At 46.5% G+C, this 71,405-nt stretch overlaps 2 protein-coding genes and 1 long non-coding RNA gene across 4 annotated transcripts in view; 1 reads left to right on the top strand and 2 right to left on the bottom strand.

Moving 5' to 3' along the window:
* LOC144132985 (uncharacterized) overlaps nucleotides 1-1,553 on the top strand; it is a 2,848-nt gene extending 1,295 nt beyond the window's left edge. Inside the window, exon 3 of the long non-coding RNA XR_013314954.1 lies at nucleotides 1,326-1,553. This is a non-coding gene — a long non-coding RNA (uncharacterized LOC144132985). The remainder of the gene's footprint in view (nucleotides 1-1,325) is intronic.
* Nucleotides 1,554-9,763: 8,210 nt separating this feature from the next.
* LOC144132986 (mitochondrial import inner membrane translocase subunit TIM50-like) lies at nucleotides 9,764-16,792 on the bottom strand. The gene is made up of 9 exons (XM_077665757.1): nucleotides 16,408-16,792; nucleotides 16,298-16,329; nucleotides 15,904-15,925; nucleotides 15,783-15,841; nucleotides 14,904-15,131; nucleotides 14,075-14,173; nucleotides 12,757-12,913; nucleotides 10,971-11,074; nucleotides 9,764-10,784 (listed from the first exon to the last, which is right to left on the bottom strand). Exons 1-9 carry the CDS (start codon nucleotides 16,772-16,774, stop codon nucleotides 10,707-10,709), a joined length of 1,146 nt encoding a protein of 381 aa, XP_077521883.1. The 5' UTR covers nucleotides 16,775-16,792; the 3' UTR covers nucleotides 9,764-10,706.
* Nucleotides 16,793-21,114: 4,322 nt separating this feature from the next.
* On the bottom strand, nucleotides 21,115-56,406 carry LOC144135237 (uncharacterized). Of its 2 annotated transcripts, XR_013315412.1 has the most exons (5): nucleotides 56,226-56,406; nucleotides 40,769-41,300; nucleotides 26,142-26,401; nucleotides 21,837-25,602; nucleotides 21,115-21,631 (listed from the first exon to the last, which is right to left on the bottom strand). XR_013315412.1 is itself a non-coding variant. In XM_077667971.1 (4 exons), exons 2-4 carry the CDS (start codon nucleotides 40,974-40,976, stop codon nucleotides 25,258-25,260), a joined length of 813 nt encoding a protein of 270 aa, XP_077524097.1. In that variant the 5' UTR covers nucleotides 40,977-41,300; nucleotides 56,226-56,406; the 3' UTR covers nucleotides 21,116-25,257. The 2 variants fall into 2 exon arrangements, 1 of the variants encoding a protein (XP_077524097.1); XM_077667971.1 differs by having other exon boundaries at nucleotides 21,116-25,602.
* Between the last annotated feature and the right edge of the window lie 14,999 nt (nucleotides 56,407-71,405).

The raw sequence follows: 71,405 nt of genomic DNA on the forward strand, positions 1-71,405 counted from the left end.
GTTTAAATAGATTCTGGCTCTCTCGCAATGTTGATGTTTGTCCGGCAGGAAAAGACATTTATTGCTGAGAAAAGGTTTCAAAATTTTCCTGCTGTCCAATTCAAGCTCGTGATGTGAAGACTGAAAAGGCCTTGATCGCAGTTTGGTAGTTAATGTTAGTGTAGTCTAGTGTCACGGGCCCACGCACAAGAAACTGTTGTGATGTCACTGCAGTCAGCTTGCAAAAACAGCTGGTTATGGCGATACTTGTATTTAATTTCGTGGTTATTTCTATCTTATAAAAGCCTTACTTAGTAGTACCTTTCTCATTGCAATTGTTATCTGTCGATGCAGGCCAGCTTCTGTTTTTCTTCAGTGTCCCTTTAACACATTCACTGCAGCTGCAATTTTTCTAGATGTAATCCCTGTGCATCGTGCGTCACAGGTGGGCCACTCTGAAATTTGCTTGAATGCAGCACAACCCACTAGTGAGCCACTGGCGATGCCAGCTTCTTAGAGCTGCTGTCACATGGCAGTAGCAACCTTGCATGTGTGCTTTTCGCTGGGTCTGTTACGCTTACCGAGTTATGTTATCACACGACTTCATCAAGAGTAGGAAACTTCCATATACACCACTGTCCAGCCAGTGCAAACTTGAGCACCAATTCTGCCCATAGCGGCAGCTGACTGGAGCGTCATCTTGTCCTCATGACAAGGGTATCCAGCAGAAAAAAAAAAACTGTCCCCAAGTGGGGGTTCAAGCCACCACCAGCGAAAATAGAGCAGCTTCATATCTGGCAGCTCAGACAATTCAACCACCACCGCTGTGCAACACGCTTGCACAGGAATCATTCGACTTTAAGCATCAGTTCTCTTCCACTCACCAGGTGTGCTGAAGTAGTTGAAACCGAAACTTGCCGCCGCGGTGACTCGGTGGTTATGGCGCTTGGCTGCTGACCTAGCCGTGGCGGTCGAATTTCGATGGAGGCGAAGTTCTAGAGGCCTGTGTACTGTGCGTTGTCAGTGCATCCCAGGTGGCTGAAATGTTCGGAGCCCTTCACTATGGCATTCCTCATAGCCTGAGTTGTTTGGGACGTTAAACCCCCATAAACTAAACCAAAACTAACCGGAGTTTCCTACCCCTGGCTTCATTGTTTGTCTCGCTATTCGTGGCTGCACATTTTGCATATGCAATGTCTGGCAACCCACAACACAGTGAGCGTGTGTTTAAGTCACAGTTGTTAAAAGTCTCCATAGATGTTGATGCAAATAAGGTCAGAGAAAGACAGGCTGCGATTAAACAGGTGTGCATGAATTGCTTACAGCAGTTGACCTTTTCTTTGCAGCATGGATGCGGCGACACTGTGGCGCAGGTTGAAGTTCTTCAAGGGTATCCCACTTCTGGCTCTTTGTTGGGCCTTTGCAGAGTACGTTGAGCATCGGTCAGACCTTAGCCTGACTAGGTATCGAGGCAAGAGCAAGCTCTATGGACGGGAGTATGGGCCAGATGAGAAGCCACCGTGGCCATGAACACAAGTTTACTTGAATAAACCTGGGATCCTGTAGTGAAAGTACATTTGCTTAGTGTGCTGTTTTTATATTTGAATGTGCACAGGTGAAACAATGAAAGTGGTGGCAAGTTTCTCTCAAGCAATTCATTATCATCTTCAGCCCAACTAAGTCTAAAAGCCTCTCAGATATCCCTCTATTCAAGCCTTTCCTACGCAATATTGCAGCCTCTTTATCTCCACAAATTTCTCAAATCATCTCCCCACCGAATTTTCTTCAAACACGTATTCTTTTAGAGTCGATTCCGTTTCCGTAAGGGATCATTGGTCGCCTGTTTTCCACATTGCATATCCGTGCCCATATCGTATTCTTAATTTCACTTTACATCATCGGTGGAAACTAATTAAAGCCTGCCTGCATGCTGTCATTGGCTCATTGCATAAGCTAGTGAGTCAAGGTAAAACCAGAGTTGTTTGCTTTGAATTGTGAGTGCTATCACAGTCTCACAGGCTGTGCATAGCAGCACACTGTACTAATGATGAAACCAACGCCAGCAGGTATTAATTGGATTGATGCAGAAGAAATGTGAGAGCACTTTCTTCTCCACCTTCCCTTCCTTTGTCCTGTTGTTTTGCAGCTTGGAGCATAAACTATACCACTACCGCCACTTGTAATTTTGCTAAACCACTGTCTCTAGAACCCAATCATTATCACCATTCACAAGAGTACTTACCAGTTGCTGTCACCGGTGTGTCATTGGAGGTGGTGTTTCATTAAAGCCGCTGGTGTACCTTGTGGAGAGTGCGAACTCCCTTTATACGCCACCTGCCATAATTCACAGGTGGAGACCTCACACGCACCTGACGTCGGACAACTTTTGCCGTCATGGCCCTCCTAATGCTCTCGCATTAAAAAGCCTAGACATGCTCTTGCCAACCTCTTCTAGGCTTCTGTCAATATCTTGCTCTATTTCACAACTTCTGTTTTGTCAGTATCGCTTTTGCTGCATCAGTGATGTTGAAAAACCACCGCTGTCTGGTTTCCTAGTGAAAAAAGCACGTTCATGGGCACAGTTGCACAGAGTGGTTAAGAGACATGGCGGAATATGAACTGCCAAACATTGTGACATCACTCGTGCCATACCAAGTAGGCTAGCTGGTAAAAGTGGTCGGAGATTCATGCTTGTAATAATAATCATGCTAATTACACCCACTGCAGGACAAGGCTTCACTCAATAACCTCCTGCTAACCCTGTCCTGTGCCAGCTGCAGCTACTCGGTGGTTATGGCGCTCGGCTGCTGACCCCAAAGACGCGAGTTCGATCCCGGCTGCGACGGTCGAACTTCGATGGAGGCAAAATGCTAGAGGCCCATGCACTGTGCGATGTCGGCACACGTTAAAGAACCCCAGGTGGTCGAAATTTCTGGAGCCCTTCACTATGGCGTCCCTCATAGCCTGAGTAGCTTTAGGACATTAAACGCCCATGAATCATACATTATTCCTGCTAACTTCCTAATCTCGCTTACCCGCTGGACTCTGCCAGCTCCTGCTACGCTTGCTTTCTCGAGATTGGAATCCACTCCATTATTCAGCTGTTACTTTCCCTTTGCACTGCACACCCATTTCTTCTGACAACACTAAACAATCCTAAAGACGTAGTCTCACTTTATTTTTTCATATTGTGAGCAGACACTACACAGTGCGAGTGGACATGGGCCTCCAACACATGCTTATGTCAAGGTTGAGCCTACGTGACATGTTACTGTAGAGTATCGCCTTAGTTTTTGCAACAGAGTTTATTCTTTCATAGCACATGATTGTTTGTTGTGGCCACCACAGTTTGTCATGGCACATGTTTTTTTTCCTGTTAAAGGAGGATGCAGCAAACAAAATGTCCAATTTGGTCAAAACTTTCAATTTCTCAATCCATTTCTTTCGTAACCTTTGGGTCTTGTTTGTCTCATGACAAAATGAAGCAAAATGTGCCAGTACACATTTAGAAAATGACATTTTTTTTTATGGTTGTGAAAAATTGTCAGCAAATCGTGCTTGTGATGGTCCCGGCACATCGCGAATTCCACAGGTTTCCGATGACTGAGCACCACCATATTAGCATCAACATGAAGAGGTGATATCAAAAGATCAGAACTTACGTTGGTTGCAATGCCACATTCTTCTGACCACAAGCATATGATGCAATTAATGAGGCAAACCAGGCAATGAATGTTAAGGTTGATTTTCCTGGCTTTCACTTTTTCCACAATTGCTGTCAGTCATCCCTTTGGCATTTTGTAATGAATGACAGTAGAATGATTGTTTTTTTGTGCATGAATGCCAAGACATTGAGGAGTGCAACAAAACTATTTTTTTATGTACACTAGCAATAGTTTTTGAAAGTTATTTTTGTAAGATATGTTTTCATGCAAGTACGCATGCTGGAGTTCAACTTCATTTCCATGAGTACTAGGCATCTGAAAAAGGAACTAATAGCTTTATTGTACAAAACAGGTTTTTGTGAATATGCTGACATCAAAAACTTGAGCATCAAACAGTTTTCTTAATTATGTAACACCCTGGGAATGACTCCATGAGGTTAATTGTAACTACTCTGCAACTGTACTGGTTAGATTAAGATAAAATGCATTTCTGAAATTTGACTTAAGAAGTTGTTGCACTTGTGTGCTGAATTTGGATACATTTTATGCATAAATTTGTTTCTGTGGAGTTTGCTTCTCTGCTCTTAATGTTTAATTGGTGTTGTGTGTGAATATGTCCGGTGAAACGAAGTCTAGGCAGACATGCCGTGTTTTTGGCTGTGCTAACAGCTACACAAACTCGTCGGATGCTTCTAAGCCAATTCATTTCCACCGGTTTCCATCACAGCGGTTTCCGCACCAGCATGAATGGTGGGCGACCTGGATACAGTTGGTTTGAAAACAGAGGTACAAATGCACGGGTTTGACTATTGTGTGGTCGTAGAGACTTTGTGGCAGTTCTAAAAATTTTGCTGTAACCGGAAGCTTTGTGTCTTCTGTTCTCCAGGAGTGATGGCATGGGAGCCGAAGCCGCACTCCCGCATCTGTAGTTGTCATTTTATCGGCAGTCGAAAGAATCCAACAGCTCACGTTACAACCCGCGCATTTTCCCGCCTGTGTACAACAAAATACCGGCACATACAGATTGCCAAGGGTTGATCGACGTCAACCTATATTTTTTTACGTCTAGCGCTTCTCTTGAACATACAGTACAACTCGTGAAAGCGGTTTCACTGCAGCGAAAGCGACGAAGCTCCCGTTTATTCAAGCGTAGGTGGTAGAAACTTGTGGAAGTTCAAGAGAGGCGTGCATTCTAAGTAACCACATTAGTTAACTGCAGACAGAGTATCAAAGCTGGTAGTTTTCTGTTTAAGAAAGTATGAAAGTCAGCTGGAGGAAAATTCCATGGTTTAATAACATGTACTAATAATACCGTAGGCTTATGCCTTAGGAGCGAAGGAACGAGCAGCTGACTCGGATATAGGCAAGAATAGCACAGCCAGCCATGGCTTCACGTGCCATAGCCCCGTGCCTTCTGTATTGTCTTTCTTGCGCGGGTACGCTTTGGCCGTGCTCTAGGCGCAGCCAAAGGAGGACGCTACAATACCAGTCATAGTTTTTACCAACAGGCTTGATTACGCGGGATTTCTGTGCTCTTAAAAAGACATTTGCAACCTTAAGCTGAAAAAAAGTTTGAAAACGCGATTTTCAACCGTACAAACGTCGGGTGCTACGTTTCCTTGGTGTAGTATTATCTTAGTTCACAATGATTGCTTTTGAAAGATATGTGTAAATTTATGGTAAAAAAGGAAGTGTGATATTCCACTGGAGGAATTACTCATGTTTGGTTTATTGTTAATAATACCACAACCAGAAAACCGGTACTAACAAGCTTGCTTTAGCGTAATTTGCATGCTCTTGAAATTTGTAGCTTTAAAGGACCCCGTGACAGTCAGATGCAGAAATCTTTCCCAATTTGTTTTCACTTGGTAATAACAGAGAAATCAAAATCTGTAACAACAAGCCTGCATACAGGGCATCTCCAGGTGACCTGCAAAGGAATTTGTTGCCTTAAAGTTAAACCAAAGTATGAGTCAGCTAGGCTAATCATTCTTGTTTTGTTTATTCCTTGTACCAAGGACATAGGAATCACAATATCTGAAAAATAAAAAGCACGAGTTCAGTCATCCAGCCATATCTGCTGTAGTTGCTTTGTTCTCTTGTACAAATGTTATATCAGTCGCAATGACTCTACTAAATTCTTTGTGCATGTGGGACTTCCAGACTGAGCAAACTGCAAACCAGGAAGCTTCATTCAACAATTCAATGGTTACCCGAAGGAATGAAGTCGCACTTACTTCGAGGTCCACATCGTAGCTTGGCGCATTCAGCTTTGTATGTGGTACGCGCTTACTGAATGTGTGCGTACCACTTCTTGACACTCGTGCATGTCGTACGCGTGGCCTGCCTCGCAAAGGCTTTTCCCTTTTTCAAGATTGCCTGATCGAAAATACTCTGAGCAATTACTTAAGCTTTGAAAGCTGCACCACAGAACGACGGGCAGAGCCATGCTTGAGTATGTCTCGCCAAATGCAACCGGCTACGCCACTCCGCTACTTCGGCATTCCGCTGACGAATGTTTTGCCACGGGTGGCGCTGCTCCACTGAGGCGACGGTGGTGCCATACAACGGGCGCTCGGCCCCTATGACAGCACCCAGAGCGCTGTACGACAAGCAGTTGCGTCACAATTTTGTATGGCCGCCGCGGTGGCTCAGTGGTTGTGGCGCCCGGCAGCTGACCAGAAAGACGCGGTTTAGATCCCTGCCGCGGCGGTCGAGTTTCGGTGGAGGTGAAATTCTAGAGGCCCATGTACTGTACGATGTCAGTGCACGTTAAAGAACCCTAGATGGTCGAAATTTCCAGAGCCCTTCACTGCGGCGTCCCTCATAGCCTGAGTTACTTTGGGAAGTTGAGCCCCCATAAACCAATCCGAACAATTTCGGCACGAATGTTGTCTGTAAAACTGACGCCACATTGAGGTCAGACAGTAGGGAATATATACAAATGAACAACATTTATAGGATTGTCTGAAGTGGCAGTGCTTGGCTTGCCTGTGTGTAATGCACCACTTAATCATGTCACCCTGGGATTTTACCATCTGAGAGTACTCACTCGCAGGCACGCACTCACCACCGGCTTTTCTCGTAATGGAACTAGTAACGCTTTTGCATTAAAATTCATTAGTCAGTGAAAGGCGCCCACACTGTTGTGACACCTAACAAATCATAAAGTCTTAAACTCTTTGAACAAAAGGGGCCAGCAGTTGAAACAGCTACTGGAGTTTTTCAATTTTTTATCTTTCAGTATTGTATTTTGCACACTTTTGTTTGATGCCTTTTCCAAAATGTTTAGCCATAATTGTCTTTTCGGCTTATTTGAAGAGTATGGCAGTAGGCAACGTGCCAATCATGCATTTCTTTTTCTTGCGGAACATGCAAAAATGCACTCTAAAAACATAAAGCTTGTTTTAAAAAATTGGTGGTTCTATTGAAAAAGCTAGCATGTTGTACTGCTTAAGTAATAACTTTTCAGTTCTCTATGATGGGCTTAGCACTGCAACCTCTTTGTATGTAAAGTTCTGCCATTGGGCAGTTGGAAGGACAGAGGCTTGCTGGATAGATGGATGATAATGGCCTTACTCTTTGTATCGGCGACAGCTTGTGCCGGATAGCCTAAGATTTGCACCTTGTTAAATATTTTTTTCCTCTGTATTTCGCTAATTGATGCTGATGCCATTAGCAGTAGTTCATTTCATCTGTGTATGAAACTCTGGAAGGAGGGAAGGGGATGTGTTTTAGCACCAGTAAACTAAAAGCTCTAAAGGTCCAGGTACCATATTTACTCGCATAATGGAAGCACTTTTTTACCAAAAATTATTAAAATTTTAGGGGCTGCGTTGATTGTGCTCAGTGACACAGGAAAAAAAATTTGAAGCAATAGAAATGGTACAAAACTAGGTTGGTGAAGTAAATAACCCACCCGGTTTGACTCGCCTTATAAAAAAACAAAAAGAAAACCTTCTTCAGTGAGGTTTTTGTGCTCGAGAGCGTAGCTGCCAACTTCTATCTTCAACACACGTGTAACTTCTGTAGTGGCCCATAATTCTCCACAAAGGAAGCACAACCAGAATTTTCTCGAGCAAAATTCGCAGCATTCATTGAAGCCAAGCGCAACAAGACGCAACAATCCCTAACATGGCAAATTGAATGGAGAAAATTGTTGAAACAGAGCACAGTTTACTGCTTCTCGGATTCCTCACAGGACCTTCCAATGTTCGTCTCCTAGCATGAGGTATAATAGTTTTGACATTCGACAGATGGCAGTTTACAGCACTACATAGTTGTTTCAATGTTCAGAAAAGAGCGCTTGTTAGCATTCATTATCATCAGCAGCAGACTGTGCACCAAAAGAAAGAGTGCATTTATTATGTGAAGGAAAAAATTGGGGGGTGGGAACTTTAGCTCCGCCTTAAGGGTATGATGCAATAGCCTAACGGGTCAAGTCCCATATATGCAGAAGGTCATTCTCTTACATTTATAGACCCCTGGGAGATCTCATACCCCTCCTGGCGCAGCGGTGCAGCGGATAAGTGATGCGCCACTGCCGTGCAATAGTAGGTGCTCCCAGCAGTGGGCTTTGTGCAGCCCGCTCTTTCCAAGCAACCAATCATTAGTATAACTGCCACCTACCATGGTGGGCAAGTTGTGATGATGGTGCAAGGTCACATGACCTAGGTGGCCCACCTGTCTCCTAGGTTGCTTGCTGGGGACCACCTGCCAGAGCCACGCCCGTGATTGTTAGCTCACAATGCCGACATCTAATTTTCTGGTGAATGGGGCCTTTAATGCTATCGCGTAAAAATTGCACTTTTTTACAGCCAATGTAGAGGGGTGCATTCGTTATGCGAGTAAATACAGTAATACCCTCACCCGACGGTGTTAATTCAGCACATGCACACTCGGACATTTAACAGCAGGCAGCTTTTGTGCATTCTTCCTTAATCAAAATGCATCCATGACAGCCAGGATTCGATCCCACATTTTCATGCTCAAGGTTGGGTCAAAGACCCATTTCCCAAGCATTTCACCCTAGATAAGCCGAGCACCAGACCAGGGGAAAGCTTGTACCCATTGTATCACCGGTGGGTACCTGGCGGCACTGGTGATCGAACCCCGCCTTAGCCAGCCACAGAATACAGTTGAACCCCGCTATAGTAAACCCAAATATAGTGAAGTGAAACTGCACTCCCCTTTTGCCTCTCATATTTTTTTTTTCATTTATAGTAGACTTCTCTTACAAAAAAAAATCGGCTATAATAATGAGCATCTTGCCGTGGCGACGAACTTGCAGCGAAATGATAAGATCACGGCACGCGTGAAGTTTAGGATCATGAGACCAATATTTGAAGGCAAATCTGCAAATGGATACCGAAGATGATAAGCGACGCTTTTTGAGATAACTTCGCCACCAAGCTCAAGAGCGCGAGGAGAAGCCAACTTTTTGAAGGTCCCGAGAGCAGTCAGGCAAAGCGCGGCGCGCACGGAAAAAAAAAAAAAAGTAAAGCTGGCTATGAGCAAGAAGGCGGCGCAGTTTGCTGAAAAAGGTAAGCTGGTCAAGGTGCAGTGAAGAGTAGAGAAGGGAAGAAACGAGGTGAACGTTCGCAGCACGGTAGCAGAGGCAGTTTTGCAGAGCTTGACTTAACCACCCGCGTTTCGTGATCATTGCCTTTTAAACGACGTTTGGTCTGCAGAAAACGACGCCGTGTTCACGCAGTTTTGATTTTTGCATGGAATTAAAGAGGCGTTATATTCGTTGACATGCTGCACTTGTGCAAACGTGGTACTTCCACAAGATATAAACAAAACAGAGCTTGAGAACCTAAAATATGACAATTGAAAATAAATAATTATCACATACAGGGTCAATATGAGCACGATGGAAGGTATTCCTCAGTGTTTCTTTTACAAACCAAGACTGTGTTTAGTAGGTAGCAAGAGAGCATCATCAGAGCTCTGCCACGATCAACAACTGATGCAAAAACCCTGACATAGTATAGATTTTGGCTGGTTCGAGTTACTGTGCCTTGGACGGGTTTTACTGTGCCAGGATGGTGGGTAAGGGCTGATGGATCCCATATCCAAAACTGGTCTTGCCTTGGTGAGCCACTAGTAGCACTGTCTGATGTATAACATGCACTTTATTTACATTTACGTACAAAGAAAGTTACCAATTCGTAAAGCTACTAGATTTATGCATTCATGCAAGTCGTAGCTTGTGAACAGCTTGGCCGTAAGAAATGCCTTGGAAATGTTTGTGGAAGCATGAAAACACATTACACAACACATCCCATCAAACTGCTGAATGTGTGGTGCTGACAGCTCTCACAACAATTTCATGGAAAACTTAAGACTACAGAACATCCAGTATCGCAATGTTAGCCCTTGGCATTAATGATGTAATAAGTGGCTGTAAAAGCTGATTTAAATGTACAGTGTGGTCAGACATTGTATGATAAGGAGTCTACAAACAATGGCATATTATATACGGCTCGTAGAACAGATCAAGAAATAACGGTCAGCACTCGCATAAGGAGGCCTGAATACTGGTTCTACTCCAGAGTGCATAGTTTTGATTCTGAGGCTGGAAATCTGAAACTCGTTTAATACTAAATTAACTTAAAAAGGAGCAGGCATAGACAGACACCCACAAAACTATTCAATGATTCAGTAACACAAGGGTGGCCTTTGGAGGTAGGGATCATTCTCCTAACAGATGAACGGTTTAATCTTCCGCAAGCATGAAAGAAAAAAAAGAGAATCGCACAATATTTTCTCCAGTGCCCACGGAACCCCTTCTTCATTCACGGTTAGCCCACAGGAGAAAACAATGCACAGTCTTCTTTCCCTGTCACAGAACACGCTTGAAATCCCTAGAATCTATGGTTATCAAAATCTACTTTCTTTGCAAGATGGCAGCCACACTGCTCCCAAAGTCCATTCGATGCAATATTTGGCGACAGCTGGCACCGTCATTGTCCACAGTCATCTGCAAATCGTCCACACAGTAGCAAGTGTTCGGTCTAAGGCCCAACTCTCTTTGTGACACAGTCTCTCGTCACTTGGTCAATGCCGCTTCCAAAGCCCCATGGCCCAGGAACGTTGGCTGGGGCCCGAATCCAAGGGCGGCTGTTGTTTCTCCTCCTGAAAGGTGCGAATTGGGACATTGCTACCACAGCTGCACCAAAATGCACAAAGGAGCTAGCAAAATCAAGAGGCAAATAATATCCACAGCAGCGAAACGTGTTCTCAGACTTGCTAAAAGTACAACACTTACTCCATGTTTCCAGCACTTATTCCTAGTTGCACATCCGACTGAGGAAGGCCTACCTGTAGTTTTCTTTGGTTCTCCTTAAAGGCCTCTAAGGGGTTGTCAAACTGGCTGTAGTATTCCAGAACTGTCCGCACGTCCTCCACCTCACTTGTAGCGATGGCTGGGCAAAACAAGAAAAGAAAGATGGAACAACAAAGCGACACATGAGCCTAAAAGTATAAAGCCAATCTGCATGTCTATTTTACAGCCTGATGAGAGACAGGCACACAGGCAGAGTGATCTCAACAACAAGAGCTGAGTTTTGAAATTACTACTACGGTCTTTCCCAGATATATCAAACCCACACATTGAATTATTGTTTATATCGAACAGTCAGAACATCCTCTTGAAAATCCTAAGCAAAAAATTTAGCAATGATTGCGGTATTTCCTAATGTGAAATTTTAGCATAGCTTGATTCTGCAATACATTGCAATACACAAGGCCTCTGAACTATCGCACTGAATGAACACTCCTCAGTGGTGCAGAGCAGTGCAGTGCAACCCTTGCCCAGTTGTGGCGTCCTCTACCGTGTTTGCTGCTCCCTGTGAGAATGCGTTGCAATGTGCTAGTCCCATTGCTCCAGGGAGGAATGCTGAAACCACAAAGGTGTGTCTTCGTTTGGAGCGGGCCACGAGGTACACGGCCCTCATATTCAGAGTAGCACGTGCCCGTCCTCCAGGTAAACAGCGTAGACTCCACAAACAGCACCCGCATGTGCTGGCTGACGATTCGACTGCGGATTCGCGGCTGATTCAGGCTGCGACTAGCAGTTCTATGGTAGATCTAGTGCTGACTGGAACATAATCAACAATGCAGCTGTGTGACATTTAAGGGGCCCGCAATCTTTGCGCAAGGAATCGCCTCATATTGGCAAGGCAGTGCGTCGTTTTTCACCAAGCCTCGAAAGTGTGCAACCTGAAACAGAGGGGTTGAGAAAGTATCTACTTACTACCGCAACACCGCAGCTGCCTATGTGCACGTGGTTAAGGTGCATATTCTAAGCATGTCGGCTACCTGTAAATGTGTTTAGGAAGTCATTACCCAACAATCCGAGCAAACTGAGCGGGATCCCTCTTGCCTGCCTGATCCCTCTTGCCTGCCTCCGCTGTACCCTCCTCTTCCCATTTCAAGCTAGAAAATTGAAAATTGGTTTTTGGGGAAAGGAAATGGCGCAGTATCTGTCTCACATGGCCCACACATGAACCCGGCTTTAAGGGAAGGGATAAAGGAGGGAGTGAAAGAAGAAAGGAAGAAAGAGGAGCCGTAGTGGAGGGCTCCAGAATAATTTCGACCACCTGGGGATCTTTAACACCTAGCAAGCAGTGTGCTGCCAATACGCCAGCGGGCGGCACTTTGTTGCAACGTGTTTGCACTGCACTCTTGCTTTTAGGTTTCAGATAAGTTATCTACTGCTATGTTTTGTACATTGAATTATCAATATTTGGGATCCCCTTCAAGTTAGATATATCCAGAATCTGCTGTAGTTTCTTCGCCTTGGTCAGTGCAGCTGATGTTTTGCTACAATTATCAAAACTGTGACATGTTGTTCACTCAAAGAATCAGCAGAAATCACTTTTCAGCAACCAGAGCGGCAACTTTAAACTACAGTAAAACCTAATCAATTTTCAATGTGCCCAGTCGACACACCACCAAGCATCATCAATTGGCCACATCCATGCATGGCTTGCATCGGCAAAGAAAAATGTGCATGCATAACAGAAGTCCACACTCTACAAAAGGCCTAATATATTGTGGCAATGATGAAGGTACAAGACGGTAAGGAAATGTGTCAAGCACTCACTGCGCAGGAATTGAGCCAAGTCGATGAGCGTGCGATCGTCGTCGCTGCCGTCCCATTTTGGAAGCCGCAAGGCATTGCGTGGCTGGAGGGAACTAGCCTCGGCGCTCCAATCCACCAAGATCACACGCGAGAGGTCTCGGTTAAGGCAAGAGAGGTCCTGCAGGACACAGGTCGCATTCTTATCAGTAACCCTGCCCACTTAACTTATGCAGCGAGCCAGGAGGCCCTGCTCAGTCAGTCAGTTGCAAAGAAACCACTCAGGTGGCCATGCTAATAGCCAGTGCTTTCGTACAGTTGCAAGCAGCCATTTGCCCGGCGAAATGAACACGAAGTATAAAAAAATGCAATGCGCCTCAAATGAGTCAGCTTACATGTTTATGACAGGTGGTAATGCAAACAACCGAGTCTTATCCCACTCTGTTGTCCCTTGTACAAATATCTAAGTCTAAATTTGGCAAATTTCGGTTTATCAGTTTATAACCTAACGCTTGCTCCATGAATCCTCCCATCCTTCTAGTAGCTGAATATTGTACCTATAAGTACACCACTGTAACATGCTTCATTTCAACTAATTACATCGCCTCTAATCTTCGAGGAAGAGTAGTAAGCAAGACAGAATTTGAGTTTTCTGCAGTTTTTAAGATACGGCCCTTCATGTTCAGGTTTCTCTACTCTCTTTTTCAACTCATGGGGGGTTGGGGGGGGAGGTAGAAATCGGGGACTGCTTCCCGAGTTCAAATTCAAGCGATAAAAGAGGCTTAAATATCCTCAGCTACCTGAAAACATTGCTCTAAAGACACTACAAGACAACTAGTATTCATGCAATGCCTTCAGCTTTGTACACTGACAAACTACACTTCAAAAGAAGCCTTTTCGGTCAGAAATTGGGTTTAATGCAGTTTTAACACCTTCGCTCACGGCGCAATTGGATGACATCAAAATGAAATGAACTTGTGAATTGCGGGGGTTAGCACCCTAAAGCAACACGTGCTATGAGGGAAGCCGTAGCGCAGGACTCCAGATTATTTTAAACCACGTGGGGTTCTTTAATGCATGTTCACATTGCATAGCACTCATGTGCTGATTTGAACCAAAATCGAAGGCCCCTACCTCAAGAGAGTTTCACAGCAGTTTCACAATCTGCACACAAGTACCCAGTAGGAAACTTGAGCAGATTGTTGGTGATTCAAGGAAGAAGGCCATGACAAGTATTGGAAAAGAAAACATGTTGACATTGCTACTGGTGCTCAGCTGGAGGAGAGCACTGGAAAAGCCGAACAGCCCTATTTCAAAACATGAATGTTTGTGCAGGACTTGCCTTGACATGATGTCCACCTGTATATCGGGTGGCGTCGCGGAAGAGCCGGTACATGATGTAGCCCTGAGGGTCCAGGGTGTCCAGTATTGGGTATGCAGTCTGCATGCAAGATGCCAAATGATGTGGCAAAGGCAGCGAGGCATGTAGCTACACTCACATCTTTTCTCTGGCTAAAGGCAAGAGGCAGAATGTCATGCTGAATTTATCCCAAGCGACAAAACTACCTGTTGTCAAAGAGTAACTATCAAACTGCAAAACTCGAAATCATTGTTCCATCTCTCTCATTCAAGACTGCTTTTGAAAAAATGGTCCAGACTGACTATCAAGTGACAAAAAGCTACATGCAGAAACTAGCCCTTCATGTAAAAAAAAAACCAAAACACTTATGCTAAGAAGGCTGTCAAAGTATTAATAATAAAGAAGACAATTCACACCACCTATTTGTCTTAGGAAATGCAAGAATGTCAGCACACAGCTGTAATCAAAGAATGTGCCGTAATCAAAGAACGTCACAGCCTAGGCAGGTCTCAAAACTATCTTCCTCATTCAGGTTGAATGCTGCACTAACCATACTTTACTAAACCAACTCACAGGCCGTTTGCTCTCCCCTCTTCCTTGTTTCCACCACACGGCAGTGTCTGCTCTAAATCCCAGCTCGATTACATGAAAAACAAAGGTCACTCATGTGAGCGCCCACTCCCTATAGAATACATGTACGACATTCTCAGTCGTATAGGTGAACGTGACTGTTCCTGATTACAATAACTGAGCCACCGCTGTGGCAGCCGGCAAAGCAATGCACGGAGCACGGTGGCCATTGCATACTCACAAATCCCTGCTCCGAGGTGTAGACGACCACCTCAAAGAGTGGTGGTCCGACCTGTTGCAAGAAAAGGTTCACCCCGGGCCGCTTCTTGAAACGCCAGCCAGTCTGGTACGTCCAGTCCGGGTGCACGAGCACCCCAGTCATTTCCAGCACTAGTGTATATGGTGGCTGGTAGTACGGCTCCGTCAGGGGGTCTGGAAGGAGCTTCTCACGGGACGGGTCCTTGATCATCTGCGCACGGGAGATCACTGTCACCATTGGCCGAGTTGCATTCACTGCACAATGAAAGGGCCTCTCCCGATGACACCTCATCGTCTCAACAACAGGCCAAGGGGTCTTTTACTTTTGTTGACCGCCACTGTGAATGGTTTAAACAGCACTTTATTAGTTAATTACCACATCACAAACACAAGTACACAGACAGCCTAACAGTACTGGCAAACACTGCTTACAAACACGTCTCACAGCGCTGCAGCAGCTAACCAATTGGCCTGCTCTGTGCTAAGTAGTCCAGTAGACACACATGTGCTTACGCCAGTTAGAGAACTGAACCTAAATCAACAATTATGTTTAATGACACGAATATGTAAAGACCAATTTCAGTAAGCCACAACACTTTTCCAAGCTAACATTCCATGCAGTGCTGCAAAGGGGCATACATCTGAATGTTTTCGCACTCGCATGCCTCGTTAGTGAGGCCAAGACATGAATGAAGAGAAACTTTAGTTGTCCCCAGCGAAATTTTTGCACTCGCATCTTGATCACAATTCTTGCATACGCAGGCAAAATTATTAGTCAGGTTATGCGCAGGTTATATGCTTGATTACTTAAGTTTTGCGCTCTGCTGATTTATTATATAACACAATCGGAGGAGTTCCTTACCTTATTATATAGCTGAAGCTCCTTGTAAGTTCTGTACAGGTGAGCTTTCCAGCGAGGCACTGAAAGGCGCCAGTAAATCAGTGCCGTCCGCATTCAAAATACTCACCTCGTGCCCACTTACTGTGGCTGAATTCATCTTTGAGCTGAAACCAAATGATAACCACAGGTTAAGGGACCAAGAATCAACAGACGCGTTTTTGCTAGTACAGTCAGGCTAACTGGTGCTCATGCTACACGCGAAAAAGCTTGCAAAAAGCATCGAAAGGAAAGTACGGATGTACTTTTATCGAATAGGCACCGATTACCAATTGGCGAATGTACCGATCAGGCAGCAGTACCAGTACTGCGGAAACGCATATCCTTTTCCGGAGGTGGATGTGATGTTTGCACAATCCTGATCGCTCGCACTTTAAACAAACGCTAACGAACGCACATAAACAGAGAAACATCTACACTAAACGAAGCCAGCAATCCGTTTTGCCTGCGATCTCTGGGACGCTATGAAATCGGCTCACCTCGTTGCCATGCTCGTCCAGTGGAGGTGCACCTGCAAAGTAACAACAATAGATGACACCCGACTCAACGTTGACCCGACTCGCGTTTCCTGCCGCCGCAAAATACGCACCCCATGTGACAACAAGGAAGCCTCCGACACCGGTGAACATTGCGCCGAATGCCACAAAGGTGTACTTCATCGCCCGTTGTGAAAACTGGTCGGCCGAGTGGCCTGAAGCACCGCTGCTGGCACCACCGCCGGTACCGCTGCTGGCACCACCGCCGGTACCGCTGCCGGCACCTGAGTCGGCGAGACGGCGTCGCGCTGAGGGACTGGTGTCCCACTGCTTGCGAAGCGTAGACCATCGCTGCGGTTGCCTCGACACCGGCAACCACGAAGACAAGTTTCTCAATAATGACGGTCCATTCTGAGAGGGTTGTAAAAGTTTGGGTCTCAGACCATGCCACAAACACATGCACGCTCGACCCACCGCCATTTTGCACCTGTGGATTGGATTGGCTTGTTCTGCCTGCCGGCGGCTTTTCGAAAGCAGAACTGGGGCGGTCCAAAATTTCCAGCCTCTTCCGAACTATCCGAACGAAACCCCAGGAACGGGTCAAAACGCTTCACAGAAGTGCAACGAACTCGAATATTCTAGTTCACTGACACTGAAGCCGGATGACTATGTACGTATCCGTTGCCGGCAAGCGTAGCGCTTGGGCAAGGTGAACTTGTGGGATTTGCGCGAAAAACCGCCTTTAATACTCAGCCGCGCAGGATTAGATTTTTAAGAATGAAATGCTTTTATCTTCCATCCTCGGCAAATTAAGGCGACTATTTCCCGGAAAGTATGGCCATCCTGCGATAGAACATGCGGTCGAGCATGCGGTCCAACATGACGCTGAACTTACCCGAAAACTTCAGCGGCTTTCCCACGTCCGCATCAGACATGGATGCGATGCTATTTTGGGGCGTTCTCGGGCGAACTGGTAAGAAATGGAACTCCATTTTTTAAAATGGCACTTCGTTGCATGCTGTCAAACTTTCTTAGCTAACATTAATTTATCCATGGTATTGGTAATGAAACGTATGTACGGCTTCAAAAATTGCAAAAATTAAAATTTTTATGACAGTCAGAAATGACATTGCACTAGTTTCACCGTATTAGAACTCAGAAAAGGCTTCTTTCTAACGCTAACTTCTCAGGTACCACGCGCTGTAAGCGTTGAGGACACTTCCTGAGCCTTCAAAAAGGGCCCTTTTTTTTGTAAACCTGCACTTCAAGGTTACTTTTTCTCCACTCAGCTTCATCAACGCGATTGTATTTATAGCGACAGCTGGTGATGGCATGCTCCCTAGATTTCGGGGCGCCGTCAGCGTAGTGGCACCCGTGCGGAGGAGTGAGAGGAGGTGTACGGGCGACAACAAAAATGAAGTGGAGAAAGGGGCGCGCGTAGGCAGAGGAAGGAAGTGGCGAGGGTTGAACCGAGCGTGGTCATGGTCGAACTCTACAAAAGGCTGCTTCACCCGCCATCGCGTCCATACCAGTCCGAGGCGTGACGTGTGGCCAGAGGAGCGAGCAGCTGTGGCGCAGCTGCTCGCTGTGTTACTGATCGAAGCGAGCTGCTTGGTTTTAGGCGCATCGTTCCATGTGATGACTTGATGCACTAGAAGTATAAAAACTTCGCAGGACGTGTGCCACTGTGTAAAACGAATTTCGGCGACAGGCAGCAGAGGCCACACGTCAGAGACGTGTGCGACGTAAGGGGCATCCTTCTGATCATGGAATACTGCGCGCTGCTACGAAATAACTCAAACGACGAGACAAAAAAAACAAACACATACATACAAGGCGTTCCTTGCCGTTTGTGTTGTTTCGTAGTAGAGTGCAGTACTCCATGATGCAAAAACCGACTAGCCCCTGTTTTAGCTTTGTATGCTTCTCATAGTGAGGCGGCCACACCGTTTCCAACTTTATGTATATAAACGACTGGTTGAATAAACCCACTGGTGTTTGCTTCATTTGCTCACAGTCTGTCGTGTCCTGAGCGCGACACGCGGAGATGCAACGGCTCATGATTTAAAATAAATTAGATTACGTGGTCATGATGAGTGTAGCAGCCACGCGAAGCCAGAAGAGTAGGGATTCTGGCTTGTTGGTAAGACAGAAGGGCGAAGGCAAAGAAACGGTCAGGACGAGAGCTAACTTTAAACAATCCATTTATTTTTTGTGCATTTGCGCTATATCCTCGCGGTATTGACTGCGCGAATAATAATAATAATAATAATAATAATAATAATAATAATAATAATAATAATAATAATAATAATAATAATAATAATAATAATAATAATAATAATAATAATAATAATAATAATAATAATAATAATAATAATAATAATAATAATAATAATAATAATAATAATAATAATAATAATAATAATGATAATAATAATAATAATAATAATAATAGGTTTTTGGGGATGGAAGTGGCGCAGTATCGGTCTGATATATCGTTAAACGCCTGAACCGCGCCGTAAGGGAAGGGATAAAGGAAGGAGTGAAAGAAGAAAGGAAGAAAGAGGTGCCGTAGTGGAGGGCTCCGGAATAATTTCGGCCACCTGGGGATCTTTAACGTGCACTGACATCGCACAGCACACGGCCGCCTTAGCGTTTTGCCTCCATAAAAACGCAGCCGCCACGGTCGAGTTCGAACCCGGGAACTCCGGATCAGTAACCGAGCGCCCTAATCACTGAGCCACCGCGGCGGTACTACGCGAGGCCCATTCCCTATATTCTTGACTGAAATTTGTGTTTGAGCTGCTTGGTTCACACTTGAATCATATGACGGCAGCTCAAAAAACGACTCGGAACACAGAAGTAACACTGAAGACAGAACGGGCGCTTCGACAACATTCAATGTATGGTCATTACGATCCACGCGCGCTACATCAACCGTGACCGTGTCATCCGGTTGCCTTCCGATATTGAGCTGTCGCTGAAATTCGCGGTACAGACTAGCAACCGTCCTGCGAAGTTTTTCCTCACCACTGCCAAAATTGTTCCAATTAAAGTCAATTGCACTCAGTTCCTAGCTGTCAGAAAGCCATGCCTTGAAATTAATCGGTTTATTATTGAGGAAAAATAACTTACAAATTAATCGAGACCGAAAAAGCAGACAGAAACTAGCGCTACGCTGTGACCCAGCCACTCGGCTGGAATGTGTCGGAAAGATAGCTTCTCCTCACTAAAAATCTTATAAAGGAGAAGCAAGCTTTACAGTACACAATGAGGCGAATTTATTTTTAGCAATCAAACGGACGCTTCTCTCGATTCAGCAGCACCGGGGTTTTCACAAACTGAAGCTAGCTACATCATTGCTTTTTCTTGTAACTGACGCTTTCGCCGTGCGGGAGTCGATTCTCACCCTGCATGAAAATGCTAGCGACGTTCCCGATATTTGCAGCAAATCAAGTATCCCTAGCAGCAATTTGTCAGTTGTACTCTTTAGTTTGGAGTTGATTTTATGCCAATGATGCTTTTTTTATTGCTTTCTTGCTTAAGGCCCTATCTATTTTATGGTTTCTGTGGATTTCACAGTTGCTGGCCAGATGTCGCCACATGTGCTGTTGGTAACCCCGGCAGTATGGGACAACCTTCTCCGACATCCCTGTGCTCTGAGGTTTTCTTCGTATATTATTGCCGGAAACATTAATTATCTTACAATCATTGTAAAGCTTCTGATAGCACTGCAAGAAATGCAATTACGCGGGGGAAAAAATCTGACGTGAGAAGTGACGTACATGTCGCTCATGCATTCTTGAAAACAAGTGGTTAAAATGGATTGAAATCTATTTCAAGCAGCGGCAAACAGCAGTTGACCTAACAGCATACTTCTCTGACGTCGACGTATCGCACATGCGTGGAAAAACATGCTTAATGCGAGCTGAGTCTAGGAATTAAGGTTCTCGTTCTTTACCCTTCTTCATGCAGAGAAATCTCGTCGTTTCTTCGGAATAAGCCACCTGTTAATATTATGTGATTTATGGTATTGAATCGTCTCCGTGGATTTATTGAACCCTATGAATTGCCGTTGGAAATTCCGAACACCAGCATCGCTCAAAATTTGTATCAGGTTTGCATTTTTATCGCGACAGCATTAAGGGTCTCGTGCCGCAGAAAATCCGGTGGCGTCGTCGTCTTTGGCCGTGAGCGAAAATCCTGATGGAAGCAAAGAGTTAATAAAATTCAGCTGAAAACAAAATTGAATTTACTAGGGTTTGGATGGGAAATTAACCCAGGACCTTCGGATTGCGAGACGGGCACAACTGCCCATAGGTCACAAAAGCTCGTAAAGCTGAATAAAGGGGGATCTAGTGAATGCGTTGTGGTCTTTGACTTGGTAAAGTGCCTTAGAGACATGTACCGGTGCGTACATAAGTAATTATGAGTATTTCAATTAAGAATTAGGTAACCGAGTAAGCGATGCGAACGGGGCCCGATAACGCTATCGCGTTCGCGTTAAGGCGAAGCTTAACGCCCCAATCTCGGTCGTTTCACAGCTCACCTTACCTTGGTTCCCTGTCGCCTCCGTGTTGACTCTACGCTGTCTCTCCTTATCTCTACAAAGTGTTGATTTGTCTTCTGTGCACCCATAATTTTCGATTGAATCTCAGCCGTAAACCATTCAAATTTAGCGACTTGTTACTATATTTTGGTTATCAAAGTTAGAAAAAATTACACATTCGCTGTACTTGAGGCATGCCAGCAGTACCTATAGACATTTAGTTGGTATTTACTATGCTCGGCAAAAGACAAGGACAGAGAGACCCAGTACAAAAACATCTCTTTTTATTGATTCGTCGCGAATAGCGTTTCTCGCTCTTCCAGCAGAGATATCCTACAAAAAGGAACACAGAAAGAAGAAAAATACACCACAGCTTTGAAAGCGCGAGGCGAATTTCAGCGGAGAGCTAAATAATTCAGCACTGTCTTCCATCAACCAAGGTCGGTCAGCGTATTTACATATCATGGCCGTTACAGCACGTGTAAAGCGTTCATACCCCGAATTTCACGTATTTAAGCTTACCTAATTGGTGATAAATGGTCTGAAATGCTTGCGAAGGAGTTTAATGTCGGAATTTTTTCTTCAAAGTTAAAAAAATCCGTTATTACTAAAAACAAAAAACTTGTGTACACCATACGCCAATAACTCCAGGTGGGTATGACGTGAGTTGCTGTGCAGTGACCAGGATTTATAAGTGGGCTGACGGCCAATACGTGCCGTCTTTGCCAAAACTAACCGAACAGCCGCGTCGGCGGCCGGAGCGGGCTCGGAGCCAAGTGGTGGCGCTGCGGTCACCGGCGATGTCCGGTGCGAGTGTAAACTGAGCTCGCTCAGTATGACAGCGCTCCGAAGGCGTGAAATTACTCCCTGCACATACTACACGCTTACTTCTTATCACCCAAGTAAGGAGAGCGAGGGCGTAGGCTTACGTGAGTCAGTTTACACTCGCAAGCGGGGGGAAGCGGTCAGCGTCAGTGACCGCAGCGCCACCGCTCTGCTGCGAGCCCTCTCCCGCCTCCGTCGCTCCTGCTCGGTTACATTTGGCGAATACGGTACAGTGAACGCACAGTTAATGCTTCGAATACAGAAGATTGAGGAATAATTTATTAGATCCTCGCGCATTCCGCCCAGTTTATTTCTCTTTATTCCTCGTGTAAGGTTCTGAGGAAAACGGATAAACAAATAAATAAAACAGCTCCAGCTTGCTTCACCACTAGTGAACTTCGAAGAGAAGCCTTACCCTTCTAGAAGTATCTCACATACAGCGCAAGTGAACTGTCGCAGTAACCCGAGCAAGGCGTTCGCGATTCAGAAGCAGATGATGAAGCCGTCAATTCGCGTGTGTCTCTGTGTGGTTTCATCTCTTTGTACAGGAACGATTGGGCACTGCAGAACACGCGCCACTTGCGAATGTCTCTGCAGATTCGGCGCTCGCGCACGAAGCTTGTGCCGCAAAGCAGCGAACCAGCAGGATGATTTGGATCAAGCTCAATAAAAAGTAAGTTTCAGTCTCGACGATGTTGTGGCAACTGTAGGAACATATGTACATGGCCGCACGGACGCCGGTTGTCTTGAACGGGGCACTCTAGACATATCGTGTAAATTTGTCGACCCACTGGGACCCGCAGCTCCTTGATGTAGTTACAAGCAAACCCCAGTGTGTCATGATGTTAGAATATAAAAAAATAACTATATTATCATGTTAAGGAAAGAAATAAGCAGTAGCAAAAAACAGTCGAAAAGTAGGCCTAGAGGTTTTAATGTTGCTGGCGTGAAACGCTCAGATACTAAAGATATCTAACGCGGTAGAATTTCGCATATTTTCTTCACCGCTCACAACGAAGTAGTGGTGGCTGTACAGCGTCAATTGCTTTTTCTGCACGACGGCTGAAAATTAGTTATATAAAGTGGTTTTCTCACTTCCTTGATGCATTTTGTAAGCAGACGATTTCTGCTGTGCAGAGGCCTCTACACTTGCCCAGTGCAGTGTCATTGGGTCTCAATTACCGTACAGCTAGAATGTAATGGTCGCTCGTACTCAGTGGCATGATTTGAGAAAAGTAAAAAAAGCGAGAAAATTTATATTGCACGGACACAACGATTTGCGCGAAAGTAAATTTTAAAAATGCTCGCGGTTCCTTTGAGAAGAGCGTAGCCGAGATGAAATAAGATAAAAATCGAGATCTAATTTGACATAAAGAAAGCGTTAACCACTCGCAATATTTTGCAACAATTTTGAGTTGTTTTACGTACTCTGAGTTTAAAGAGCACCCGTTAGTGGTTTTTGACAAAAAAAAGAGGAAAAACTGCATGTCTTGATCTGAAGGCTCCAAGCACAATAAACGTAAGTACAATGGTGAGCATCGCTTTCACTCGATGCCTCTATGACGCCGTCACAACTGTTTTAATTTTCATTGAAGGCAAAGTTAGAAGAGATAAGAGTGATACTGTGAGGTGGCTCAAGAAACACCGCTAGGTCACCGTAAAGACAATGTGCGTTATTAGAAGTCGAACATCTAACGCTGTGGTGTTGTTCTCGTCTCTTGTCTCGAGCATAGCCTGTCTCACTTGGAAAATCCGACTGCTTTGACGTTGTTGTGAATCAGGTTCGTTAAGAATTAAAAGTGTAAATAATTAAACAAACAAAACACAAAAGGGAAAACAGACACGCTAAAATCGCAGGCATTCCCAGTGTCCACGTGTCTACAGGGACACTTGTTTGTCGCGGGCCAGATGAGGACGAGACCTGTCGTCGAAATATCCACAGCGTTTCGACCGCGCCGAAATACGCGATATGGGATTGAGACGCTGTGGCGCGTGCCAGAAGCTTCAATGGCACGAGGCGGAGGTGCGGTCTGAAGCTACCCGAAGGCGAGGCGCGGCGGCGTCTTATGTCTGTTATCACGACGTCGCAAGAAAGTCACCAGGACTGAGCGTCTCGAGCTCATGGGGTTGATTGCTGGACCATAAACTATTCGTGGTGCACTCTCGCGCGCAGTATCGCGCATTTATGTCTACCAACCTGATTCATGAACCTAACGGCGCTGCGGGGCTCACATAATATATCCTCCTTCTTGCTTTAAATAAGCATTACTAAGCTGGTTGCGATTGTAGTTAGCCTCATTGATCTGAATTATTTTATACCCTGTATCTTTCATTCCCACTCAGATCGCTCTCTACTCCAGGCATAGAGGCTTTTACCAGAACCCGACAGAAGCGGATCCAGTTGGTCCGCTAGCTGGATCCTGCCCATTGGGTAAGGTTATCTGCCTGCAGATCAAACAGAGCTAGTGTCGTGTCGGATCGAGTCAAGGCATCCTTCAATCCGACCCACAAAAGTCCACAAGAACTCATAGAACTCACATGTGTGGTGACTGGTTTGACCCTGCCGGCAGGATATGCATGAACGCGCCCGGATCAAAGCCCCAACTAACCTTCGTATCACTGGATTCACTCGCGTCGATTTCGCGTATTCAACAAGACCTATATATACGACTGGGCAAGCCAGCTTGTTCGGGCCCCCGCGCGCGGTCGCCTTCGAGTGAACCCCAGACTGCACGCAGTGAAACGAAGTCGCGGTTGCGTCAAGCCCTAGCGGGCGGCGGATGTGGCTAGCGGTAAGTCGGCAGCTGCAGGTGACCGCGGCAGGTGTGGGTGTACAGTACACATGTGTGTGTGCGCGCAGCAGCGGCAACAGCGGCAGCGGCTCGGCGGCGGTGGCGCAGCCTCCTCACTTCCTCGGCGGTGCGGGAGTCGCCCGCCTTGCGTCGTCTTCCTTTTCCCTCGGACGGTGGCGCTCGTGTGAGTGCGTGCGTGTGACGTCGTCCACCAGAGAGCGGCGGCGGCTCTGCGCTTGCGCTGCGACCCGGTGAGATGCGTGCGTGCTGGCCATGGTGGTGCTGGCCCTCACGGCTTGGCCCAGGGATACGGCGGTACGGCAAGCTCCTGTCAGCCCTTCGGGCGTAGCAGGGGCAGTCTCGAAGGAACGCACAACGGCCCAGCCGTAGGAGCGTGCTTAAGGTGCCACTGTGTGCAATTAACTTTCATCTTTTCTGCTTTCTCGGGTGGTAGAACCCCCCCCCCCCCTCCTCGTTTTCCGCATCATTGACCTAGTGCTGTCGTCAGCAGGAATATCACTCCTTATTTTAAGACAATGAAGTGGAGTGGAATGCGGGCACTGTACAGCCTCACAGAGAGGAACTGTCCCGCATTTTTTAGTCTTGACAATTTGCTCATGTGGCCAAGGTTGCAACCTCAACGTCGCGAACACGCTCGAAATACGGCGGGCGTATGTGTGGTCCCTGAGTCAAGCCGCACGGAGTCCGCGCACTCAGGGCGCACGACCGTGCTGCGAAGCTTGCCAGCACACGGCGGGGGTGGCAGCGCAAGCGCAGGGCGGCGCCGGCGGTGCCTAGCTGTGGTAGACGGGGTGCTGGGTGGCGGCGGCGGCGGGCGGCGTCCTGAGGGCCGAGAAGCCGCGCTGGTACCAGTCCTCCTCGGGCGACGTGGCGGCCGCGGCGCCGGCCTGGTGTCCGAAGGGCTGGGCCGCGGCGCCGTACGCCGGGTACCGTGCCGCCGGGTGCGGGTGCGCTGCTGCGGCGGCGTAGGCCGCGTACGAGCTCGTGCGCGGTGGGCCGTACACGCCGCGCATCATGCCGTTGCAGGCCGCGGGCGGCAGCGCCGCCGGCGCGGCCAGGGCCTTCTGCAGCTGCTTCTCCTGCTTGCGGTACTTGGCGCGCCGGTTCTGGAACCACACCTGTGCGGAGGGAAACGGAGCGTTCACACTTGCGGAAAAAACCTGCCGCATGCGGTTGCGGCAAGTGCAATGCTTTTCGGAACCGCAGTGACCAGTCAGACCCGCGCAGGTAATTATGGACGGGACTGTAAGCTGTGTTCACACTTGCGGAAAAATCTGCCGCATGGAGTTGCGGCAACTGGAATGCTTTCCGAAACCGCAGTGTTCAGTGAGAACCGCGCAGGTAACTGAGGACGGGACGAGCGAGCTGCGTTAACAATTGCGGCACAAATGCCTTAAGCGTTCACGGCAAGTAACTCGCATGATGCGGTTGGTGCAGATAAGTTTTAGCCTCGCAGAATGAATGAAGTGGAAATGCCGTCGATATAGCTAGGTCTAACTTTGCTGCTATGAAGTTGAAGAGCGACTTTTGAAGCGTTTTTTTGATGTGACGATATTGAAGAGCAGCTATACTACTTCGACAGTGCCATAGAAATCGTTCTTGCCCACACAGATGTCACGTGACATGACGAATTTTTGAGCAGTGTGTCGGTGCTCACCTGTATGCGCGCTTCGTTGAGCTTGGTGATGCGTGCCAGCTCCTCGCGGCAGTAGATGTCCGGGTAGTGGCTCTTGGCGAACGCCGCCTCGAGCTCCTGCAGCTGCTCCTGGGTGAAGGTGGTCCGGTGGCGCCGCCTCGCGGGCGTCGTGGGACTGCACGCGGTGGTGGCCAGCACGCCGCCGCCGCCGCCGCACGACGACAGGCCCAGCTCGGACACGCCGGGCTCCAGCTTGAGCTTCTTGAACGCACCGCCGTCGCCTGCGGGACAGAGACGGTTAACGCGATGACTTTCATCCCGCCAAGTGTTGGCAGAACTGGGAGTTACGGGAGTTCTTTTTGTTTGTTATTATCAGTTTTAAAAAAATTGCGGCCCCTCCCTGTAGACCTGCAGGCAGAGGTGTCACCTTTGAGTTTTAGCATCAGGAAGCAGTTATGTCCTGCGCCCTTCGAGAGTGCCAAGCATCCTTTCTCTGCCATATGGGCATAGCCGCTAGTCCTCAGTGAGCATTATTTGATGTCGCTATATGCTAGGCAGGTGAGGGATAGAGAATGTCGTTGTACGGCGTCAGACCCTCTGTAATGCATGACGGCATCACAGATAACTTCTTGGGATTTAGAAACAGCCGGTATAATGAGTTTTCGGAAGGTATAATTAATTAGAAGATTGGTGCCAGGAAGAAAAAAAAGTCAGAAGAATGTTATTTTGTTTAGTGGACTTTCGCGTAGCTGGCAGAATTGTGGGAGGAGCAAAGCCAAATGTCACTTATGATAACTAAAAAGAAAGAAATGCAGAATATACACGCATACATACAAGTGCGCATTATTGCGCATCAGGCCACTTGCTTAATCCAGCGTGACTAGGGCTAACTGGAAACCTTGTTACAATATGTTTATCAGGCTGTTCTGCTAGTTATGCACCCTTTGTAAGCACCTCGCGATTCCTATTTTAATAAATGCACATAAGGCTTCTTGCGAGAAAGACAAAGTCTGTTCTTTTCCAGTCCTCGCGAACGAATAAAAATCCACGAAGGCAACAACAATAAAAATATAGATAACTGATAATTATATCCAATTACAGGCATTATCTGGGCAAAAATATCTCTAAATGACGAAAATGCGAGGCGCGTGGAGTTGAAGGACGCTGAGAATAAACGCAACAACTTCAAACGAAGTTCACGAGACATGTGTGCAAGCAGCAAAGAGATTCGTTTAGTGAGTGACCAAAAGAAAATTAAATAAAACTGCCCTGCCCGCGGCGCCCGTGGCATAGGAGAGAGTAAGCGACCTATTAGCGCAGGACTTACAAAGCGAATAAACATTGATCCGACTGAAGCGATTTTGCGGTGATTTCTCTGTTCGGCTCTGTCCAGGGCCGTACCAAACACAAGCGGGAACTGTCCCCGCGTATGGGCACGCGCCACCCGTTAAAAGGCACGTCAGTGTACACGTGCCACTTGTCGAGGCACAAAGAGGAGGCACGTGATAGAGAGATAAGCGGCGACTATCGCGGCGCCGGTAAAAAAGTGGCAACGCTGTGTCAACACATCGACCCTCGTAGAGCACTCGGCAGCGGCTTGCAAAGTTTGCGCAGGGGCGCCTGTGCTCGACACCTCGTCGCCGACCGACGCGTGGCGCAGTCGACAGGATCGCACAAAGCTCGCCGCATCGGATGACGCAAGGACTGACTGACAGCGCTTCCTGGCGGGGAAGCACGCGTCGAGCGGGAGTGAGCCATCATTGAAAAGCTCCGCTGGGGCCCGCGCTGCTCTCAGCAGGGAGCGTAGCGGGCGGAGGTGGCGAGGGGCACGGGTCTCTTTAGCGATGTCACCCCTCTTTATGGAGAGAGCAGTGTCACCCCTCCTTCTCCGACTCATTTCCACAACCACCGTTCCTCTAATAGAGGTGCGCTACTCGCCCCACCGGGAGCTATTCTCTAGTATCCCCCCCCCCCCCCCCCACCCGCACTTGTCCCTACCTCACCTATATAGTTACTAACCAGCGCCGCCTCATCTCCTCCGCCTACTCCCCAACGCCACTCGCGTTCATCGTGTTTCACCGACGGTGCAAATGTGTCACACGCGCATCCCGCGGCTCAGAACAATGGGGAACAATGCACGAGGTGCGCGCGTCGAATGAATTCGAGGCGTCATGCGGCGCGGTTTGTGCGGACCAGCTATAACGCAGCGGGCGCCCCCCCCCCCCCCCCGCCCCCCCATATGTGCCTTCTCTTTCTCTTCATCTCTCTCTCACTTCGGGCTGCATTGAAAGCGAGCACGCGGAAACGCCGCAGGGACGAGAAGGCAGGAACAGATGCACCTTGCACGTACTATTGTCTACATGTGCACGATTTCGCGGGTGCGGAGCAAGTGAGGTGGTTGCTTTTGCAGTTTGTATTTCTGTTTGCTTTGTGTGAAGAGCAAGCGGTTGTATACGGAAGGAAGCCGTAGCTGTATGAAGTTAACTCTCGGCTAGGCTTGGCCCAGAGACAGCATTTGAAAAAGGCGTTGGACTTTCTTACTACTCTTGTATACTATCCTAGGCACGTCGCAACATACGTCACAGTTATAAAGGAGGCTGGGGCGTCGATGACGAAGTCTGCCATTGAATATGCGAGCTTATTATCCTTAGGATGCATTTTTTACCCTTTCGTACATCATTGTTTCCCTACTGAGCTAACATTGTTTCCAATTTGAGTTTTTTATAACCGCCCTGGTTAGCTCTGCATGAAGAGCGACTGTCCCGAGCAGGCGATGGTTGTGGGTTCAAGCCCCGTACTAGGGAAAACTTTATTTTGACTGTGGTGACTTTCAGAAAGCTGTGTAGGCTTTCCTTGCAGCTGTGTTCAGGAGGATGCTATTGGGCAATTACCGTCGTAATTAATTTCTGCTCTTCCTCGGGAAATGGGGCTAGAAACACTCAACTAGTATAGTAGATTGCATTTTACAAAACGGAGGTATGCAGGCTACCAAAAAAAAAAGCATGTAGGGTCTACATTTTGTTCGCGGGAACCTCAAAAATAATGTCTGCAATAATCTTTACACCGCATTAACGGCGTCCAGGTGTTAGACGTCACTACTGTAAATATGCTTGGGAGCGGAATTTTGAGCACAACTTACAGAATAACCGATACAAGCGGAACTGCATACATTTGAACTTTATTCCACTTTCCGGAGTCGGTACTATTTTCGCTTAGTGAACAGGATTAAAGTAGTTGGCTTTCCCGCACGAAAACGCAAATGATGTGTTTCTGGGTACGTATTGATAATATGTATTCTCAAGCAAAGGACAACAGTACGCGCATTCTCATCTAAATATTTATGGATAGGGCGCCACGAATTTCTCTAACAAAAATCGATTCCGAAGCCCTTCTTAGTAGGTTGATCTTTGTCCGGTAGCAAGCTTTATAGCTAAGAAAATTGTATTTAAAAATTTTCTCGATACTCAAATAAAACTCGTGACGTCTACAACGAAAACGTCTCCGTGATCACCGTTGTGAAGAGAAAGGTTGTTTAGTCTGGCCTCCGGGATCCGCATTTAACTATGCAGACGCACCGCAGTTTTTTGCGAACTTGGCCGGGACCTGTATTTCTTTTTTTTGCTTTTCTATTTCATGAAAAGGTTTACGTCACTGCCCTAATGATTTACTGCCACAATCTTCAGGATGACAATGCACCCAGTTTTACACATCACGTATTCTCTTTCTGCCCCGACGGAAAAAAAAATCTCCCTGTTGTTAGCAGTCGACATAAACGACCGAGTAATCTGAGTTACACGCGCTGATGTCTGCAGATGTTCACCAAGAACAGGCATTGCATTTGGAGCATTGAAAGCTCTCGTCTTGATTAGCTTCTTCATTGCTTTTGTGCATTTTATTCGTATAAATGTTTTAATCGCTGAAGTTTTCAAGCCAGAGAAAATAAGCATACAGGCGAAGAAATAGCTAAACATGTCAAGTTAGCCGCACCTATTATTCTATTAAGTTGTTAAGTTCGTTGGTGATGTCGCCGTTTCAAGTCCATGAAAACGGTACTCAAATTTACTCTGTGCGTTGGGTTGAATTGGGAATAAGCTGAATATAAATTATGATTTCGAGACATATTTGTAGCTTAGACGCACAAGAAATGATAGTTGAGACACATAAAATAGCCCACTCCTCTCAACATTTTACTCTCGTTTTATTTATTGTCATCATTCTCGTTTTCTTTTTGAATTAGGAAACACGGCAATTCTTTGCACCTACTCACTATTACCTCTGCTGGCGTCTTTCGCAGGCGCCTGCGCTTCGTCACAAAAATCACGATTCATTCGAACTCTATCGCACTTATTTTTGTTATGAGACACCTGGTTTGTGAGGCTGACAGCAGCGTGCTCTATGCAGCATATGAATCGCGTTCACTTGTTCTAGTAGGTTCGATAGTCGTTCTTATTACAGTTCCGTTGCAGTGAAGCTCAGTTCATTTCCCCCTCGGTTTAGTTTTAGCACAGTCCTCTGTCGCATTCTTAGCTTTGTGCGAATAAGAACGTTTGGCTTTATGAATAAGTTTTCTGCAAAGCATATGAGTTACCAACGTTACGTGATATGTCTTTATGTTGTTGTTTTGCGAGGGAGCAGCAAAACATATTCCCAAGCATGTGGTAAAAGAAGAAAAAACGTAGCTAGCATTGCCTGTCGCTGTAGGAAGGTATTCGCAATAAAGCGACAAATAAGACAGAAGGAAATTCAGAAATTCTTTAGCGATGACCAACCAGAATAACAACAATTTATAAATGTAAATGGTCACAAGCAGCTATCGTGTTAAAAGCGAAGGCGTGTTGTCGTGGTTTGGAGAATAATTAAATGATAAATTTTTTACCGGCCGATTCAACGCTGTTGATTGATGCGCGTTGTAACGTAGGGCTCCGGAATTCATTTGGACCGTCCGACGACTGTTAATTGCCGTGCACCGAAATTTAGCCTCCACCGAAGTTAAGCCTCCATCGAAGTTTCGTTTCTATCGAAGATTCGCATGCCCCGAAGCTTCGCCTCGAGTGAAATATGGCCGACTCACCGCGGTGGCTCAGTGGTTAGGGCGCTCGGCTACTGATCCAGAGTTCCCGGGTTCGATCCCGGCCGCGGCGGCCGCGTTTCGATGGAGACGAAACGCTAAGGCGCCCGTGAGCTGTGCGATGTCAGTGCACGTCAAAAGATCCCCAGTTGGTCGAAATTATTCCGGAGCCCTCCAATACGGCACCTCTCTCTTCCTTTCTTCGTTTTTTCTTCCCTCTTTTATCCCTTCCCTTACGGCGCGGTTCAGGTGTCCGCCGATATGTGAGACAGATACTGCGCCATTTGCTTTCCCCAAAAGAACAATTTTTCATTTTTCAGTGCGGTCGAACTTGAACCCGTTAAGTTACTTTCGGCAGCCCAGTACCACATGTCGCCATGCACCCAGACACGCTCAGGTGATCTACTGTGGATCTAGTCGCCATGGGGCATCAGGATCTCTCGAAACCTGACTTCCATCAGGACAGCGCGGCGCGATGGCGGTGTACACCAAGCCGAGCTACCTCCGTAGTCGCAGCACTGCTAGGCTCCAAGGCACCGCCAGACGGCTTCCGCGCTAGCGTGACGCTCAGTCCCGCCCCGACAGAAGGCGCTCTCCTCTTCGTCGCAGCGGGGGCACCGGACTCCCCGCTGACACGTCCGCCGAAGTGCGGCTCTTTCTCGGTGCGTAGTAGGCGGGGTCTGAGTAGCTCAAAATAGGAGGGTGAAAAGGGAGGGATGGCCAGAACCGCATCCGACTCGCGTCGCGCTGAACTGGCCGCAGCATCAGAAAAGACTCGCTTCACGGCGCGGTGCGCATTCGCGGCAATGTGATGGCGTACGTGTGCACGCTTGCGTACGCTGCTCCATGGGCCGTGCATAATCGCACCCCGCTCGGAACAAGCTCGCCATGCGTCCTCGTAGGCATATTCGGAACGATAAATTCATGTCGCCGGGAGCTGCCACCTGCGGAGCAAAGTAACGCGCCTCTTGGAGCGTGAGCGATGAGCCTTTGATTGGGTTGTGCGGCATCTAGGAGTGGTGGTCGCTGTAGACGAAAAAAACAAACATTATCCACATTCACGCACATATGAGTGGATAATTTGATTGAATTAGTATTCCCGTTTATTTCTATTTTTTTTATGGAGCTGTTGTCAAAAAGATATACACCACGTAAGGTCAGACCTGCTAAAAGAGACACTAAAGCGAGTTTCAGTTTCAGTATGCAGGTCGCAAAATAAGCTTAAAGAGTCACTATTTAATCTCTTCATCCACGCTCCAGAGCCTTTCATCATCATCATCAGCCTGACTACCCCCACCGCAGGGCAAAAATCTCTCACATGGCTCTCCAATCAACCCTGTCCTTTGCCAGCTGCGCCCACCGTATATGCCTGCAAACTTCTTAATCTCGTCTGCCTACCTAATCTGCCCCACGCATGCCTTCTCTTGGAATCCACTGTTACCCTCAATGACCATCGGTTATCTTGCCTTCGGATTACATGCCCTGCCAAAGCCCGTTTCTTCTTCTTTCAGAGCCTTTATTAATCAATAAAACCTATAAGGTACGGACATACCTGCCGACGCTGGCGATCCTAGATGGACATCGCTTTAACTGGTACAGTGTCGTGAAATACCTCTCATGCGCCGTTTCTACAGAATTAATTCCTATTGTACTTTTTAATGCTCACTTCAAGTGGTGTTTCTGCTTTTTTTTTAAACGTCGCAGGGTCACTATGCTCAAATAGTTTCGATTCTGTTCCTCGGTGAGAAGTAATACTATGATGTTGCAGACGACGGGTACCGAATACTTAGGCAGCGCGGAAAATACAAATGGCAATTTCAGAAAGCTTTTGCTAAGGCAAAAGAAAAATCAACCATAACTTCAGCTAAATGCACTGAAGAAGTTCAGCTTTCGTGGACACTATTTTAATTGGGAGACAACTGGGGAATATTGTAAACTACTATTTTGAAAGTTTTGATGGGAATGGCCTAAAATTCTGATGCGTTGCAAAATCTTGCTTTTTAAAGTTTGTCTCGTGCTCGTAGCAAGTAGTTAATTCAAGCTGCCGTAAAAACGAATGGGATGCGTTTCTGACAACAAACAGCAGAAAACTAGAAGCGTCTTGAGGAGGGATCTGCGGATAGATTGATTGTTATGCTGCAATCTTACGATATGCGAGCGAATTGGGTTTATAAACATCTTGCGCTTGGAAAAATACGTTTGTCCATAATTTCCTGGTATGATGCATAATGCAAAAAAAACCTGGTTTAGCATTCCTTTCATGGCTGGTATTTTTTCGTTAGGACTTTGAGGTGCGCAACGCGACAGTAGACCAATTGCGGAAATCTGTAAGTCAGCTTCTTCGCAGGGCTTGTTCTCCAACCAAACGGTCTCGTTCCCAGACGGCACTCGCATTATTTGTGGAAACGAAGAGAGTCAGGTTTTCCCTTCTGAATAACCTCTCGAATGTCGCCAGTTGTCTTAATGATGGCTCCGAGGGAGCTGTCGGAAGAGTAAAATGGTACTATATATGATATGGGATCGTGGTCAACCTCCTCTAGCACCGCAGTAGATGCTAGGAAAGCACATACCCAACAATTCTGAACAAAAGCATTTTTGTAGGAACTGTGATCTAGGGAACCGGCATTTTCTTGTTTTTGAAGGGACGAGGGAATCAAGGACATCTGAGTCCTGTTCACTTAACGAGCGATAACGACCTCCTTGAGGCAGGCGAATAACACAATTCTCGACGGGGTTATAGGTCACCGCGTCTGCATCAGCGTCCCGAGGATAATGCGCAACAAGACGGTCAGGCCACGAACCCATCATGGTCGGGCGCGGATCACGTTGATGACTAATCGGTATGCAGTACACTTTGGAGCAGTCAGACCGTCGCCAGGCCTAAATTATCTGCACTTCTAGCAGTGCTTCGTGGCACAAAAAAAGCCGCAAGGCATAATAGAAAAGCGAGTTCCTGGTTTCATTGTTTTCTTTTTTGTTTATTTCGCTATGTGAAGAGAGAATTTAGCGCGGAATTTTAGTCGGAATTTAGTCGGAATTTGGGCCGAATCCTAAGGCTCCACAGACTGTTTCCACAAATAATGTGAGAGTGTCCTCTGGGAACTAGACCTTTTGGTTAGAAAACAAGCCTTTCGGAAAAGCTGACTTACAGATTTCCGCAAGTGGTCCATTTTCATGAATGCAATCGCTTTTTTTTTTCGGAGGTATCGTGACCTGTGCCGAAGAAATATTGCTCTACTCTTGGAACACTTTAGTGGAACTTTGCTACAGCTGTGGTCACTACGAGTAACGTTGTGCGCATGCGCGTCAGAATAAATGCGTTTAGGATTAGATGCTTTTATTAGCTGGAGCGATATTTTACGGCATACGATGGCCTGCTCTTGCGCTCAGATATATTGTGCGAACACCGAACACTATTGTGAAGACAATTGCGTGGTTTGAACGACAGCGGTGAGAACTTGTAGATGCGGTCGGGACTTACATTTCTTTTGGAGAGCGAGTTGACGGGCTAGTTGGTATTGCATGGTGTAGGAACAGCGCTAAGAACAGGACAGAAGTCAAACATGGAAGCACGGGGACGGGCGCTGACTGTCAAATCTATCAACACATTTTTTATTTTTGCCCAAATGGCAAGAGCTCATCTCCGACAAGCACTCAAAACCTCTGTCAATGTAATCAGCCCTATTTGAGTACAAAATTACGTATTATCCAAATCCGCGAAACTAACCGATTTCCATCTATAAGCGGTGTATTTCGGCGTATACAATCCAATGAGGACATCGGTGTATACACAGACGTTTGCCAACTTTTGTTTCAGCACCGAAAAGAGGCACCCATTGTGCCGCAGATGTAAACTGAAATAGAAAAAAAAATATCGCAAACACCGACCGGCATTGGCTGCCCAGAATTTTTAGCAATTTTTTGTAGTATTGCAAGGCTGATGTCTGGATGGTGCTAGTTATATTCTGACAATATTTATTTATTCACGTTGCCTCACAGGCTCCAAGCATGGAGTATTGTGTGAGGGGGGGATTACATAAATAGGGGTAATAACAGGAGCATGAATGACATGATTATATAATGCTGATTGACTGTTAGTACTCATTAAACAGTAAGAACATCATTATACAATAGTTATTGACGCGTCAGTAATTAGAAAAAATGGCTGTTATTTCGGTCCAAAAGAAGCTGGATCATGAATGAGCATGTATGACATGATTATATAATGCTGATTGACTGTTAGTACTCATTAAACAGTAAGAACATCATTATACAATAGTTATTGACGCGTCAGTAATTAGAAAAAATGGCTGTTATTTCGGTCCTAAAAGAAGCTGGATCACGAATATTGACGATGTGTTCCGGAAGACCATTCCAGTGAACAATAGCCTGCGGCAAAGCGGATGAATTGAATGCAACGGTTTTACCTGAAAGGCGTTTGAAGCTGAGATGGTGCCTGCGCAATGCTACAGAAAGCGCTGTCGTTAGGATAAGAAGTTATATCGTTATGTTTAGGATGCATTTGGAACTTTGCTCATCGAAAAACCTTCTCGTCGCAAAGACCATGTTTTGCGTAGCACTGCGCAGCCCCATGTCGTCACGAAGAACCAGCAGCCAGCACAACACCAGTGGCCTTCAAAGCTTCTTTTTCATTGTGTTCTGAGCAGTCAACAGTTTATTCGACTTTGCGAGTGTCCTGACAGTCAGCAAACCTCCAAGTTTTGGATCCGCCAGTGCGGCGCGTTTAGATACATGGACGCCGTGTGGAGTTTCGTGACTGATACGTGACCAAATAGCTATGCCCAAGACGACACTACGCGTTTGCAGGTGAGAATGCAAGCATGAACACGCGAGTTGCGGAAGCGAAAAGCGCAACCGCGCCCGCCGCGAAATTCATTGGTAGAAATAATATTAGATATCAATGGCATAATTATACTTATTGACATCATTGGAAGGCTACCCATAGCAATGTACGACGCGACGCGATACGAACCGAATTTGAAATCATAATTAGCCCTGCTTGATTAAAGGTTACGTGCCAAAGTTTAATTTGATTTCAAGACAGTGATATGTCATTTCACGTCACTACCACACACAAGTGTAAGTATCAGCCACTTTGAATATTATGGTGACTTTGGTTAGCCTGACGCTCAAAGGGCAAGGCTATATTCACAAACAGAATGAACGCCTAGAACTGGGTTGGGAAAAATTAATTATATTACCTCATTATACATGTTCTCGCAATAGCGAAGAGGTGCGCTCTTGCATAATCGAGGACAAAAGTCTCTAAAAACCGTGAGTGGAAGCCTAAGATTATAGCTCTTGTTATCGAGTGGCCCTAGATTGCAGTCGGGAAGATGAAAGTCGGAGTCACGGGCTCTAATGTGTGGGAGTGAATTAAAATGGTGTTTGAGATACATTGTATCAATAAGTCCAGTAGCCATATTCCGCAACGTTTCAATGCATTTTCATTCCATTTGGTGCTTGAGGCTCGGCTGCTGACCCGAAAGACGCGAATTCGATCCCGGCCGCGGTGGCCGCATTCGATGGAGATGAAATTCTAGAGGCCCGTGTACTGCGCGACTTCAGTGTGTGTTAAAGAATCCCAGGTGGTCGAATTACCCGGAGCAGTCCACTACGGCGTCTCTCAGTCGCTTTGGGACGTTAAACCCCACAAACCAAACAAACCATTTCGTTCTTGATGTCATTCACAACGAAAGCAAAAGGAAGGGGGGAAAAATGACCAATCACAGTCAAGTATAGTCTGGCCATGGCGCCGCATCCAGTCCGGCCGGGTCACAGGGACAATGCTTCATTGTAGAAGCGCTGCACAGCTTCTCTTCCGAGGCGGAATAAGCGGCGATTGAGCTTGTTAAGCGGGTCAATGTTGTCGTCATGTGCAGTCATTTGTTGGCGTTGGCTCGGGTCCGCCAGTGCGGCATGAAGGTGGTGCAAGTTTATGCAAGGAAGTGGCATCATGGACGTGCATAGTGGAAACCAACCCCCCCCCCCTCAAAAAAAAAAATAAAAAAGAACGGTAGAAAAGAGAAAGAAGGACAGGACACGCTGGCTATTTCTTTGTCTTTTGTACTTTTTCATTAACTTTGAAATCCTACATTCCTCTTCGAAATCCTACATTCCTCACCTCAATCCAATGAGCGCATAATTATACTTTAAATTTTTTTCTGCTCCCTGCTCTTACCTCCTTTCTCTACCGAAACCTCTCCTCAGCGTTTTTAACACGCCAGCTAAAATCCCCGTTCTTCATTGAAGAGCCTCCCCCCCCCCCCCTCCCCCCCTCTTTTTCTCAGTTGTAGTCTTTTTATGAATGGCTTCCCCCATGCAGACCTACCAACTCACCAGAATGCTGTGTTATGATGGGAATATTGTTTATACCATAGTCAGCGTGACGCCATTCCACAAGACCTACGTTACCGGAGGCAGTGACCAATGGAAGAAGACGAAATTAGATGAAAACGAAATGAAACGTTGTCAAGTACTACACCAGACCGCTTATCGTGAGTTATGAAGCTTCGTACTGTTAATGTGGCTTTGCTGCAGAAATATCTATATTGAGGCAAAGCCATCATAACGGCAAGCATCGCGACCACGATCGCGAGAAAACCCATTAGCGTGTGTCAGAATCTGTGCATACGTCTCTAAACAAAACGCACATCACTATGGAAAATACATCAGCATGGCGTGAATGGTCACGCGCTTTATATTATGTTGTCGCAAAGCTTTCTAATGTTTGTTTGTTTGTGTAGAAAGCCATTGGCACGCGGATTCATCACTTTTCGAAGCAAGATGCGAACAGATTGTTCTAGAGTGATAGCAGCTACGCACAACTGTTTCTGCGTTGTTAGAGACTGTAAGCTGTAAGGCGCGAGCGTTGGAGTCAGCTATGGTGTGCAGCACTTAAGAGCTGCTTCGGCGCCGGAGTTTCTTGCCAACCGAAATATCAAGTTTGCATGTCCTGAAGTTTGCCTTCCACTGACTGCAGGGACACAACTGTTTACTAGTTGATTTTCAGAATACAGGCTATCAACGCATGAAAATACTATCGCGATTTCATAAACTAGATATTTAAGCTACAGTTTACAACGCAGGGCGTTTTTTTCGGATAGAGCACAAGCCTTCGGGGAAAAATTGCTGCGGCATGACTAATTCACCTTGGAAGGAGGAAATACTTTGTGCATTGAGTTAAAAGTGAGGAACGAGCGGACTGCATGTTTTTATTTCTGTTCGCACCCTGAATACTAGCTGCGCTAGTCCTGTGGTTATGGCATTCGAAAATACAGCACTACTGAGCGCTAGCATTCGTGGGTTATATTACGGTACATCTGTGTGCCATAGATGATTCTGTGCGCATTAAAGCTTCCCAGGTGTCGGTCAGAACCAAACTGTAGCCTTTCGCAATGGCGTGAGTCATAGCCTGAGTGCTGTTCTTGAGCAAGAAAATTCGCCTTTTGTTATTTGCACTTGGTAGCCTTGCGCCGTATCTATGAAATACGACACAGAGAAGGCAGTTTCTATTAGGTTTACGTTTAATTACTCTTAACCAATTTTCGCTCCACTTTAATACGGGCCTGCGAATCCGGAAATCGTTTAACCTTTAGTCCAGTGGTAGAATGCCTAAGTTCCGGATCCACCGTGGCGCTAAAGGTTTAAATAGTAATGTTCAAACTACGTTTCGTTTGAGCTAGGTTTTGATTAGCAATTGCTCTGGAAGAGAGGTATCGTTTGCATAAAAAATCACAAGTCGGTACCCTTACATCTGATGCCGTATCACTTGTTCCTACGTCCTAAAAGACGGGAAAAAAAAGGCAACGCGGGGTTAATGCGAGCGGATTAAAGAGAGGGTTCAAGTAATCCGTCCGGTTTATCTAATTACTGTTTGATGAGGCGAATAGGCGCATCTGAATAACCCTCAACATTTGTTATAAGCCGTGGCGTTTTCAGAGCAAACGTTATACAGCAAGTCACTGGGCGGATAAGGCGGCCCTGAATGCCTCCACATGAAACCTCTGCGCCAAGGAATCCTGCCAAATGCACATCGAACACCTTGTTCTGTGTTATTCTTGTTGAAAACCATTGCGCGCTATTTAAAGGTATCATCGTTAATCGTGACGCATGCGGAAATCGATGACGTTCACGTGCGCACCTTGTCTCCAATTTGTGAATAATTACATATATACACCTATGACCAGATTCGGAAGTTCTCGCTTATTATTCATGCTTGTACAGTTTCAGAAAAGAAATCTCGCATCCTTTAAGTGCACAGTAACCTTACCGTTGAGCCACGCTATATGTGAAGGACACGTGCTGCTGCAAACTGATAGCATGTTTGACTTTTCGGAGGTGCTTGCTTTGTCGAAAGCTAGTGACTTGCAATTACGCGATTACTGTGAACTGCGGCGCTATGATAATTTCCATGCTTGGCAAAGAGAACGGCATGCGTGCGTTTTAACTTCGACACGTACAAACTACAGCCACTGCAAGCCAGCCGTGGAAAGTCGGTCTCTCAGCATGAGTCAGCCGTGCAAGTTTGGTCTCGCTCTTCGATTGCTTTGCTTCCCCGAACTATCAATGTCCTTAGATTCCTCACGAGTGATCTCTCGGAACTGATGCTCGTTTGCATCGGCAGATGAACAATCGTCACCCCTCTGTCTTCTTTTCTCTTGTGCCTTGAATTAGCAGTACGAAACGTTCAGTAATCCGACTGACGAATATGCAGGAAAGGTGACATCGAGCGGGTGACCTGAGCATCGCGATCTTTTCACAGAATCCTTTTAGCTTGTTCATCTAATTGGGGCTCGCTAGAATGGACACTCTAACCAAGCTTTTGTTTGCCAGTTGGCAGTGCGTCTTACCGAAAGCTTAGCTGCCGCGAAGATCCACATGTCGCATCCGTGAAGTCAAGTTCCATCGTGGTGCTATCAACAAGTCGAGTTCGTACGCGTGAGCTACCGGTTTCTCTCAAATATACTCAGAAGATTCTGAGTGCGTTTATAGCCGCTGCTCCATCAACTTGTGAACTCAATGCGTTTCGCAGCTTTCAACTAACCCGCAGCCTATCTTTGAACACGAAGACACTGAGTTCTAGCGATGGATTAACCTACTGGAAAGCACGGGCGTCTCTTTTATATCTGGCTGATGAGGGGCTTCACTCAATAGGAGCGCTCGCTGCCTCCTCGAATCATAAACTCTCACGCGAAGGTTCATTTATCCGCCTGCAAAGCCGATCGTCGAGGAGTGGTTACGAGATTCGGTTCGAGCCCCGACCCGAGCTTTTTGTCCAGCGATCGGCGACCTCGCTCGGGCGATCGCATCCACTCGCATCTCTTCTCGTAAGTGCCGCACTGTTTTCACCGTTCATTTTTTGAGAACCGGCTTTTTTTTTCCTCTCCGCCTGTTTCATTTCTCGCCGCCGGTGTCCGAAGGCGGCGCGCGCCGGGAACCCCGCCTCCGGGCGAGCTCGTTAAGGCATTGATGGGGGGCCCTAATGACATTAGGCCTCTACGGCCATCGATCGCCGCCACGGCGCGGCGTTGCCAGCAGCGGCACAAGAACAACTCACCCTGTCCTTGGAGCTGTCCGTCGCGGTGTCTCGGCTCCTGGAGCGCGTACAGCGGCGACGCCAGCTCGGTCTTGCGCTTGTCGCCGCCGCAGTCGGGCTGCCCGCCGTGCGTCGACGGCACGACGCCGAGCCGCTCATCGCCGGCCACCGACACCGGCGCCTGGAGCCTCGGGTCTTCGGCGGCCACGGCGGCGGCAGCCGCCGCCATGGCGCTGCTCCACAGCTGGAACCGGCCGTCCAGCGCTGCGGCAGCCTTGGGGCCTGACTAACGAGCAATGACTAACGAAGTTATCGCGCCCAATGCGCCCGGCCCGAGTCTTATAAAAGCGCGCCCGGCGACGGCTGCCAGGGGGACACGCCCACGCAGCCCCGCGGCGCTCCCATTGGCCGTTGCCACGGAGACCGCATCCGCAGGGCCTCCTCCTCCCTCATCCGCGACGTCCGGAGCCGCTCCGGCGCCGATCGAACGCTGCTCCAGCTGGGGGAGGAGCCCCGACGGGAAGCTGCGACGGCGCCGGTGATGGCGGCTGCACTGCAACGCAGCATAAGCACGCGCGAAGGTTTGAGCCCGGTTATGGGGAAAGCCGTCTTTCGTGGAGCAAAGGCTTACTTCCTAGATTTTAAGGAGCACATGGATACAGCAGCATGATGCCATGGTTAAAACGTGATGGCTGGATTCTGTTAGAGAAAGTTGTCATTTATCGAGCAAATGCTTTCTCATCAGGAGTACATAATTACAAGAGCATGCTGTCATGTATAAGACGACGTGGCTGCTTTCTATTAAGTAGCAAAACGACGCTGAAACAAGATTGCGCACTATTTTATTTAATGTAATTGTCTTAAGGTCTGTTCTAGTGTTTTGTAGACTTTGTGGTTTTTTCTACCCGAATTAAGGAGCATTTTTTACTGAAAAAATTAAGCTATTTAAGACAAATCCGAGGATTATTTAAGGAACGAATCCCCATTACTGGTGAGTTACAACGCGGACCTCATATATATACCTCGTCCAAGACCATGTGCACTGAACGACTGAATGCAACGAAGGAAAACAGGGTATACAGCGGAGGAATGCTAAAAAGATGTAATTGATACGTCACACTAGTTTTATCCGGCTGTAGTAAATCTTACACTTAACTGACTTACGCGCGAAGAACCCGGTCGATGTTAATGGGCTTCCTCGCCTCTCTTTAATTCAATCTTTCCTGCCAAGCAACCAATAAAGTCGCGGTGTAAGCGGGTGGGTAACGAAATAAGCCTAAATTGGCGATAAAGCTAGGCCACGCATGAGCTTGGTGGGTGAAAAAACAATAACGAAATCGAAAAAAAGCCGGCGTATACAAAATCCTAATTATGTGTAGAAAGAAAAGAAACCGATTTCTTGTTGAGGAAACTTAGCATTGCACGGTAAGACTCAACACAAGCAGCATTGACTATCCCGTCTTTAATGATGAATTGCACAAAATCTCCTATATTTACAATGGTCTAAATATTTTCTTCTTTTGTGGGGCCTCAGCATGCTTTTTTGAACATATAGAAGACATTGTTTTCCACCAGAAGGTTGCGAAAATGTTTACTCAGGTCCACAGCGGAGAAAGTGTAGTGCATGCATCTTTCAATTTCTTTTTTCCTCAGCTTTTGTGTGAAGTAGAATGATGGGTGCTGCCCATGGCCAACTTTTTATGCCAAAATTTGGGGCTGTCACTGAAACCTGAGAAATCTCTTGAGACATAATCAATGACTTCTTCAGAAATGCTGAGCATAATCACACTGTACGAGGCTCGTTGAAACACGTGGCGACGGTGCCTCTTCGGAACCGTCATTAAAACAGGCATGTGCGGGTTGCGGCGCCACAGTTTACGAGAGAAAAAGGCCGGGAACGCGCAGAGCAGATGAATAGGGTACGTAGTAGTTTGAACAGTTTTTGGGAGTGCGTACCTTGCCGCGCACTTGTGAAGACACATCGCAAGAGTGATTGCAACTTCACAAAATGCTGTCCTCACCACTTGCTGTATCTTTTAGCACCTTCAGGGGTGCACGGCCCGATTAGCACTCTTAGCCACACTAATCTCTCGAACCCGGAAAGAACTCACGTCCTCAACCGTCCCAAGTCTAGCTACAGAGCCAGGCGACACGTCTGCTTCCAAGCCTTTTGAGCCGTAAAAAAATTTCATAAAGTCTGCTCGTGTGAGGAGAAACAAACCACTTGATAGTATTGCCTGAACAAGGACAACGTACCAACTAGCTCAAGTATAAGCCTTATTCAGAGTCACCGTCTTCTGTAGTAGACTATATATGCGATGCCTCGAATATACTTTATGTTTATAACTACACTTTATGTAACGTTGTTGCGAAAGCCACATTAGCGCAGCAAATAGGCTTGGTTTATGAGTGTTTAACGTCCCAAAGTGACTCAGGCTATGAGGGACGCCGTAGTGAAGGGCTCCGGAAATTTCGACCACCTGGGGTTCTTTTACGTGTACTGACATCGCACAGCACACGGGCCTCTAGAATTTCGCCTCCATCGAAATTCGACCGCCGTGGCCGGGATCGAACCCGCGTCTTTCGGGCCGGTAGCCGAGCGCCATAACCACTCAGCCACCGCGGCGGCCGCAGCAAATAGCAATCAGAACCTTCGAGAGTCTTCAAACTCAAGGACTGTTCATGACTGCCTCGTGCCAGTCATTTCGAAAATCGTGAAAACGAGAATCGCTCTTCTAAACTTCTCGCATCCAGGTCGCTGAATTAGGCGCACGTTATTAAAGCTCCGGCCAATTAGGACTGTTACAAGTTGCGAACGGGTTTGATAATTCGGCCTTTTATTCGTTGCCGGCACTTGTAGCATCCACAATGCCGCAGAATTTTCGTGAAACAGGGCGCATAGCAATAACCCTCACTTCATAGAAGTAAACTGTTCTGACAAATGCATACCTGACAACATCAGCCTGTTTCTGAAAATTGCATTGACTGAAAAAAAAAAGAATGATCTAAAAGAAAAGAAAACAAGTTTTCAATATAATTTCTTTCAGTTGTAGCTATGTTCAAAAAACCTCATTGTCCCTACTTGCTGAAAATATCAGTATCTCCACATCATCCTTACAGGGATGTAAAGAAAAAGAAACAGAGAAAAAAAACGAACGCACTGGTGCAATTTTGTTCAAAAAAAGAATAAACCCTTCGATCGGCAACTCTCAGTTCGAGGCATCGCCTCATTCGAAACATTTCTTGCCTTCATCTATTGAGCAAACTTCAATACATGACAAAACAGGCGCTACAGCTGGTGATATGCCTTCAGAAATATTTATTCACGGTTGTGATCGAAAATCGCTGCCAAGTCACAGCGCCAACTAATCGAAACTTTCAATCAACCAATTGGAATCTCACTTTACACCTTTCGCTTTCGCACAATGGGCACTCCTCTGTATAAACGCGCATGACTGGTAGGTAGTAACAATGGGCAGCATAGGTACCTCTCCTTTGACTTTGACTACAGGAGTTGTTTTGAGCCTTAGTCTAAAACATACCGAATAGTAAAAAGCTAACTAGCCTGTAAACGAACGTTCAGAAGCAGCAGTTGTACTCAACGACCCAATAATTCCGTAACTAATACGCCTGACATTCACTTAAACCGGAAACGAAACAGAATCGTGAGTCGTTTAAGCACAGACGTCCACACACTTGACGCCAACGCACAGGGCGAGCGTATATCAATACTGGTCATTACATAACAAGTTTATCATATCACGCGTTTGATGTTTTGGGTGCACTGTGGAGCAAGGAGACCTCTAGCGCTGCCTACAGTAAAAATTAAAATACACTTTTAACGTGTTTTGTCAAGTTTATGAAAGGCTGCGAGGATGCACAAGGAATGATAGCGGGGGGGGGGGGGGGGGGGGGAAGAGGAGGATACCGGACGCAGGAAGAGGTAGCGGGACGCGTATTGCAAGAAATCACATTAATGTACAGAAAGCCCGAAGGAAGGAATGGCCGGTTAACGCGTGCTGGGTTCCCCTTCAGCCCTTGCAGCCTCCGTTCCATCTCCCTTGAGTATGCCCTCTTTCATTCCTAACGTGTATACGCGAGCCTTCTTTGATCTCGCTGGAGCGTGGCCTCGTCTCCTAAGCGATGCGCCTCAGTTCACGGCTGAACTCGGTTGAGCGCGCTTCCAAGGAAGGCCTTTGCCATAAGAGGAGAAATAAAAAAGCTCACACTAGGGAAGATGTGACGCAACAAATATGAAGAAAGGCAGAAAGCAAACAAGCAAGCAGCAAGAAACGAAGACTAAGAACTACGAGAAAAACAGGCAGAGGAAGCGCCACCTAGTGGCGACACGGAGTCAGAGCCCGTTAGAGGGCAGGACGGGTCGTGTAGTAGCTTGCCTCGCGACGCCATATGCGCCATGGTCAAAGAGCCCCAGCAAGTTTGGAAGCAGGGAGAAAAAAATAAATAAGAGAACATGAAATAGAAAAGAACGAACACATTCGGGAGAGTCGCGCGTTGCTTCGTTCAACCCGACCTCCCTTTCCTTGCAGCACTACTCTTTCGTTTTCTGTTCCTGTCTCCATTAGCAACGGGAGTCCCGGGAACCGAGTTCATCTCCTCTACGACCAGGAGCCGCTCCTTTCTTTCTTCTTTCTTTGACTTGCGCTTGTAGTTCATTTACCCGTGGTGTTATCTTCGTTCGCTTTTACGGTGACCTTTCGACTTTATGTGCTTTTCATCGTCGTCGCTTTTTCTATCTTCCTATCTTCTGTCGCGTTGACGACAGCCAGCGAGCGTCGCAGCGCGTCGTCTTTCCAGGACCACGTCTCTTGCGAAGCGTGCGCGCGGGAGCGGCCGAGACCGTTTCCATGGCGACGAGAAAACGAAGTTTGCCCGACCGCGTAGTTCTTCCCCTCTTCCTCTTCTTTTTGACTCGGTCTCGATGAAGCGCTCCTCTCTCCTACTCCGCCGCCGCCACTGTCCAGCCTGCCCTCAATTCATCGATTCGAGATTCACGAATATAAATGCGCTCGTCGCCGCTTTTTTTTTTGTCGTTTATGTCCCTGCTTTTCATTCGTCTGGGTCGTTCAACTTGACCCTGAATTACGTGCGTGGTTACGCCGCTCGACTTAACCTTAATTGATCGCTCTGGATACCATTAGTCGGACGGCGAAATCGCCATCGTCCGGCGAGCATTTAAACAACAAAAAAAAGCTACGTGTGTATAGTTGTTTTTGATGCGACTTTGAGAGGCAGTAAAGATAAGGAATCAGGTCCATCGCGCGATATTTAAGCCTTTCTTGTAGCTCATTCAGATGGTGTTTCGGGCTCTAAGTTATAGAGGTGCCCAGTGCGTGAAAATGTGCGTGACTTAACCTTAATTGATCGCTCGGGATACGATTAGTCGGACAGCGAAATCGTCATCGTCCGGCGAGCATTTAAACAAAAAAAAAAAGCTACGTGTGTATAGTTGTTTTTGATCCGACTTTGAGAGGCAGTAAAGATAAGGAATCAGGTCCATCGCGCGATATTTAAGCCTTTCTTGTAGCTCATTCAGATAGTGTTTCGGGCTCTAAGTTATAGAGGTGCCCAGTGCGTGAAAATGTGCGTGACTTAACCTTAATTGATCGCTCGGGATACGATTAGTCGGACGGCGAAATCGTCATCGTCCGGCGAGCATTTAAACAAAAAAAAGCTACGTGTGTATAGTTGTTTTTGATCCGACTTTGAGAGGCAGTAAAGATAAGGAATCAGGTCCATCGCGCGATATTTAAGCCTTTCTTGTAGCTCATTCAGATAGTGTTTCGGGCTCTAAGTTATAGAGGTGCCCAGTGCGTGAAAATGTTTTCTTAATATTACACACAAAATAAAGATGCAATGTTTAGGTGTTTCGTGCCTGGAATTTTTAGCGCGCTCCATTCAAGTTTTTCCTTTTACTTTTGTCGCATTATTATGAGTGCACATTGTTTGCAAAAATGTGTTGCCAAAATTCGCTCATTGGATGTTTCTTGAAGTTGCGCACGTTGTTGTTTGCTTGTTAGAGCTGATGCTTCCCGTTTTTATCCACACGATTTTCTTTCTCTGGTCGATCTGATAACTCCGCATTTGAAGTTCTGCTCGACAAAAACAATACATAATTTCCTATCAACATCGTCCTTCATCGCAGCCCGAGCATAGTAGCAGGCCAAAGGATCATAGTTCAAACAGGTATTTACTACTTTTGAAGAAAATAACGCTTCCATCCTGTTCCCTTATTGTTTCACTTCCCGTTTTCGTTATAAATAATGCGGAAAAGCCAGCTTACTGTCATAACTAATTTTTGGTCGAACGTTCGTTGTTGCAATTTGGCTTGTGCTTTGCATCACTCTTAAAGTGGCGAAGCCAACTTGTCGTAAAAATCACTTGTGGTCGAACGTTCTTTGCTGCACGTTGGCTTCTCCTTTGAAGTACTCTTATTGCGAAAAAGCCAGCTTGTCGTAAAAGTCACTTTAGGTCGAACTTTTTTTTTTTTTCAGTCTGGCTTTTCCTTCGTGTTTTTACTAATGCGCTAAGCTAGCTTGCCGTAGCAAATCACATTTTGTTTCTTTTTTCTTTAGTTTGGCTTCTTCTTTGTGTTTTTCTTAATGCGGTAACGCTAGGCTTGCCTTCACAAACCACTTTTTGTTTAACTTTTTAATTCGGCTTCTCCTTTGTGTTTAATTGATGCGGTAAAGCCAGCTTGCCGTCATGCAACCCTAGTTGAACTCGCCGACCGTTTTAAATAATTAGCCTGATCAAAGCGAAAGTATCAGTTAATTTCCGATTCCCTATAATTGTTCATTTCGACGGTCAAGATAAAATTCGTTGCAAGCAGCACACCCTTCAAAACGCTGCGGGCCAATGAAGCGGCATAAAGATTTGTCTGGACTCCAAGGGAGGCGTGACATAATTTCTGGGTGCCTTTCAGTACTTGAAGAAAAGAATGTTCAAACAGGACTCAAATTTTGGCTACTGTTCTGAACGATACAAATGCGCTACTTGCCATGTATAGACCGCAGAGTCGCGTGATCACTCTGAGAACTACGCACTATACATAGGCAGTGATGGGGTTACAGGACGTGTCTATTAGCACCGGTACATTTAGGGCTAGCTCTCACATCCTTACCAAGCTTTTAGTATGCACCTTTCTTCCGTTCACTGCATTCTCCTAGTTGAGATCCAGTTGATATCGTCTCGTGGCGACGACACTGTAGAGGACAAGGTCGGTGCACATGGAAGTGAAACGAACTTTTTGTTGGGCTGACCTGCACCCACAAAGAATTTAACAACTCAGTGGTGGCGATAGCAGCATCCGTGCTCGGCGGTCGACGACGAACCGAATCGCCGCTGTTTTCGGCCGCGTTCGATTTAAAAGCTGAAGGATAACTTTCTAGATAAGGCATGGCAATCACCTCTTATAATCTCGAATAACGAAGAAACACTTGCGCGCGGTTGCAATCATTCCATATAAATCTGAATGCATATCCCGGCGCAAACGAAGTGATGAAGCCGCGTGCCGGCAGCTTTGAGCATAAACAGCACAAAGCTTCGCGCCACTATGTTAGCACGTGTAAACCGAAGTCACTACAGTTTGTGCAAAAGTCATGGACTGAGAAGTGAGTGCCGGTTCACCTTTCCGGGTAGATTTTTGTGCGAAAACATTGTTCCGATGAGTGAACCCAGATCGAGTTATTGGGCTGTTTATACGTTCTCTATGTTTGTATGCTGGCGGTTTTGTGGGTTTGTTCTAAGTAATAAATGAAAGTATATCAAATAAATATCTACGACTGGGATTCGAACCCGCGGCGGCTTGAATAGATTAGCATCGCAGGCCGCTGCGCGAGAGTGCTAGGATATCGCCGCATCCGAACACGTGCAGCGCGCACTATCGCGCTATGCATTGCACATCGTATTCTTCATCCACTAATACTACTTTCAAACTAATATCCGCGCTTTGATCTAGGTGGCGGTAGTGACAGAGAGGTGTGAGCTGCATGCGTTGGCGTGGACAGCGTTGTGGCAGAAACCAGGCGCAAGAGCATTACGCGCTGGCGCTCACAACATTGCTGCAGAAATGCGTAACTGGAGCATAGGCCGCCGGCGTACACTGGGTGAATTGGCACTGGCGATGAAAAAGTTGAAGGCGCGCATAACTGGCTCCCTGGGTCAGCTAGCACGCATCAGTCGCGCTTTCAAGCACGTGGCGGCAGTGTCCACCTGCAAAAAACTGTTTTTTTTTTCGCACAATATTTCGGGCTTGGCAATGCTAAACCAAACCAATTTTTAAGTTCGTGCTGTACAATATTGCAACAACTCTCGCAACACGAGTGAAATCTCACTGGCATGACAGATTTGAGTCAGTAAGTTACTGACAATATATGGCTTGTTAATAATTCCCCCTAGAGTAAAGTATTTCTGCTATAGCAAGCACACGTCTTGTTTTTTTTTTCATGGCACAGCAGAGTGTTTTTCGATGTTTGTTAATTTTTTGCGTCTGGAATTGAAAAATTTGAGTAATATTAGGATTAAAACGAGTGTTGCGATATGCTGCGACGTCGACCCGAGTGACTCTATATTCACGGGTTCTACAAGGGGGCGTATTCATTTCGAGAACCTGTTGCTGAGTATACATGAGACTAATATCTCTTGTCTGCTATAACTGGATTGCAGCGCAGGATTGCGGACGCCACGTCATTGTGACGAAATTGTGACGTCGACATGAGAGTTTGGTGTGCTCATAAGTTTAAGACCAGGATAGGGCCACTGCGCCTACCCTTTACGCGTTCTTTCATTGATATAGCGTCATATTTGGTTAATGATATACACCACGTACCTGAGACCAGAATTTTTTTTAATCTTATCTGGCATTTTTACACGAGTGTTTGCAAGCAGAGACGCCCACAAAAATCTTCTCCACACTAAAATTAAAATTAAAAAAATTTTAATTTCATCAGTCTCATCATGCAGCCAAGAACCTGTGAAAGCCCGGCTGCGCCTCCAGGCAGAGAGAAAATTCAGCTTTTTTTTGTGCTTTCGGCGTTAAGAAAACTTTTGTGTGTCCCCGCATATGCTTGACAAGAAACAGAACTCCCAGGTGTAGTTTCACTTTGATTTAGGGAAGGGAAAACAGCAGCTGGATTGCCCTCTCCTAACTTATTAGAGTGCTCACTTTAAACACGTGTCCAAACATGGACGCGGGTATGTGTGGGTATGCCCATACATTGCCGAGAGTGACCACGCTCCGGCCTACACGACCTTCGCATTGAAACAGCAGTTAAGCTGGAGAGGTTTTTTAGTTACAATTGTTTGCTTGTACTTGAGTGAGAAGAGGGTAGCCTGGAACTTGAGGTAGCGAAAAAAGGCAAAATGATGTTTATTACGAGAGCGCGTCTGCCTGGTTTTTATACAGTTCAGTAGATGGGATAGCAAGCGGCCGCAGTTGCCTGGCGATGACTTGGGAGCAGGTTAGGGGTATCCGGACATGACAGTTACGGTAGCTAAACCAAAGCCAACGGTATTTACCTTGGTGAAACTTCCATGCGCAGCTATTATTCTAATGTGTTAACAGTCACTTTAAGCTTACAGGAACCAGCTGGCATCTTGTGAGGCTACTAAAAAGGAAAGAAAATACTGAACAAGCATGAAGTTATATTCATGCTGCGGTTAATAAGTTTGTATGTCTGCACCGTCGTTGAAAAGAGAATGACGCATTAGGTTGTTCTGGCGGTGACGCTGTGGTATCACGTTGCATTCAACAGCACCTGTTTTTTGAGAGGAAAATAATTTTTGACTTTTTCTTTCTGCTGCCGGAAAAGATTGTTATCAGGATGACCATTACTAAAAAACAAGTTTGTTCAGTGAGTCGAACGATGCAGTTTTGTTGTTTATAAGGTTTTTTTTCTTATCTCGGCCCTGTTAGTGTTCAGAAAGTATGCGGTCTGAACCCGGTAGAACACACTTCATTAAGTCATTGTGTAACCTCGCCTTTACACACTACACTTTCTTGTGTGCGGGTCGCCCTTCTTGAAATAACTCACGAATGTGTGGATAGATCAAGAAGACTATTTAAGCTGTCTCTGTGTGAGAAGCACCCACAGTTTTTTTTTTTCTGTACAAATGAAAATCCTCCAATCGTTACTGCTACCGTTTGTTGGATTGAGGAAAACGAGAGTGTTCACACGCCAACCGGACAGCTTTATTCCAGCCCATCGAATGCCGGCACGAGTACGAGACGCGTGCCAGCCGCCGCAAGCCTCACGCGGGCGCACAGCCGCGCAGCCAAGCCAAGCCACGCAGACGGCCTAGCGACTACATGTGGCTACTGCCTATAACATCTCCCCTGACAGAAAAGCGACCTCTTGGGAGGAATGACGCAGCGTCCACACCTGGTGTGCCGGTGGGAGGCGTCAGCGCAGGTTGTTTGTGAATCTTCTTGAGAAACTGAAGTCCCAGACTTCATCTCCTTCCAGAAGGGTCGGAAGTTGCCGTACGCCATGTCGTCTATCGTAATCTCTTCGCTGCTGTTCGCAGTATTGGGTTTCAAAATTCCGAAGTTCAGTGGCGTCTGGCAAACGGGGAACAAGCCTTCCGGCAGTCAGAGGAATCTTTGTCCGCAACCGCCTCGCCATCAATAGTTCAGAGGGGCTGTAGCCATTTTTCAACGCAGTTGACCTGTAGGACAAGAGGGTCAGGTACGGGTCTTGGGTCTTCTTCATTGAAGTTTTGATGATTTTTTACCGTAGCCTCAGCGAGTCCGTTGCTCTGAGGGTATTGTGGGCTTGATGTGACGTGTTTGAACCCGTATTCTTTAGCAAACTTAGTGAAGTCGGAGGACGAGAACTGCGGACCATTATCGGTGACTACTACCTCTGGAATGCCGTGCCGGGCGAAAATTGATTTGCAGTGATTGATCACTGTACTAGATGAGAGCTTCTCTAGACGAGTCAGTTCCGGATATCTGGAGTAATAATCAGTCACGATTAACCACCAGTGGCTGTTTAAGAAGAACAGGTCCATTGCAACTCTCTCCCATGGTTTTGAAGGAAACTAGGTGCTTCGAAGGGGCATTTTTCGGTTGCTGGACGTCGTGACACGTTCTAGACAATGTTCTATCGTGGTTGCGATGTCTTTGGCCACTGTAGGCCACCAAACGGTGTCCTTGGTGCGAGCTTGCGTGTTCGTAATGCCGAAGTGGCCTTCGTGCAGAAGACGCAGAATTTCGTTCCTGCACGTGAGTGGGACAACCACCCGGGCTGCGTAGAGTAGCAGATCGTCCTCCTAGCGACTGCATGTGGCTACTGCCTATAACACCGTTCACGTTTCCTCCCTGCACTACGGCTTGAAAGCGAATTTTTAGCGCTGGTAAAAACAATTGCTTCGAAAATAGCCGCACGTAGCTTCTGAGCCAGAAGTAACCAGGCTGTGCTTACCACTTCTCGCGCTATGAAGAGACTTAGTTCCTTGAAGAGAAAGGCAGTGATGGCGCAGGTTACCGTCGTATAAGTTATGTTTACAGCCAACAAGGTCTGGAGACCGCAGTGTCACCGCTGTGACAGCAGATAGCTTCTTTTTTTTTTGCGATGGCAGCGCGGTTACCCCTGGACAAAAACTGTACACATACCCGGCTGTGAATCGCTTCTCCGAAAATTCTAGCGCTGAGAGCAGGCTTCAGCTCAAAGGATATAAGGAAAGTTGGTATAGCGCAGTGAACATCTTAATAACTGCAGTGCTTTTATTACGTTTGCTCGACAACCAAAAGACGCACCGTAAAATAAAGCAGTTTTCTGAAAACATTTCAGTAATCTTGTCTAGATTGAAATTCACTCTCCGTCCACTATCTTATTTTTGTTCTTTTATTCGAATATCTTTTAACATTCTTGATTGGAGACAGGAATGTTCTCTCAGAGTTGCTCCCCAGCATATGAAATTCAACACGCAGACCGCAGGCATGCTCATGATACAGGGCAGAATATGTATAGTATATTTCTTTATTAAAATGAAAATTTAGTGTGCTACTTTGAACGAATGATATTTCCTGGTCCCCTTATAATCCAATAATGTCTTTGATTTCGTCGCATCGATGAGTCAACTCATTTCAAAGGAAGATTTCGCAGCAACAGCTTTCAGTGGCTCAAATGTGAGATTTCGGCCATGCGCTCTAAACAAAGGGAGTAAAAAGGGAGTAAAGTATCCTCTAGCGGACACCCTTTATTAAAAGGGTGTGCGCTAGATGATACTTTACTCCCTTTTTTACTCCCATATAGGTGTATTTTTGTTTAGAGTGTGATGACGACCGCATTCCACGCAGCTCCGAGAGGAGGCACGCGCAAGAGATTGCCTGCTCGCGCTTGCCACGGCAGAGGGGCATGTGCAGGCTCGCTTAACATGCCGGCAGGCTCATGCCGGATGTTTTACCTCGGATAGGGGGTCATGCTCTGGCCTTATTCGTGGTTTAGGCGGCGTTGAGTAGGCGCCGTATGTGGAAGGAGGGGCTTCCAAATGTGGAAGCCGGTAGCGGAGTTGGTGTCGCGACAGGCACTATGTGTGGTGAGAGGAATGACAAATGCAGGTTCCAACTGCGGTTGGTGTTGCTGGAGTGTTGAAATTGGTCACTAGCCAAATCGTACGATGCGAAGGCGGGGTGGCGTCGGTATTCGGGGATAAACACGTTGTATATCATTCCCTCGCTCAGATGCGATAGAAAATCCGGCGATAGTGGAAAAAATGGCGCCTGCCACGTCAAATATATTGTACGGCTGCTTTAAATAGTAAGAACAAATTGTTTATTCCTTCACAGGAGGTTATTTTGGTGAAATAGTAAGATGTCGCACGTAGAAATTTGGGAGTTTGGATTTCATGAATGATTTTGTGTAAGTTTGTAACAGGAGGTCTCCTGCGCAGCCTTTGGCTTTGGGACCTCCTCCTGTATTTAACAAATATTTGCTTGTACTGTTTGTTCGTTTAAATAAACTGATTATAATTTTGAAGGAGTGGTGACGAACTCATTAAACTGCGAAAGGCATGGAAACTCATAGCATCAAGTTTATTTGTGCATCACGTGATATAGACTTAGAGTACGTGGTGTGCACGGGTAGAGTGTGTTTGATTCGGAACTTGCAATCTGTTTCACATCATTTCCTCTCTAATGTAACCCACCGTCCCTGATGTGTTCCGCACGTTATGCGAAGGCTAAGACAAATCATTTTTGTGCGGTTGGAAGGTCCCGGAGGAGAGCAGCCTTTAAGGGGAGGTTGCGAAGCGAAGTGCTTGAGCGCAAACCACTCTGCAAATGTAAACATGTTGATATTTACACCCGAAAGTTATCAAACAAAACTTGTAGGAAAATTTACTTTACTGAACCAACGCATGCAGTAACCATCGCAGCACTTAAAAATCCTCTTTTTCTGAGCACATCACGCAGGCTTTCTTTTAAGAAGTTGTTGCGCAGGCCACACCAATTGTTTAAAACGTTCAAGGCTTAGCGAGGCTAGCACGCCTGCTCTCCTGTGTGTGTGGTCACCGCTCCTTGGATAACACAGAACGAAGCCGTTGAGTTCATTCTCTTCGATGGCGAATACATACATTTTAGAATATGTTTATCGAGATGTTTGTGCAGCTGGCTAGCGCTTCGATATATTTAAGCACAGCTCGTACATCACATGCAGCTCAAATAAAGCTTTTTATGAGAATTCATCGCTCAGCGTAGAGACCAAAGTGTTATTTAGTGGTTCAATGCAGGCCACATTAAAATGGAGTGCGGGAAGTTGATGTGTCACAGCCGGCAGGTGTATTATTTACAAAGAGCACAGGAAATTCAGCGCATGAATTTAGACCCAGAACTTAAAAATCCACGAACAGCTTTTATTTTTTCTTTCTTTGGCTCTTTGCTGTTGTTTTTTTTTCTGTCCTTCATATCGCAATCGTAGAACTTGCAGGGGTAGAGCACGGCGCAGGTGTGTTGGAGCGTCGATCGGTAATTACCCGCGTATGTCGTTGCGGAAAACCTGTTTGATGTCTGTGTTACACCGCTATTTTCCCGTTCCCTATTCTCTTCTCACCACTAGTAGTGACAGCACGAGGGGGGGCTAAGTGAAACACACTCGCAGCCTCCGACCGCAACGCGCGCCGGGTTTCGCTGGTCACCGGAGCCCAAAGGGAGCCGACACATTACGCCTAATCTCTTCACCATACACGCTTTTTATGGAGAGCAGAAAATGGCGACGAGGGAATGGGGGGGGGGGGGGGGGGGAGAGAGAGAGGTGGGGGGGAGTGCCACCGACGCATTCACCTACTAGCTATACGAGGGGAAATAGGGGACGTGTCGAACGGGGAGCGTCGTAGCACCAGCAACGTACGTTCAGTAGGGTGATGACGTCCGCAGGGACGGGTGACGAGAGACACGTCGCCCCACAGTAGCGAACACATGGGTCGGAATGGATGCGCGCGTGTGTATACCGTGCTTTCCGGAATGTAAGCTGACACCTTTAAGCAAGATTATGGATTCAACGAAGCTTAGTCGCTCTCCCGAACGTCACTGCAACGTCGCCCGCAACTTGTATGTCTCAAACGCGATTGACTAGTTGTCAGAAAATAAACCGAAATTAGAAAACTGCTCTAGCAGGCAGTCGAGCCATCCTAAATAATAAAATAGTAATATAGCGTAGTAACAATAATAGAAAAAAAGACATTTTACTGTCGTTTCATCAATCGGTCTGTTGTGGCTGCTTGACACTACATCCGCTACGTCTCTGTTCACTTTAAACGGAGATCCACAGTTGTTGAATTTGCATTGCTCCCTTGGCTTCGCCCGTGGCAGCTCTCTTGCAATCGGCTGCTTCTGTGAGCAGTTACTGTGCTAAAACGCGTACATACACACGACTTATCTGCGTCAGTGACGCGAAGGATATAGTGCAGAAAGCTTGTCTTCGTTTACACGGTTACACAAGGAACATATTTACATAAAACCTTCAACATCCTTACGAACTTCTTCAAGAAGCATAAGCTACTAGGCCGGCCGGGTTAGTATGACGATTTCGATATAATAACATAAGGCGAAGAAAACAAAAACGGTTTTTGAAAACAGCGCAAATGGACGAAGCAAAGAAGTGAGAATCGGCCTCTTTCTTTTTTATTATTATTATAGCGTGAAAGCTGCCAACAAGAAACTACGCTGCATGTATTTCTCCCTTTTCGCGTTCCCTCGTCCGTCCTCTCGCGCTACTTTCGAAGAAAAACAAAAACAAAAACAACTTTTGTACGAGAGTGGACTAACACGCGTGTAAATACGGTACGTACGCAACACTGCTTCGCGTCAACGGCAGCATATAGCAAGCAGCCGAGTCGTCCCGCACCGATCCGAAAACCTCCGGGTAGAGGAGCAGGTTAGCAAGAGAGCGCACCGTGCAGCCAAAAGCACCGTGCAGCAGCGCCGTGCAGCAGCAGCAGCAGTAGCACCACTCACTTTCGAACGGTCCCTCGGGGTCGGCCGCGCAGGCCGGCGGCATCGCCGGCGTCGCTAGCGGCGTCGTCAGCGGCGGGGCGTGTTCGACTCCAACAGCGCCGTCGGCGGCCGTCGTCGGGTGGCGTCGGTAGCGGCGGCATTCCGTAGGGCGGCGACAGCTGCGTCGTCGGAGCGCGCTGGCGCAGCGGCGGCGGCGCCGGGGGTTCATCCGGGGCGCTGGGGCCGGCGACAAGTGGCTCATTTGCATGGCGGCCACTCCGTCGTCAGATGGGCCCAGCGGGGTGCCACGCCCCCGCCCGGCACTAATGGCGACGGCACCCCCCACGGCGGCTCTCAAAGAAGAGCGGGGGGAGGAGGAGGAGGACGGGGGGAGCAACGCTTCGATGTACGGAGCGAGAAAGGGAAGGAGGGAGCGGGTGATGAGCAGGAGCAAGCGAGCAGCTTCTCTGCGGGGCGCGGGTCCATCGCTGCCGCCGCCGCATCTGCCGCAGGTGTGCGCTTTCACCGTTCAGCGTTAGTGTGTTGCGGCAAAAACAAACTACGCGCTGAGCTCGCTCTTTTTTTTTCTTCTATATTTTGCACTTTCTTTCTAGCGGTCTTTTGTCATCGAACGTGAGCTGTCTTAGCACGCGCCATTTGTTTTTTCGCGTTTTCTCTCCTCGTTAATTTATCTCTTGCCCAGCTTTTATCTCTCGGCTGAGATGACGCCATCTTGCTTCTTTCCTAGCTACACCTTTTCTTCCGTCACATATTTCTGAAGCTACGAAAGAACGATAGAACGAGAAAAAGCAAAGGAGCTTGACTTCAACGTCTCTCCTATTTAAAAAAAACCTTTCTTTTACCCTTTCTCTGAAGTGATGGCTAGCGAAGCAGAGCTGGCATACCCTTCTCCTCTGTTCTCTTTTTTTCCTATAAAAACTCTCTCCCCCCCTCCTTGCATTAATAAGAGGATGAAGGAAAAGCAGAAACAAAACGCTACCTTTCAGACGGATTTCAATGGAGAAAAAGTAATGGTAGAAAGCCGGGAGACACGGGATCAGAAGAATCTACCAAATTTTCCCTCGAAAATGAAACTACTTCGTCTTTATTTTTGTTTTTTTCTGACGACATGCCATTTGCATCGCTACACTTTCGCTTTCTCTTCTGCCTCCTGCTATTCCGAGAACCTTCTTCCCGTCCTCGCCGCCATTTTGATGAGAATGCGTCTAGGCCGCCATAGTGACTCCGATCGCCAGGCATGTCTCTGTTTCAACCGGAATTGCATGCGCGAAAAGGACGAACCTTTTACGCTCGGACCACAAAAACGACAACACAGGCAATTCTTACGCTTCCTTTGTACTGCTGCAGGCGATCACATTTCGCGCTACGATAAATATTTTTTGTTCCCAGCTTGAAGAAAAATTTATTCTAAACATTATATTTTAAGGGAGATTTAGTTCCCTGCTTGAAGAAGAATTTATTGTAAACATTAACAGTTCAGGGAGATTTCAGGATATTTTTAGGAAAGATTCTATCATATCGCATGGTTTGTAAATAATGTTTTCTGTGCGCGCACGTTATATTGTTACCTGTAGCTTCAGGTCAATGATTTTCACCTTATTCGAATCTGTAGGTAATAAACAGAACCAGATTTCCAGGGGTCGTCAAAGGCTTTTGGAGCGGATTGGTTTGGCATATTCAGCTAACTATAGCACGCAACTGAAACAACGACAAGGTGGAAGAGTTTTTAAAGCTCTCTTAATTTTATTTTTTGTCGTTTTCGCACTACGGAAACTAACCAAGACGGTGTATACTTATCGAGTACGTCGCTTTGGCGAACAGATTGCATTTTTAATAAGAAATATCCTAATTAAAAACTTGTATTAGTGCTCAAAACTCTCCCAAGGTTTCAGAATATATCTGAAGTCTCCATTGCGCTAGAAAATTTCGCTTGAAAATTTTACTGCCACAACATCATATGAAAACTGCGGTCATGAGGTTGCGTATAGAAACTACCTGCGATCACTGGTGGTGATATCATGGTTTGATGTTTACGAAAAGAAATTGTCTTGCATGTCTTGTTTAAAAAAAAGAGAAAAGATTTCTAAGCAGCACTTTTTTATACAACCAGAAGCAACCTACGTGTATTTAACACCAAAACTTGATTTCTAACACTACTAAACAAATGTGGAGGGGACACTTAAGCCCCGCCTTGAGGGTATGACGCGATAGGGTTAGTGGGTTGATGCCCATACATGCGGAGTTGGTCATTCTCTACTCTACATTCATAGGTGCCTGAGAGTCCTAATACCACTCCTGGCGCAGTGGTGCAGCGTTTATAAGGCGATGCGCCTCTGCCCTGTGATGGCATGTGCTGCCACCTGTGGTACTTGTGAGACCTAGGTTGCTCTTCCCGAGCGACCCTTTGTGACCAATAATTAATTTAACCGCCACCTTCCACGGTGGTCACTTTTCTCACAATCCGAAGGGAAGATTGTGATGACGCCACAAGATCACGTGACCATGTGGCATCACATGACCGCCTAGGTTGTTTCTTCGGAGATTTTTCGCTCACAACACCGACGACGACGCCGCATTTTCAATGCAACGGAAGCCTTAATGCTATCGCGTTAAGTACGCAAAAATATGCACAAAGCGTTTTTTTTAAGGAAAGCATCTTCTTTATGTAGAGGCTACAAGCCATATTTAGCTCACGAAATTTAAGAGTTAGCAGTGCACCAAATCATGATAATCGAAGTGGCGTTGCAGCCAGGCGGTCAGATTTTGCATACGGCGTTGCATTTTCAGCCAAAGGGTAAAAACTGTGCATACAATCGTTTCTTTGGCACACATAAAAATAAATGATACTCTCATAAGTACTGTCAGCACATCATAAATGTTTAGCCTGTGCGAGTAATTAGAAAAAGGCCCGATATTGTGCCATTTTTCGCATCATCTCTTCACACAGTCGCTGTGTCCTTCAAAACTAAGAAGCAGAAGCAGGTTCTCTAAGCTTAGCAGCTGTATTGAATGTGAATTTCATTTCGCAGATTTGAAAGAAAAAAGAATTGTAAATGAAGTGCGCGTGGAGTGTGTTGCAAATAGGCGATATAACTAGTTATTAGGAATGCCGCACACGGGAAATGTTATCATTCAGTTCGCACTTTACAGTCTTTTTCTTTCTTCTAATCAATACTTAATGTAAAGCAGGCTTTGCGCAACAAGAGAAATTCAGGTGTTTTCTGGATCTCTCTAAGGAGTCCTAAGTGCGCAGTGTATAAAGGCCTCGTTGACTGTATGACGTCAACAAAACGTTGCGGCGCTAATGCCCAGCTTGACTAACAGTGGCTGGATAAGTTCTAGCTTTCCTGGACATTTGCAACTAGGGTCATCTGTCCGTTTCTAATAGTGAACACCACGCGACTTAATCGGGGTATTTTCAACTTGAAATTATAAAGAAATAAGTGGTAGGGTTTTAACGTTCTTAAAATTAGCAGACGTGCGAAAGCACGTGTGCATTCTTCGCCTCTTCTTTCTGTTGTCTGCTTGTGCACGCAACCACGTTTCTCGCTTTTCATTTTCACGACCTTCCTCCACTCGGCGGCAGCTGTCGCAGTGCCCTCCTCCCATTGGCTATTGCTGGCGTAACGCTCCTCCGACCTTACCCGAACTTCCTCCCATTGGCTGAAGCTTGCGCGACGCTCTTCCGAACTTACCCGAACTTCCTCCCATTGGCTGAAGCTTGCACGACGCTCCTCCGAACCTATCCGAACTTCGTCTCATTGGATGAAGCTTGCACGACGCTCCTCCGAGCCAACCCGAGCATACCCGAGTTACTCCGAGCTTCACACAAGGTTCTTGAGTGGGACCGTGTACTGCTTACGCACTAAAAAAAAAATCTACACAGACCGGACAGATTCAGCAAGAGCCCGATGTTTATCACGCCCGACTCTTACTCCTTGCTGCGAAATCTTACTTTTAAAACCTTTCCGGCGCTCACACCGACTATTTACGACAGGCATAGAAAATCAGCGGGACGTACCTAACATTCGAAATTCCCGCGCTCATTCTGAGTGTGCAGCGCCACGCCGGATGTGGTGGCCACCGTCTAAATTATAACCGTTTGTCCAGATTTCCTGGACTTGTGATGTCGGCAGCGTTCCGATTGAGGTGGGACAAACACCGCCTATGCTGGGAACGCTCCGTAGCAGCATTCAAACGAAGGGAAACGCGGAACGAAACGTGCTTCGCTAAATGATTAACTTACTGGTATCAGTGGGAAAGCACTACATGACTTGCAAGCGTGGCTGGTCGGGATAGTAGGTAATTCATGACAGCTAAAAAATACGGCGCAAATTTAGGAGATTCTGAAGCTAGGAGAAGGCCGTGTTATCACTCCCTCGATTGCGCTAACAAAACGAGAACTGAATTATTTGAGCCAGATGTCATTTGAATAATTCGGTCGTTTTGGTTTAATTTTTACTTTTTAAAGCTCTTAGTCCCTGATTTCACCTTTTAGCGCTTTATTCGGCCCTTTTTGGAAGTAAGGGTGGGCGAATATTCGAAATTTTCGAATAGCGAATCAAATATCCTACCATTCGATTCGCTGAACGAATAAAATAGTGAATTTTCAAAATTATTTGAAGCGAATAGAGTATGTTCTCAATATTTCGAATAGTTTTAGAATAGTATGCGCGAAGTTGTAGTAGGAACGGTGTAGTTTTAACGCGAAAGCGTTAGGCTTCCGTTGTACAGAAAATCCGGCGTCGGTGTGGTCTGCGTTGTGCGCCAGAAATCCCCAGAGAAGCAACCAAGGTGGTCCACCTAGGTCACGTGACCGTGTGGCGTCATCACAACCTGCCCGCCGGATGGTGAGCAAACTGACCACCGTGGCACCTGGCAGTTAAATTAATTATTAGTCCCGAGAAGTTGCCCAGAAGGAGCAGCTTGGGTCGCACAAGCCCCACCGATGGCAGCACCTGCCATCGCAGGGCAATCGCTTAACCGCTGCACCACTGCAGTGGCGCAGCGGTTACCCCATCAAGAATAGAGCCGATGCTAGCGCCTCACTTTTTTGCAGTCGTAGTAGTTTTTTACGAATATCATTCGTAAAAGCAGTGAATAATCATGGAAATGTTAAATTCATAATAGATTCGCTTCTTTCGCTCGATTCGTATTCAATTCAGTTTTTAACTACACTATTCGTATTCCATTCGGCAGGAAAGCTAGACTATTCCTAATCGATTAAGTTGAGAAATACTACTGTTCGCACATGCGATGATGTGTTTTTGACGGATGCGGGGCAGTGGAAACACTAGAACACCGGCTCCTTCGCTGTGCCGCGTTCGCCGATGCTCGTCGCGATATGCTCGCGGCCTATAGGGCGCAAGCCATACTACCAGACTCCCTCAAGACGCTATTGTGGCCGCAGGGCAGTGCGCGCACTCGTGAGCGAGCTTTGGTGAGCCTCTGTGCATTCCTCGAACACACGGGCTTGACGTCCCGCCTGTTCTCCGTCAGGTAGTTACACGCAGTGACCGAACGCTCTGCGAGATCTATCTTGAACGATTAACAACTGGACGCCACTCCAGTTGTAGGCAACACAGTGCTGTGCGCGTTTGTTTTTATCGCTCCATCATTAACTAATCACGCGCACAACCTGGACATATTTCTTATTGTGTAAATAGTTTTTGTGTATATTACCTTACCCCCTATCCTCGCTTCCTGTCCCCTCACCTCTTTCATTTAATTTCTCCATTCTGCCTGCTATCCTTTATTTCCGCTGTCCCAGCTCAGGTACTTCAGTATCGATGGCAGATGCCGGGACTAGCAAAAATCTTATCCTCACTTTTTATTATTATTTTAATAAATTACTAAAACAACAGCACATCCCTAGTTTTCATCTCATCTTGGCCATCATTGCCATTAGGCATTACGAGTCCCAAGACCAAAGCGCTCATGTGATCACAGACTCGCAACACCCATGTCGAAACTTCCTGAGAGGTCGCGAGTTCCCAAGCACGTCACTCGGCTCATGGGCACTACACCCCTCACCAAGCACCACCAAATCACCTGGACCCCTGGCCACGAGGGGCTGGAGGGAAATGAGAGGGCACATGCTCTAGCTCGAGGCATCATCAACCGAGCGGGGCCACGAACCGTTCCCGCTTTTGCCCCTTCTATTTTCTAGGTATAACGAACGCCTCGAGTTTCAGACACTTCCCTCTACCTCTCAGGAAATTAGACACCCCATATGTCGTCTCTTGGCGGCAGATACAGACGAACACATTTCCAAACCTCTATAGACTTTATCTCATACACCCAACATTATACTCCGACACCTGTACGTATACACCGATGGCTCGTGACCCCTTCCAGTTCCTCGGGCTCTGTAGTGATCCCCGTAAGGACCATAGTTAAGAAAGTGAAAACATCACACCGGACTTCATCGACTGGTACAGAACTTAATGCTGTTCGTATCGCCATTGAGCATATCAGTGAAGAAACACCCCAGCAATGGTCTGTTTTCACTGATTCAAAGGCAGCCCTCCAAGCGTTACAATATGCTCTTCGGCATGGGCCCCATGAACAACTTGCCGCCGAAATCCGAGAACTCAACCACACAGCCATCAACAAAGGGCACGATATTGTTTACCAATGGCTGCCACGACACAGCGGCATCGCAGGCGACCACCGCGCGGACGAGGCCGCGCGAACTGCTCACCATGAAGGCGATTGTGTGTCCATCCCCATCTCGAGAGACGACGCATGCAGCGGGTAGGCTTAGACCACTGTCGCGGAACATCACGCTTTCCGCGTGGAATTCAGGCCAATTCTCGCATTCGCGTTTAAAAAACCTTGGACCCATATCTGAAGCTTCGGCTTCCATCCGGCCTACCACGACGTGAAGCAACTTTTTTGTGTCGCCTGTGGCTTGGCGTAGCTTTCAACAACTATTACTCTTTTGTAATCGGTATGGCTGGCAGCCCTGCATGTGCCATCTGCGGGTGTGATGAGACTATAGCCCAAATTATTTGTGAATGCCCTGCCTACAGCGCCGAAAGACAGTCTCTCTGACGTGCACTGGAGCATCTAGACCTGCGCCCACTGACGGAAACGGAGATTCTCGGCCATTGGCCGCGGCGGTAGTCGGCGGTGAAGGCCTCCAAGGCACTGCTCCGCTTTTTGAGGACTTCTGGCCTGCACAATAGGCTGTGACTGTACCAAACGCTGTGACTTTGCATAGTGACTTTAATTTCCTGCAACTGTCTTTTCTCCTTCATCTTTTCTCCCCTCACCCCTTTTCCCCTGTGCAGTGTAGCAAACCGGCTATTTTTCTGGTTAACCACCCTGCCTTTCCTCCTCCTCCTCCTCCTTCGACACTTGTCCCTGGTGCCAGGCCCGCCCTACACTTTTCCACAATTCGTGGGGACGTGGGCCAAACCAAACACTCTACAGATGGAAAACACGTCTTTTGAGCGGTGGGGGGGGGGGGGGGGGGGGCGCTGCTGACCAGCGATAACCTGGAATACCAACAGGCCCTCATACAACAGGTCCGCAGGGCAGCTAAAGCCAGTAGAGCCCTCTATCGCTCGGTGGACACCTCAGCCACACCGTGAGCAAAGCCGTGGGGGTTCAGTGGTTAGAACGCTCAGCTGCTGCGCCAAAGGACGCGGGTTAAATCTCGTTTCGATGGAGGAGGAAGAGGAGGAGGAGGAAACTTTATTGTACTCTGCTGTTTTGGGGCATCTTCACAGATTCTTTCTGTAGCCCCAGGAGTTTAACCAATGGTCGGTTGACCTCAGTCCACGGCTCCGCTGGCCACTGCTGCCCGTTGAGCTCGCTGTACCAGACCTTGTTGGCATTCACAGCGGTCGCTGGACAGCGGAGTCTCCCATTGCTCTGCACTCGGGTTTTGTATTTGGGGACCACGCCTATGTTTTGACAGGCCCATGTGACGTGATATAGTGTGGGTTTTCGTCGCATCAGGGACATTTGTCCGCGTATATCGGAGGGTTTAGTATGCGTAGGTTTGGGTAAGAACCTGTCTGTAACTGTCTCCTAGTGAGAGCTGCCTCTCTGTTGAGAGATTTGTGTGCCGGGGGATATCGGATTCTTCTGCCCCTGCAGTTTTACCGTATGGCCGCGTATTCCTTTGGTGCTGGCACGAGTTCCGCGGTCTCGTCGGATGCTCGGAAAGTATAGTGTATCCTCGAGCTATCCTGTCGGCCTCTGTTCCCTGCCGCCCCCGTGTGTCCCGGTACCCACACAATTTTGTGTGTGGCCTTGTTGTTTTCTTCGTGTTTTTTTTTAATTCTGTCGCTCGCTGCGAGAAGTATACGGAGCGTGTGACAACCTATCCTGCCATTCATGTAATTTCGGCAGGCTGCTTGGGGGCCCGTGAGTATTGTTGGCGACCGCTCGGTTCTACAGCCCTGCGCCACCGCTAGAGCAACGGCTACTTCCTCGGCCTCCGCTACCGTGCAGGTTTCGATGGAAGCGATGGAAAAAAAATTCAAAATTATTTTTTGAGGGAAGAAAATGGCGCAGTAACTGTAACGGCTCGATGAACATCTGAACCATGCCATAACGGAAGGGATAAAGGAGGGAGTGAAAGAAGGAAGGAAGAAAGAGGTTTGGTTTAGGGAGGTTAACGTAACGCAAAAGGCGCCCGTGTGCTGTGCGATGTCAGTGCACGTTGAAGATCCCCAGGTGGTCGAAATGTCCGATACCTTCACCATTATGGCACCTCTTTCTTTCTTCTTTTACTCTATATAGCACGGAATCATCCGCACATGCGTTCTGACGAAAATAAAGTTTTTCTATCCATCCCACCTTGCTCTCTTCTCTTGAGACAAATGCGAGACAATTACTGCGCCATTTTCTTTCCTCAAAAAACAATTTTCAATTTTTCCCTCAGTCATCATAAACATATCATATGTTTTACGTGGCTATGCGCTTTGAATATTGCAGGTGTAGGATTTCTGGCAGTGTGACTACTTGGACTGCGTCCAGTAGAGCTTGCAGCGTTTCGGCATTCGCCGCTTTTCATTGCTATATACGCCAAGGAATCTGGACTTACTTTTCCGTGACGACCATAGAGCCTGCCGTGTTAATAATAATAATAATAATAATAATAATAATAATAATAATAATAATAATAATAATAATAATAATAATAATAATAATAATAATAATAATAATAATAATAATTGTTTTTGTTGGAAAGGAAACGGCGCAGTATCTGTCTCATATATCGTTGGACACCTGAACCGCGCCGTAAGGGAAGGGATGCCTCCTGTGTTCAGCTGACCATTTTGAGAGGTTTGTAGCATGCGCGGAGTGCGGCGCTTAGCCTCACGCTGCAGCACCCTCACTCACTGCGCCTCTGCACAGCAGAAAAGAAATTGGTTTTTGGGGAAAGGAAATGGCGCAGTATCTGTCTCACTGTATCGGCGGACACCTGAACCGCGCCGTAAGGGAAGGGATAAAGGAGGGTGGTGGTGGTGGTAGTGGTTTTATCAAAAATAATAGTAAAAAGGAAGGAAAAGATTTTTGCTAGCCCCGGCATCTGCCATCGATACTGAAGCACCTGAGCTGGGGCAGCGGAAATAAAGGACAGCAGGCAGAATGGAGAAATGAAATGAAAGAGGTGAGGGGACAGGAATAGAGGACAGGGGGAATAAAGGAGAGACTGAGAGAAGAAATGAAGGAAGAGGTGCCGTAGTGGAGGGCCCTGCGGAATCATTTCTACCACCTGGGGATCTTTAACGTGCACTGACATTGCAAGGCAGCGCCTATGGAATCCTACGCCATGTGGGCAAATAATACGTGCAGGCTGCCTCAGACGACCCATTCCTGAGAAAGCGCTTCAAACCCCGATCAAGCTCAAATTCGTTTAGAAATTTTGCGCGAATCGGTCGCAACCTTCGATCCTCTTGGGCGTCCCTACATTCCGCGGGAGACGTGCGCAACACACGGCGTTGAGCTGCACATCGTTCTTTAGGCGCAACGCCAGAATCGAGTCCGTCGTAACCTTTTCTTGAATGGGCTGGGAACGCGCGAAGTATAGATTACATTATCATGCGCTTCACATGAGATTCGACAATAAACGCTTTAAAGCCACGTAAGGCACCTTATTACCTTTGCAAGGAGAAAGTCACTCCACACCTGAACGCGAGAAGAACAAGGACGAAATGGCGCGTACGTTTAACTCGATATACTCTGAAGGTCAGACCTTTCATCATCTACGGGACGTCGAGGCTTATCATACCTCCTCGTAGCAGGAAAAACGAAATTGAAATGCTGCTGCATCGCGTCTAAGTGGATTGATAAAGAGCTTCTCAAAGTGAAATACCATTCACGAAACTGCTTTTCTTTCAGGTGTTCCGAGTTAATACGTTTCACCCCCCTTTTTTTTCTTCTTTGTGACAAAGAAGAAAGGATTCTTGACTGTTCTCACTTAGCGAGTGGCGTGATTCATTTCGTTTTTTTATCAAGATGAGTTAAGAAGGTTTAGGCATTCTACCTCGTAGCCGACCACCTCATCGCTCGTTGCGTAATCAAGCTGCAACCGACAGACATAAGTTCGAAAAAAAAACACAACACTGAAGCCGCGTGCATGTACTCAGAAGGAATGTACATTCAGTCTGTAGTCCAAAACACGTAAATCTAAACTTCAGTCTATAGTACAGTGAGTATTCTAAGATATTTGCACAAAAATAGACTCTCTGTGCACAAAAGATTGGCCCACAGCATAATAATAATTTATTTTGGGGGAAAGGAAATGGCGCAGTATCTGTCTCATATATCGTTGGACACCTGAACCGCGCCGTAAAGGAAGGGATAAGGGAGGGAGTGAAATAAGAAAGGAAGAGAGAGAGGTGCCGTAGTAGAGGGCTCCGGAATAATTTCTACCACCTGGGGATCTTTAACGTGCACTGACATCGCACAGCACACGGGCGCCTTAGCGTTTTTCCTCCATAAGAACGCAGCCGCCGCGGTCGGGTTCGAACCCGGGAACTCCGGATCAGTAGCCGAGCGCCCTAACCACTGAGCCACCGCGGCGTGGGCCCACAGCACAAAACACACAATTTGTAAGAAATTCCAAGCGTATACACAAATTTTTTTCAGCAATATGCAAAGCAAAACGTGAGACAGATGCATCTAGCACATCAGTGCACTCATGAGAGATGCTGAAGCCAACAGCAACAGTAAAAAAAAGGAGTGTGCAAAATACAAACTAAAAGTACGTCACACTTAGTTCTCGGGTTCGAGCCCAATGTTGTCCAGAGATGCACTCACATCCTTACTGGAATATATGCCGCGTGACAGGGCATTATGTTCTTCCAACCCTCGGACAAGTCTAATAAGACAAATAATTAATACTCATTGAACTGGCCTATATAAAACACCTGTCGAGCACAGCCCCGAAATTTTTGTCGCAGATGATGGCCGCGGACATGGTTTAAACTATTTTCTACGCTGTTTTAAATGCTGAGATTATCGAAGAGCGTCTGAATTTTATTTTGTGCAATCTGATCAATCATCTATCAAACGCCTCAACGTAGTGCAATTTTCTTTCACCTCAATCAGACTTACACTTTAAAGTTGAGGGCACGCAATAACGTTCAGGTATTTTGTTTTATTTTACAGCATATAATTGCGTTCGATGTGTGGTTTCACTCACTATATAACTATTAAAACAATTAGTCGATTTGTATCTCAAACATTCTCCTCGTGTATCTATAGGTGCTGCACTTTTCTAAAAAACTCGTGCTAATGTATCAAGGTAACCTTGTAAATTCCGGTATATGCTGGAGGAGCTCACAATAATTGGGCTTTTATCGTGATCAAAATTTTTCATTAACATTTCTAATTCAATATCATACCTCTGAATTGTTGCCAGAAGGCAGCTTCTGTCATTTGTGGTAAGACAAACTTGTGCTTTACTGGTATACGTCACCGGCAAATTGAGTAGGATCCGACAACTGCCATATCTTGCTGTAACAAAACGGTTTATGAAAAGTAATAAATATAACAAAAGAATAGTTATTTCTTTTGAAAGCTTTTATAAAAGCCCATGTATCTGAAATCTCGTTATTACGAAGTAAAATTTTCCTACGAACGGTTGTAACGAACCCCAACCAACTCCACAGGCCATTTCACGCTGAATACAATAGTCTGTAACCGTGCGCACCCATTCGCCCAGCTCTGTACAAATTCGATGCATGCAACAAAGTGAAATTACCGCGAATATTCCGCGCTGTTCACAGCCGCACAAAATATGCACGAATCATTGCTTGCCTGAAGCGGGTCCCTCATTCGGCCGATTCGTTGGCGTCGGTGCGCCCATGTTCACCGAAACGCGCTCAGTTTGGGAGTGCGACCCGTCGAACGGTGCCAGGCATTGCGGTGCACACAGCCCGCTACACCTCCGGAGTTGCTTTTTTTTATATTTGGAGTTCTTGGAGTCCCACAATTTCCCACTCGAATCATTGCACACGTCACTCTGCGTGGCACGTTTCCATTATCCGAACGATTGCTTCACGTCGTAGTAGGCAGGGTGGAATCCAGAGCTTCAGGTCAGGGTCCAGCGATTGTAGACGTGGGTTCGAAAACTGGCCGCAATTCTACGAGGCAAGCGTGATGTCCCGCGCAAGTGTTCGAAGCCTACCCGTTTCGTCCGGTCTTGAAATTGGGATAGAAACACAATATTCATCGTGGTGGGCATTGGTGGGCAGGAATCATGGTGGACGCGCTGTGACTGAGATTAAAATTACGTCTCTGAGAGAGATGTCACGCGCAGTTTGGCTTCGTTTTCGTTTTTCGGCCTGGTTGCAGGTAGCCTTTGATCTGACATGATTGTTCTCCACCACAAGACATTTTTGTTATGTGGTAAAGCCACAAACTCGCGCTGCTGCGATCAGCATGTTTGTGCGTCGCGCGGTGAAGCCATCCACAAATCGCCATGAAACGGTCGCCGCGCGCTCACTTTTACACTTTTACTGCGGCGCCGATCGATTTAAGCTCCTAGAAGACGAAGCTAAACATTTGAACAAACGTCTAATCCTGTTATCTGCAATATTATTGTTTCAATGAAACCTTTAACGCGTCATGGAGGGTTACCGACGCGGTTGTATATGGGTGCGGCGACACAGTATAGCCTCAGCGCCTGGAACACGGTCTTGGATGGATAATATGGTCCTTACGAACCACCGCAATGGCAGGCGCACGCTGACTTTGCTTGTCAAGCGAAGAGCCGAGGACTTAATTAACAGTCCTAATTTAACCTAAAGAGCAGCACAACTTTACTCGGCGACAGAGCTCTCTCCCCCCTGCCCCCTTCTCCCTAATATTGCAATATAATTCCTGCTTAGTCGTTTTAATTCACTCACCTCTGACAACACCCCGTCCCATAAACCGGAATCACAACAAATAAACAAGCAGTTACATTACCGAAGTTTTTTTTTATGCCTCACGTGACCTAAAGTTGTTTCACGTCACAGCCACCATTCGGCTTTTAAAACGGTACCTAAATAGCATGGAATATTTTAAATTATAAATTATTTACCGGGCGTGGGTGAATTTAACGTGGTGATTAATGTTTTTTTAATCTCTGGCTCATCGATGGTTACAATAAAAGAGCGCGAAGAATTTCTCGATATTCAAAGAATCAAATCTGTATAGGCTGTAGGTAAAGCACGTGAAACGGTTTAGCGCTAGCATTTAAAATATTGACGTAATTGGCAATTGAATGTTAGGCTTCTTCTCAAAGCACTAGAGAAGTGCGGGCAAGTTCGGTGTGATGTCATGGAAGGTAAGCATTTATGCATCGGAAATTTACTGGTGCCTTCGATGACGCCATCATGCCCACCCTACTTTGCGCTGTGTGCTGCAAAGAAGCATGAAGGCTATCGCAATTTTAATCGGCAACTATGTCACCATTTCAAATCCTAGCCCAAAAAGACTTCGCTTGCTTTGCCAGCAAGTTTCACACATTCGACTAATTTAAGCTCGTTGATTTCTAAAACCTATGCAGTTGCCCTTTAACGTTACCGGATCATTTTTCTTTTCACAGCTCGCTGCGTTATATTTAACCTAACACAAAGCATTTTCGCTAGTGTCCATTTTTCTTCCACAAAGGTGATTACTGGAGAAGTAGAACTATTCAAAACTTGTGTTACAAGCCCGCAAATTGTTTAAGGTCAACTTTTTCTTCCAGATGCCATCCTACTTCGGCAGTCTCTTCGCTGAAAAACGTCGCAGCAGCGGACTTTGCTGCCTTTATTTTTTGATATTTTCGATCTATCAATTGTTAAACATCCCCTTTTTATATTAGTCGATGAAGGTTTAAAAATAAAATTACACCCTCTAATTCCCATTGCTTTGTTTTTTATAACCGCGTATTCGCTGCTCGTGCAACTGTTCTCAAAGAGTTCGCTAATGTTCAGCTTCTAAAAACGGCTGTTTTTTTTTTTTGTAAAGCCGCTTCGATTCTTCCGAGCCCAGTAATACGCGCAGGAGATTGTGGAGCAGGCCATTTGAATACAATGCACCGCAGACGTAAAGGAGAATATATTTACCTATGCCACACTTCGCCTTGATAATCATTTCTTGCTTGAAATTACCACCTGTTGCTATCATAAATACTCTCGTCTTCAGTGACTGATTGATAATAGAGCAAAAAATAAAAGATACCAAAAAACTACAAACCACACGTTGACAAGTTGGCTTTGCCGCATTAGTACTCTTATAAAGGCAAAGCCAACTTCGACGAAAATGTGTTAGTGGTTTCTGGCTTTCTTATTTCGCTCCCACCTTCCTCCCTTGCCTTACGGCGCGGTTCGGGTGTCCACCGAGATGTGAGACAATTACAGAGCCATTTCCTTTCTTCAAAAACTAATTTTCAATTTCCAAATTTGTGGAATGCGTGCAAAGAGCTGCTACAGTTCCAACAAAACTTGCTTTATCTTAAAAGAAACGCACAAAGTACAAGAAATATCGTTTCAAGCGCAAAAGGGCACATCAAAAGGAACCTATGCTAGAAACCTTTGTAATAGAGTATTTTTCAATGCGAGCACGGGGGTACGTTGCGACAAATATAACAAACATTGCATTAACATTTTCCCGAGATCGTGATAAAAAATAGAGCATCGTAAAAAGTAGATTTTAAAAAAGAAGCTCACTCATTCCAGCTAT

Source organism: Amblyomma americanum, chromosome 5 (assembly GCF_052857255.1).
Source record: "Amblyomma americanum isolate KBUSLIRL-KWMA chromosome 5, ASM5285725v1, whole genome shotgun sequence".
In the NCBI taxonomy this organism is placed as follows: Eukaryota; Metazoa; Arthropoda; class Arachnida; order Ixodida; family Ixodidae; genus Amblyomma; species Amblyomma americanum.

Bases quoted from the DNA above. Each gene is read 5' to 3' on its own strand.
- LOC144132986 (XM_077665757.1), bottom strand. From the start codon at position 16,774: ATGGCGGTGGGTCGAGCGTGCATGTGTTTGTGGCATGGTCTGAGACCC. The intron at 16,330-16,407 runs GTGCGTATTTTG...GTTACTTTGCAG, and splicing joins CTTCCTTGTTGTCACATGGG to GTGCACCTCCACTGGACGAG. The intron at 12,914-14,074 runs GCAAGTCCTGCA...TGTGTCCTGCAG, and splicing joins CAGGTGGACATCATGTCAAG to GACCTCTCTTGCCTTAACCG.
- LOC144135237 (XM_077667971.1), bottom strand. From the start codon at position 40,976: ATGGCGGCGGCTGCCGCCGCCGTGGCCGCCGAAGACCCGAGGCTCCAG. The intron at 26,402-40,768 runs GTGAGTTGTTCT...TCTGTCCCGCAG, and splicing joins CGGACAGCTCCAAGGACAGG to GCGACGGCGGTGCGTTCAAG. The intron at 25,603-26,141 runs GTGAGCACCGAC...CCCTCCGCACAG, and splicing joins TCAACGAAGCGCGCATACAG to GTGTGGTTCCAGAACCGGCG.